At 42.8% G+C, this 72,089-nt stretch overlaps 3 protein-coding genes across 3 annotated transcripts in view; 2 read left to right on the top strand and 1 right to left on the bottom strand.

Annotated features, from left to right (window-relative positions):
* Positions 1-5,680: 5,680 nt before the first annotated feature.
* Positions 5,681-9,393, top strand: CDKN2AIPNL (CDKN2A interacting protein N-terminal like). Its single transcript, XM_056865586.1, has 3 exons — positions 5,681-5,886; positions 7,471-7,570; positions 9,320-9,393. The coding sequence occupies exons 1-3, from the start codon at positions 5,681-5,683 to the stop codon at positions 9,329-9,331; spliced, it is 318 nt and encodes a 105-aa protein (XP_056721564.1). The 3' UTR covers positions 9,332-9,393.
* Positions 9,394-16,927: 7,534 nt separating this feature from the next.
* UBE2B (ubiquitin conjugating enzyme E2 B) lies at positions 16,928-40,546 on the bottom strand. The gene is made up of 6 exons (XM_056855227.1): positions 40,492-40,546; positions 25,440-25,520; positions 24,863-24,888; positions 22,324-22,413; positions 20,066-20,154; positions 16,928-17,491 (listed from the first exon to the last, which is right to left on the bottom strand). The coding sequence occupies exons 1-6, from the start codon at positions 40,533-40,535 to the stop codon at positions 17,363-17,365; spliced, it is 459 nt and encodes a 152-aa protein (XP_056711205.1). The 5' UTR covers positions 40,536-40,546; the 3' UTR covers positions 16,928-17,362.
* Positions 40,547-53,081: 12,535 nt separating this feature from the next.
* The window catches only part of CDKL3 (cyclin dependent kinase like 3), a 32,234-nt gene continuing 13,226 nt past the window's right edge, over positions 53,082-72,089 (top strand). Inside the window, exons 1-7 of the mRNA XM_056863001.1 lie at positions 53,082-53,261; positions 55,472-55,666; positions 58,520-58,698; positions 59,761-59,873; positions 61,485-61,624; positions 67,049-67,137; positions 70,089-70,242. Coding sequence (XP_056718979.1) covers positions 53,097-53,261; positions 55,472-55,666; positions 58,520-58,698; positions 59,761-59,873; positions 61,485-61,624; positions 67,049-67,137; positions 70,089-70,242 — 1,035 coding nt within the window. The 5' untranslated portion in view covers positions 53,082-53,096. The remainder of the gene's footprint in view (positions 53,262-55,471; positions 55,667-58,519; positions 58,699-59,760; positions 59,874-61,484; positions 61,625-67,048; positions 67,138-70,088; positions 70,243-72,089) is intronic.

Consider the following 72,089-nt stretch of genomic DNA (forward strand, 5'->3'; position numbering starts at 1 on the left):
CTGCAGTACTGCAGCTTACCACTCTGTGGTAAGGGAGACAAAGCCTTGATTGCTCTTTGATTAGTCTAGGAGATGGAAGAACCTAGAAATAATGCCTGGGTGCTTTGGATTAAGTACCCTGTATCTGCTATAGTTTTCCAGATGAGGGAAGATGTCTTTGGGAGAGGTTCTCAGGAAAGAGGAAATGACTCAGAGGGGTATGGAGATACCTGTTTTGCAACTTTATGGTTTTAGCTGGAAATCTAGACATGAAGAGGAAGGAGTCTAGATGTGAAGACAGGAAAAGCCATTCAGTGTTAGCCTTTGCTTAGCATCACTATTCTCCATTTTGAATGCTTAAGAAACTGTTGCTCTGTAATTGTAGAGGCCTAGCAGAGACCATTGATAACAAGATGCACCTGCAGCCTGTTACCAGGCAGATAAGACCCGTTCAAGGCCGAGCCAACATACCAGCCTAATTGGGAGCTAGTTTCATCTGTGGGAAGTTGGGAGGGGGGAATGATCTCACTCTTCACTCCTAGGACCCAGTCCGGCCTGAACTGGCCAGAACCATCTAGAGGGTTCTTTGAACCACTGTTTCTGATTGGGAGTCATGGGTCATCTGACTAGGGTCCAGATTGCCATAAATTTAGCCATGCTTATTCTATGCTAACCATCATCATCAGAACTGCTTTAGTACGTTACTCTGCTCAGCTACAGCAATGCAAGCAACTAAGGCCTGAACCAGCTTAGCTTAAGCATAAGGAACTTCAGCTATGTAGTAGAGTTGTAAGTATAATTAGCAAGACTTTGTTATTTTCTTTGCCAGTGCGCCTTTAAGATTACTGTACTCGCATTTTAATTACTTTGATTTTCTTTTAATTTCTTAATAAACCTTTTCATTTAAAAGGTGGTTTGAGTTATTTGACCTGACTCGGTTACGTTACAACATGGCTGGGCTCTGGAGAGGGCAGCCAGTCGTGATACCAGATTCCCTGAAAGGAGCTTAGTTACTGATGGTTTTTCCATCAGTTACCAGGTGGTTTGCAAGGAGACTGTTTCCTTCTCATTGTTCTCCAGGTTACACTGGCCTAGGCCTGTGGGAGGTAGGCAGACAAGCCTAAACTTGACCCGTCGGCTCTGGAGTTTGTCACAAGGACGGCGGCCAGACTTCCATTTTGTCTGGCTGCACGGTAGTGCCATGCTCCTGGTGCATACACTCCAGTCCTGTAAGCCTCTCAGGGGTGTGCCCGGTAGTTTAGGGTGCCTTGGTGAGGTAACAGCATGTAGTCCAGCTGCAGTCACATTCTACAGTTTAATATGATGACCAATTACTCTAAATACATCCTGTGAAAGTAACACCAGCCTGTGTAAGTAAGCATCTCTGCTACTGGAAGTACGCACTCACATGAGTCTGAGGGGTATTTATACACAAAGCATTACATAAGATCTGGTGTTTATATGATGGCAGAAGCTTGACAAACTGATCCAGTGGCATCAAGGTACAGCTCAAACACACCTGTTCTCTGAAGATCCTGAAGTGGTTGAAGCTGAACTTGCATGGACAGATCTAATACAGCAGGAGACACAGAAACAATCTCTTGACGTACACAGTCTGTTTTATATGGTAATCTCTCTGAAGCATCCTGTTTCCTTGTATGTCAGTGCAGCATTGGAAAAATGTTGCAATCTGTCTGCCCTTCAAGCTTTCCTTCACTGGCAATTTTCTGCAATGCTTCTGTAGTTGCCAGCTATAAATGCAGAACTATTTACCCATTTATTTCTCAGCTGATTTGATGTATCTTTCCTTTCTGGAAAGGCTTGTATATGTTTTGTATTTCTGGCTACTGCGATCTTTTTCTTCTTTTCTACTAAACTGTTTGTCTCATTTTTAGTCCCCCTTTAATAATAATGTATAGCCAAATACATCCATTACATCTGCATTTTGCTTTGCCATATCAAAATGGGGGATTTCTTTTTGAAGAGTTTGTGATTTTGATGCAGTTATATTTGAAGGGCAAAACATAAATATCATATTCAGTATTTTTGCTACAACTGTTACCCAGCTGTTCCACAATTCAACTTGCAATGTGGTTACATATATCTCTTTATTCACTTACACAAAGAGTGATTGTAAATGACTGTGGACATGAGGTAGTAAAAACAGATCTGTGAACCACCTCATCATTGTATTCACACATTTCAGAGTACCCAGAAACAGATTACAATTGGAAATATCTCTCTGCTATTGTTTTTCCATAGAAGAGAACATGCCAGTGTACTCAGATATAACAGACAATTTGCTCTGTCATTCTTGTATCAGTATCATAACTCGTTAAAATGGTTTTCTGATTCTTAACATCACTTAGATCAACAGTCAGGCAAGAAAACCCTGCTAAATATTCAAATCTATCTGTATTCTTTCTGGGTCTCTTTCTTCTTGGATAGCCCAATATTCTCAGCTGCGTCACATGCAGAGCAAAACCATGCTGATAGGTGGGCAACCATATTAACAGAATGATAACCTAGGCCAGGGGTCAGCAAACTGCAGCTCGAGAGCCGCATGCGGCTCTTTGGCCCCTTGAGTGCGGCTCTCCGAACTGGGTTTGGAGCCCCTGCTCTTGCGCCCGCTTGAGCCGGCGCGCCTGAGAGAGTGAGCGCGAGAGCGGGCGTGCTGTCTCCCCCCCCCCCGCCGTGGAGAATGGCCGGGTCCCCCTTTCCCTTGCCCTCAATGGTTGGGAGGCTAAAGCCTCCCCTCCGCCAATTGCTGGACAGGCAGCTGGGTGGTTCCTGGCCTGGGCCCGCCCGCTTATCAGCTGTTGAGCGGGGCGGGCTTCCTGTGGCGGCGCATCCCCGGCAGCGGCGCTGGGCCGTGGCGCCCCGTCTTCTGCAGCGCTGACTCCGTTCCCCCGTCGTCTTCTGGGCCTGCGGGTCCCTGTAAGCAGGGAAGAGGCACACTTTGGAGCCAGCGCAGGGGCTTGTCTGGTAAGTGGAGGGTGGCTGGAAAGCTCTAGGGCGTGGGGTGGGGCCCCCGTCCCGGGACACACATAATGCTACAACTCGGGGTCGTCTGCTGAAGCTGGAGGGTGGGAGATTCAAAACTGATAAAAGGAAGTATTTCTTCACACAACGCGTGGTTAAATGGTGGGACTCCCTGCCCCAGGAGGTGGTGATGGCTGCCAACTTGGAGGGCTTTAAGAGGGGAGTGGACCTGTTCTTGGAGGAGAGGGCTATCCATGGATACTAATCAAAATGGATACTAGTCATGATGCGTGCCTATTCTCTCCAGGATCAGAGGAGCAGGCCTATTATATCAGGTGCTATGGAACGCAGGCAGGACAATGATGCTGCACTGGTCTTGCTGGTGGGCTTCCTGGAGGCACCTGGTTGGCCACTGTGGGAACAGACTGCTGGACTTGAAGGGCCTTGGTCTGATCCAGCACGGCCTTTATGTTCTCATGTGTTTACTGCGTCTGTGAATCTAGAAGTTTGCTCACATTGTTCACATTAAGTGTTTGTCAGTCATTGTCATGATTTAATTTTATGGATACCTTACTTACGGTTCTTTTTTCCCTCCTCAGAGGCCATGTCTACCCACTGGCTTTCTTGGTGGTAGACCTGGACTCCGAGGAGGGGGAAAAGTCCCCCTTCAGAGGCCAGGTCCACCAATTGGCTTCTATGGGCCTCCGGAGGCCAGGTCTACTGCCAAGAAAGCCAATTGGTAGACCAGGCCTCCCAATGGGACTCAGCCGGAGGCCAGGTCTACCAATAGGCTTTTATGGCTGTAGACCAGGCCTACAGACGGGGAGAGGGAAATGGCAGGGACTTACAATTTAATTTTTATCAATAAAAAAGATCATTATTAAGTAGGATATCAAGTTTTATTCAGTGTACCTATAGTTTAATTAAGACTTAAAACTTTAATTAAAGTTTATTAAGCTAATAAACAGTGTACCTACCTATATAGTTTAAGTTTAAGAAATTTGGCTCTCAAAAGAAATCTCAATCGTTGTACTGTTGATATTTGGCTCTTTTGACTAATGAGTTTGCCAACCCCTGACCTAGGCACTTTGGATGATCTCACTGGAGGTACAACTGTGCATCTTCCTGAACTAATAACATGCTTTCAGTCCTTGGCCCCTAGCTAATGTTTTACTTCTCAGGCCTCTATTTGTCTTCATGGCAAAAATTATTTTCAAAATTGTATGGTATTTCTGTAAAATTTACCTGCAATCCTGCCTCAAACAAATGTGATCTTTCGATGGCCTGGTGCAACGAGGCAGCTTCAAACTCAACATACACCTGCACAAGCAACTTCATACAAAGCATTCTACTCACCCTAATACTTCAAGCTTTTTCTGTAGACATTGCTTCCTAAAATGGCAATGTAGTTAAATATCTCCCTGCACTGTGTATTTTAATAAGCTTTGTCCAAGCCAGTCCACTACATCATAAGTCACTGCCTGCTTTTTAACACACAGGTAGCTTTTTTCTGCAAATGAACATTAACAAATATAAAATGTGCGAAAACCAGGCTTTGGATCATGTACTACTTTATGGCACTTTGTAGGTTGCTCTCTCCTGATTCCAGGGAGGTATGATTGTGATGAGTTTTAAGAGTGCTGAGTGCTGGACTAGAATCTGGAAGATTCAGAGTAGAAGTCTCATTCTGCCCTGGAAGCCAGGTTGATCTTGGGCCACTCTCTGCCTAATAGTGCTGCCAACCTCCAGGTTAGGCATGGCCATCTCCCAGAACTTCAATGGATCTGCAGATGACATAAATCAGTTCCCCTGGAGAAAATGGCTGCTTTGGCAATTGGACTCTATGGCATTGAAGTCCCTCCCCTCCTCAGGCTCCACCCCAAAAATCTCCAGGTATTTCCCAGCCCAGAGTTGGCAACCCTAAAGAATGCTGTTGTGTGCCACTTTTGGGTAGAAAAGCAGTGTATAAATGATATGATTTGGGATGGCCCAAAGCTTATTTCAGGGTGCAGCAGCCCCCCCACCCACACTTATTCTTCAGCTGTAATTTGGAGTGCTTAGTAGAAAAACCAAGTTTGGATGGGGCACCAGCCTTCCTATGGAACCCTGCTGGGTTCTGCCTCTTGGTTCCAGAGATGTAGGAGTTGGGGTGAGTTCAAAACCTATTTGGGGAAGCAGAGCTGCTTAAACATTATTAAAGCTGGTGATAGATTGGAGGAAAAGGGTCCAGGAATCAAATTCAGCCTCGTTCTGCCAGGCCTTATGAACACAGCACAGATGACGTCAGGCCATCAGGTGCTCTGGAAGCACACCAGCCAAACATGGGAGATAACGGGAGGGAAGGAGGAGATGCATGACTGAAAGAAAGGTGGGTGGCAGCCGACAAACGCGAAGGTGGGGGGGGGACACTGCTGGTATCCATAGGAGACTACTGAAATTCCTCAGCAGCAGAACGATCCCTCGATTTAAGCCAAACAAGGAAACTGAAGATGATCCAGCATTGTCCTTGTGCGCATGCTCACCACTAATTATAAACACCCCACGGGATCCTGGAGCCAGCGTTGCGCCGAAGATGGGAGTAGGGGAGTATGTAGGGCTAGAGCGGCAAGGTTGGCCTCCCACATTTCCCTCACCGCCCCTCGACCGTTAGAAGCGTCACTTCCTGTCCCTTTCTCGCCCCCACCCCCGGTTATCGTGTCGAACGGGAAAAGCCGGCGAGATGGTGCGGGGCAACGATGAGCTGGTCGATGATTTCCCCGAGCGGTTCCGCTCCTACTCGGAGAACGAAAAGCACTGGCAGGCGCGGCGCACCTTTATCCTGCGCAACGTCCCCCCGGAGGACGGGGCGGAGCTCTCTCCGCTGCGTGTGGACCAGCTGCTCTCGCTCTCTATGGTCTGGGCCAATCACCTCTTCATGGGATGCAGGTACCGCCCTTCCTGCGCCGCGCTTCGGGGCCGCTCAGGTGCGGTCAGGGAGGCAGGGAGGGGGGACTTCTAATCCTGTCCCCGAGCGAGCGAGCAAGCAGCGACGAAAGTAGCCCGTGGCATTCGTATGCGTTCCTTGTAAAAGGGATAAGGCAGAAGTTCAATGGTGAAGCTTTCTGTAGCGTGGTGGCTCCATCTTAAATGCTGCTTCATCTGCTGAATTTCCACCTGCCACGGCCAACATATAGCAGCCTCACTGGAAGCTCCTTTTCTTCTAGTGGGCTGCAAGGCTGCAATTTTGTGCCCTCCAACCTGGGATTGAGTCCCTCCAGATACCTGTAAGATTCACATTTCCAACTGTTAATGATCTATGATAACGTTGGCGACAGGCTTGGAGAAAAACATAATGTCGCTTAGCAGTGGCTTAATGTGTGGAAATGGGCAGGTGATTTTGTTTATGGCATGGAGTAAATAATGTGAACTGGTAAGCAACATCCCATTAAGCATCTATTAAAGCAAAGCTTCTTAAACTGTGGGTTGTGACCCCATATGGGGTTGCGAAAAATTTGGCAACGTTAAAAGTTAAAATAAATTTCTTTATGATTTATTATCAGTACATGTTTGATTTATATACCTATTTTATGTACCTATATTCCCAGGGTCGCATAAAGGGGTTGCGAGTGGAAAAAGTTTAAAAAGCCCTGTATTAAAGGGATAGGACTTTTTTTCCCTCTAGGCAGTTGGCAGCCCTATAATCTAGCTAATGTGCCCAATTATTGTAATTCAGAGGTGATTAACTTGGTTACTTCAGAAAACTTGTGAGCTGCAGTGCTGAACTGTTTATTTTTGACCATACAAATTATGTATGTAAGTGTGGCTGTGATGTTTATGTTGGCTTTCAATGAGGAATTATTAAGTGAAATAACAAATAGAAATTATGGTGGAGTTCTAATCCAGCCAAGTAAACAAATGCACAATGAAAACACGTATATGCATCTCACACTTTAGGGGTCTACTAGATATATTAGGAAACTGGATGAATTATATTTCTAGGGATTAGTATGCTAAAATGGACATGATCAGCATTGCTACTGTTTAGAAACTGACATTTTAAAACTACACTATATCTGAACATCTGGGTCTTCCTCTAAGATTCACTGCTATCATTATAAGAAATCTTAAATTCTTAAATAGTGTCCTTAGACATTGAAAATTAAAAAAATAAAATAATTACTTGAGTATTGAATGGGTTTTATACCTTTTGCCTAGCACTTTTGAATAGGTGTTCAGAAACGGAGTACGAAATAATAGTCTAGAAATAATAGTCTAGAACAACCCAGTTCTGTCTACACTTCCTTGTCCTTTTTTCAGTTTCTAAAGCTACAAGAACAATGCTTTCTCTTTTAAAAAGCACATATTAATTATGAGAATTGACTAACTTTATTGAATTAATAGCTCACCGTTGAATATGTGATATCACATTAAAATTACAGTCCTAATAACACTTTTCTGGGAGAAAGTCCTATTGAATAGACCTGAGGAGACTTGTTTAGGATTGCTGTAACTCTTATTTTTATTTTATAGCTACAACAAAGATCTCTTGGACAAAGTAACAGAAATGGCTGAAGGGATTGAAGTTGAAGATGCCCCACATTTTACAACCCGTGATGAAATAATGAAAAAGGTAAATATTTAGCATTTAGAACTGTTGGAAAACAATGAAATGCTAAGGAGATCTATTTTTGCAAATGGTGAAATAGGTTTGTCTGTAAATGGCTGATCTAAAGTGGAATCTTTAATGTTATATTGATTCAACAAAGGTTGAGGAAAGACTAGTGAACATATCTTGAGTATTAGTTCATAGCTCTCTTAGCACGTGTGTGTGCACGCTCTCTTTCTGATTGTTACTGTACTCTAGAAAAATGTTTTCTTACAATTGCATTATATTTGGTGGAAATACCTAATTACTATTATAAATGTCTTATTTCCTTAAATATTGTCTACTTGACTATGTAATTTTCTGCACTATCGAGTAAATTCTGTATCTTCAGGCCTGCAGTGGCAAACTTGAAAACATGCATATTACACTTGTTAAAAGGCAGAAAAATAGAGAAATGTGAGTGAGGCCCCTGATGCTTCAACAGAGACTAGCCTCTCAATCTCCTGGTTTCTAGCTTCTGTATAAATTTCTCCTACTTTGCAAATCTCCATTCCAGTAACTCAGTTTGCCCCAAAATTTCTCATTTTGTAAATGGTTAAATGTTATTAATTAAAGGTATGTCTGAGTTAGATTATGCATAATCCTTATGCATCTTAAAACAATAAAGTGATAATTTTGTTTGGTATTATACTAAATCCATGTTACAGAAGATGACAATTAGTGTGATCTCTTGAGTTTAAAAATGTCAAATGGTATCAAAATTATGTAATATTTTCAATACTATTGATAGACAGCCTACTGATAGACAATCCTTTCCCACAGGCTAATTTGCACAGCCTTTTCAATGTGTTCTAGCCAGGAAAATTGTAATAGCTTATGTTGGCTTCCAGCATTTACAAGCCCTTCACTTTTCCCATCTCTGCAATATCTTTTTTGAGATATGATGACCAGAAATATATGAAGTTTTTCAAATGAGGCTGCACCATGGCTCTATACAATATTGGCCATTTTATCTGTTATCTCTTTCCTAATAATCCCCCAGCAGGAATTGGCCTTTTTCAACACTGCTGTGCACTGAGTCAACATTTCCATTGAGCGATGAGCTACAACACCAAAATCTCTTTCCGTTTTAGTCTCTATCAATTCAGACCCCATCAGCATATATTTAACATTAGAATTTCTTGTTCTAGTGTGCATCACCTTATACTTACCCACATTGAACTTCAATTGCTACATTGTTTCCCAGTCACCCAATATCGCCTGCAAACTTGACTACTACACTGCTTATCCCCAATGCCAGATAATATAGGAACAAAGCACAGGTACCAGTACCAATCATTGTAGGACCCCACTGCTTCTTTCCACCCAATGCAAGAACTGTCAGTTTATTCCCACACTCTGCTTTCTCTCATGTAAGCAATTTTTAATTCATAAGATGACCTGTCCTCTTATCCCATGACTATTGAGTTTACTTAGGAGTTTTTGTTATGGAACCTTGTCAAAAGCTTTTTGGACACATATATGTCTACTAGATCTCCCTTATCCACATGTTTATTAACCACAGAGAACTTCAAAAGGTTGGGGAGGCAGGACTTCCCTTTGCAGAAACCATGCTGATTTTTGCCTTAGCGAGTGGTGTTCTTCTACATGTCTAATAGCAGTTTCTACTAATTTAGCTGGAACAGATGTTAGGTATGTCATTATTGATAGACATGACTGTAGTACATTTAACTGACTGCTGCTTTAGACTTTTCTCTCTCTTTTTTTTTTTAGAATCAACACTAGTACCCAAGAGAAGAGCAGCTAAACTTTTACTATGCCACGCAATCTACTGAAATAGAAGACTAGAAGAAGCATGAGATGCATTTTAAATTGGGGTCTTTTTACCGTGGACGCTCATTTCAGATTTTTATAATACCTTGATTCTGATCAAGGAAGGTGTTGAGAACTCTTGTTCTTTCGCCCTTTGACCATGGGACACAACCTTCAAGAAATAGGGTGAGGGAACTGATGAACCCATAGTATCTGTTAAATGTAAATAATTCTTTATAACAACTGAATGTGACTTACAGCCTGATCTTGTGCATGCTTTCTTAGAAGTAAATCCGGAGTCTTCCATAGAGTTTACTTCTAGGTAACTATGTCTACAATGCACCCTTATTTGAATAGGTTGTGGAAAGTGACTTTTTGTTGGTGCTTATCCTGTACTGAATAAGTAGAGAGTCTATCCTGTTCTTAGATTAAATGAAAGTAAGGCTGTGTGAGAATCTTTGGGCATCTGACACTGGGGCTGCTGGAGTTCATGCAGGTAGCACAAATGATAATGCTGTTGACTTTTCTGGAAGCATCGCTTAAATGTTATGTAACTATCCAGATCCTCTAACCATGGAGAAGAACTTAACATTCAAAATACCTTTAAAGCCATCTGAGTGAAATTTGACTGTCCTGTGGCTCTTTTTAATGGAAGTATGTACATTTCAATCGAGGACGGTAAGGCTTTTCAACGTTAGGGTTCCGATGCCTTTTGACAGTTGAAAATATAAGGAAGGTTTGGCAGGTACAACTTCTCAGGTGCTTGCAAACATGGTGACATAGCATGGAGAAATATGCCTGGCAGGAATACTAGATTGGTTTTGCAAAAAAGAAGTAACAAAGACATGGCAGTAGTAGATCATACTGTTTAGACTTGTTCATCATTGGCCCTGGGCCTTGTATAAATCAGGAAATTAAATACTGCTTTCCCAGGAGAAGAGTAAGTCGAGGTCATTTTCTGAAATGGATAATACAAGGTGGGAGCCTGCAAGGTATCATAGGGGAGAGGGAACACATTGGAAACCCACATGCCACCTCATAAAATTCCCCCCTTCTAGGATTCTGTAAGCTAGAGAAAATTGCTTTACCCCCCCCCCCTTAATAGCCACTTATTGGGATGTTATTTATCAGGCGATGTTCTTTTACCTCCATGCTATGAAAAGCTTCAGCTGCCCATTACCACACTTTAATAGTGCAGTCCTAAGAAAAGTTACTCCAGTCTAAGCCCATTGATTTCATTGGGCTTAGACAGGAGTAGCTCTGTTCAGGATTGTACTGTAAGCTTCTGTTAAAGGGCAAAAAGTATAGAATCTTATAAGCTTGAGCTAACTGATTTTCTATACCTTTTCCCCTCTGACTCAACTGCCCTCAACATTCTGACCTTTGGGGAGCATTTGCAGTCCTCATCAGGGGTTTCTTTTTGCTTTGCTTTTGGTTAATGTATATTTTTCTGCATCAACTTCCCCCCAAAAGCAGTGATTCCTAACTTGTCTGTGGGTGGCCTGGTTTTGCTGTTTTTATCATTTACATGGTGGGTAGCCAGTTTACTATTAGATGCAGGGGATGTGTTTAGGTGTCTCCTGAGTTGCTCTGATGTTGCATGTTACTTTTTGCCAAATGAATCTGCCAGAGGCCAAATCAGACTTTAAAGCTGTTGTATAAATTGTTCACTTTTTAGCAGGCTTGTAAAAATATTTTGTGAATTACTGACATCATAGCTTCACCAAGTTGAGTTTCTTTATTTTTATACAACAATTTTAAGGAAATGTACTTCATTGTGGACCTGCATTTTATTCTGTCGGCGAATATAAATCTGGAAGTAAATAAAAATAACGTTTAAAGAGTTTTAAAATGTGATGATGAACTTTTTGGCATCAGCTGTTGTGAGTGGGTTTCTGCTAAGCTGCTATATTGACTTCTTGAGGTTGAATTATAATTCAGTTTACTATCAATTAAATGCCAAGCTGCATCTGCTTTGGGGCTCTCATCTAAGCCCTTGATCTCCTGCCCCAAAGCCTGGCCCGAATAACACTCTGTCTGGGGTAACCAATTATTCTCAAAGGAGCAAGTATATTTTCCCTTGGTGTACGTGTAATAGTTTTTTTTTTAAGACAGATGGGTAGAGTAGGGGGTTAAGCATCATGCAGATGGCCAGAGTAGGGGTTAAAGCATAAGTTTTCTCCATGAGAGCTGAAAATTACAGTGTGAAGAGTACTGTAAAGGCTGATAATAGCTATGCTCTAGAAATTAGTTTGAAGGAGAGAACCATTCAATGTACTTGCATATTGTAAGGAAACCTCATTTCTGTAGTCCTCTTCAGTAATGCTATATCTATTCTATCCCCCTTTTACTTCTGTCAGTTACAGGAGTTGGGAGGAAAAGTGGAATTTGAAAAAGAATAGGGGACAGTAAAAGAAAAAACTGCTGTCCGTAGAAAGAAGGGGATAGAAATTGAAAGGATCAGAAGGGGTGGGGTTACTTTTCATATAAAGGATCCAAAAGGACCAGCAGGATGTTTACTGCAGTTCTGAGGCCTGGTTCACACAGGAGAACAGGATGGGGTGTGGAGCGGTCTGCACAGTTCTGAATAGCAGGTGGAGGATTATGGAGCATCAATTTTGGAATGCTCCCCTATGAAAGCTCCTGTGAGCGAAAAGCTGGGTTTTAATAAACAGCAGATAGCAAAGTGAGTACATGCTCTAGAGGCCTAACATCCTATAAATGAGAGGAGTTACCAACCTTCAAACTGTCATTGCGGCAGTAACAATTAACTAGCCACAGGTCAAGAAAGATTTCATAATATTTATCCAGGTATGTTGTATGTGGGTTTGAGTCCTGTGTAAGGCAGCTTACAAGTAGAAAACCTTAAACTCAGCATATGTGATTGATTATAAATACAAGACAGGGACATAAGAAACCACATAGGATTTCTGCTTTAAAAAAGAGCTTTCAGACCCAAAGCAGACCATAGAAAGTTAAAAAACCTTGTTAAAAACCTAGGGAAAAATGCTGGATGTCATCCACATGTTTGTGACATCTCATGCCACATCATGTAGAAATTAAAAGCATGGTGACCAAAATGGAACCCTGTAGGTTCCATCTTGGTCACCATGATGCTATAGGTTCAAGCAGCAGTCCCCTACCACCAATGCCTAGAATCAGCCAATCAAGTAAGAGCAGAACGATTGGAGCATGGTGCCCCCCCACTCCCAAACCAGCCAGCCTATCCAGAAAGATATTATGGTTGAGGATATCAAATGCTGTTGAGATAACCAAGGGAATCAATAGGGAGAAGACCCCCCTGTCATTTTCTTGATCAAAGTCATCACTTAGGCCAACCATGACTGTGTCAACCTAGGCCTCGATCCAGATTGAAATGGATCTGGGTATTCTGCCTCTCCCAAGATTGCTTGAAGCTCCATAGCCATTATCTGAGCCCCTGCCTACAAATGGGATGTTAGTAGGGTTGCAAACTTCCAGGTACTAGCTGGCGATCTCCTGCTATTACAACTGATCTCTAGCTGATAGAGATCAGTTCACCTGGAGAAAATGGCCACTTTGGCAATTGGACTCGATGACATTAGGGTTGCCAACATCCTGGTGAGGCCTGGAGATGCCCCAGGACTACAACAGATCTCCAGACTACAAAGATCCATTCCCTGAAGAAAATGGCAGCTTGGGGGGGGCGGGGGTGGACTCGATGGCATTATACACTACTGAGCTCCTTCCCTTCCTCGAATGCTGCTTTCTCTGGGCTTCATCCTCAAAATTTCCAGGAATTTCTCAACCCTGACTTGGCAACCAGCCTGGACATCTCATCTGTTATTGCTGGTTCCCGAGTTTCTGCCTTGCTGTACTAGCTCTGAGGGGAGAAAAAACGAAATTATTTCACAGAATACAGCTTCTATCGTGAGATGGCTGAGTCCTGCTTTAGGGCTCTGGCCAGCAGGCTGATGAGGTGTAACCTTTGAGCACTTGCTCACAGGTGCTTGGTACACCAGGGTATTACAAAGAGATGTCTGTACATGCTTCTCATATCCACATCTCTCTTCCTGTCAGTTAAGGAATGCAGAACAATGGGCAGTGAAAGGGTCAACCCCCACCCCAGTATACCTTTTATTTTCCAATCTCCCCAAATGGTTTTTCAAACAGAAGAAGTGCTGCCAGATTACCACTTGAAAAATAGAAAGAATTTTGTATCATTTGTGTATAAATCTATTTCCAGACAAAAAGGCACAACCTTTCCATAAACAATAATTAGGCATGCCCCAAATAATATATTCTTGGAAACATTACTATTTTGCTTGTTTTCCTCCTGACTTTAATAGTCAGAACAATCCTTTCCTACATGGATGCATGTAGGAAGTGAAAAAAACAAAACCCCACACAGGCATGGCAAAACTCTGTCCCACCCTGCCCTGATGCCTGATCATTACTGGGAATGAAAGACTCACTGTGGCTTTCATGGCCTTGTCTAACTAATAAAACAGACGTCCCGAGGCACCTGAAAGCCCAACAGCGTTTGTTCCAGCATGAGCCTTTGTGATTCAGCACTCACTTGATATCTGAAGCGTATGCTGGAATAAATGTTAGCCTTTAAGGCAGCATCAGGCTTCTGTTTAATTTTGCCACCATGAACTAGCATAGCTACCCCTCTGGGCCTGTTTAACTTGCCCACCTCAACGTCATCAATATTTTTAATCTAATAGATAACTAAGGGTTTACAGGGTGTTAAGAACTGTGACCATTATTAACTGTGCATTTCCACCATCTTAATCTGCTTTTATTTCTGTTATTGAGGGAATCTTCAGAAACCTCGTTTTCTTTCTACATGGATTAATCAATTCTGTGCTATTGTGTGGTGCAGTGGTTAAAAGCAGGTAGACTCTAATCTGGAGAACCGGGTTTGATTCCCCACTCCTCCACATGAAGCCTGCTGGGTGACCTTGGGCTAGTCACAGTTCTCTCTGAACTCTCCTACCTCACAAGGTGTCGGTTGTGGGAAGGGGATTGTAAGCCAGTTTGAGACTAGAGAAAAGCTAGAGAAAATTGGGGTATAAAAACCAACTCTTCCTCTCTAATAAGCTTTACATGAAAACAACCAAGGACCTGGGAGGCTCATGGGCAGGGAAGGAAGCCCATCCTTTTATCTCACATCTCCTGCCACCTTTTTGCCCCTCCACTATTTCTCTTGCTTCCCCTGCCCCCCACTAGCAGTTTTGCTCCCCCTTTTCACCTCCCCCCACCGCTTCTCTGGCTTTCCCTCTAGCCCCTCGACTTTTTTTTTTGCCCCCACCACTTCTTTTACTGGTCCCTGCTGCCTCTTCCTCTTCCTTCTTCTGGGCTACCCTGGCAGTTGCACCTCTCTCACCTTCCCCACTTCTGATTGCTGCCGCGTCTGAAAGCCCACTTGTTTGCAGGGCCGCTACCTCCACCTGCCTACCTTGGCCTCCATTCCTGCCGCCTCATGATATAGGCTGCCCTCCAGTCCATCCATGTTTTTAAAGTTTTAAATATTCCTGCAACTTTTTTGGGGGGATTTTTGTGCAAACCTCAAGGCTGTTCCAGGTTTGTACAAACATTCCTGCAATGATGATGCTAGTCTTAGAGAATCAGACGTTATAATGATGTTGGTCCTAGAGAATTCGGCATCTTTCCTCAATCTTTTAAATAATTATCCTTATAATTTACCCTTATAATTTACCCTTCCATTCAGTAAAAGCAGGCCTTAAATGACCTGGTATGTCTACTTATGAGGCTGTTATAGAAACATGTATTCTGATCTCAGTACATGACTTCTATTTTTATAGATGTAATATGATCTTAACCATAACAAACATCACATACGTACAGCCATTCAGGAATTAAATTAGCCAATAGCTGCAATTGCTGTAATTTCCCCCTATGCTTTCAGCTGGTGATCTTGCCTACCAAGATTTAGCGCTGTAGTAACAATAAGCATACTGAAAGTAGAGTCAGGAAGCCTAATTTTAATATTTAATTTCACTGTCTTGGGATATTGTCCTTCCCAAAAACCCAATTCTCCATGTCATAGTAGGAAAAAATATATACTTTCAAGATTGTTTTTAGAAATTTGAACATAATGCAGAAGGGTTTTGTGAAATTAGCGAAGATTTTGACTGCTTCGGATGGGGAATATCAAACTCTCCTTCTTAGGATGCTTTAGTAGGGTTCCCAACACTGCTTCAGCAAAAGCTAGATTTGGGGGGCCAGTGATTGAGGGAGGTGATGGCACTTCCAGGTGGTGCTCTAGGTTGCCTCTCCTAGTCTCTACCACAGAGACTAGGGGAAATTCCTGGAGCATCACTATATATGGAGGTCATTATTTTCTACCACTCCACAATTCCTCAGGAGTGGGAAACTGGGGCTGGTAACTCCATGCGGGTGGGTAACTCGGAAGTAGTATTACATATAAAATCATATGCTTGAGATTGTCATTGCTTTGCATTAGTCAGTCTTTCAGAGTAAACATTCAAATAGTTTTCATTAAAAAAAGCTGAGCAATACACCCAGAGTGAACCGGGGTGGGATACTTGCTAAGGATTCATGGTATTTTCATCCACATCATAAATGTAGTTTAAAATACCTACCTTACCATAGTTTTATGTTCATAAGGATAATGTGGACTAACAAAAATGAAAGTATCCTGTCACAATTGTCAGCAACTGTGGAGCCAACCCCATCAATAATAGTAAAAAATATTCATCACAGCTGTGTGGCTTCCTGCTCTTGCCCTAGATTTCAAAACTGGCTCAGCATTTGACTTCCTGCAACTCTTAGCTAGCAGCTGCTAGGCACTTGTTAGCAAAATGTTTAAATGTGTCATCCTGTATCTAGGAGCCCCAAAATACGGAAGCCCAGATTGCTGAAAGCTGGTTCTGCAGCCTTTCACTGTAAATAACATGCAAATGCAAACATCTTATACTTATTCACGTAAGAATTACAACCAAAAACTCACTGTGGGGTGGTTGTATAGCTGCTAAGGCATAAATCTGAACAGTGATACTTTGCACGTAGGGTTTTGAAAGCAAAAGACATTCAGAGATGGTTTGCCATTGCCTACCTCCACATGGGCTGAGAGAGTTCTGAAAGGACTGGGACAAGGTCAGCCAGTAGGCTTCATGTGGAGGAGTGGGGAATCAAACCCCGTTCACCAGAACACCTCTCCTAACCACTACACCACGCTAGTTTGGGTTAGTTTGGATATTTGGATATCTTTGGGCTAGTTTGGATATTTTAGCTATAACCTACCTCACAGGCCTGTTTTCAGGTTGCAGGTCTGAATTCCACCCAGAGCAGGATGTAAAACAAATGTAAAAACAAACCTGTCTAAAACAAAGTTCCATGTATCTCTCTGCCACATAAAAACCTTGAGAACTGTAATGTTATTCCTGCATTTGGAAATCAGAAGCCTCTTACTTTTGTAGGAGTTTTAGATTACATATGTAAACAGCATCCTGTGGTCTGAAGATACTACAAAAACTGAAGCCTGCCAGCCAGAGGATCTGTGAGGCTTTGAAAAGAAAACTGAAAGAAGTGACAGAAAACTCTCTTGCACTGAGGTTATGTATTTCAGCTTTACATGAAATATTTTATATATAAAACTCTGTTAAGTGACTTTTTCCAATTTAAAAATCTAAAGAATTCAAAAATAAGGCATTCAATATTTTGAAAAAAGTACAGATTTACAAAATATGTATATTCTGTCATGAAAACTTCACACCAACATTATACACTTTGAAAAAAATACAAACAGGATATATTACAAATTTATGTAGCAATAACTTAAGTCATAACATGCAATAAAAAGTACATTAATCAAGGTACACAAGCTTTTAGAGTTTTGAAACTGAAGGGCTTTTTTGCAAACACATCCGTATGCAAGTCAAACGTGGCACTTGAGAAATTCTGGTAGCATTTCCTATCGCAAGTTAAATTGTACATGATGATTATGAAGACGCAGTTAACGAAGGAAGTCATTTCTTATGAATCATTCCAACTTTGTTCAACAATAGCTGAAACTCTTTTTTCATATTCTCGTTTGTTTTCCTGATAAAGTTGTGCAGCCTGACTGTTGGCAGGACTATTTGGATTGGGTTCATCAAGCAGCGACTGAAAGAAGAGAAAAGACCAAAAATAAATCCAAGGAAAGATTCTCATTTTTATTCAATATCTGACAGCAATCTTAAGCAAGTCTGCTCAGAAACGTACTCATGTCTAAACCTTGGAAAGACTAGAGGCAACGCTAGATTGCAAGGCGAAGGTCTTGAAGGAAACGGTACTCCCCACTTTCACTGGGTTTCGGCTGACCCTTGCTGACTCAGTTAACAGCCTAGGGGTTATACTAGGTCCAACAATACTGCTTAAGAAGTAAATGAGTGCAGCTGCCAAAAATGCTTTCTTCCAACCCGGTCTAGCCTGGAAAATAGCCCCCTATCCTGACATGGCTCATCTGGTCACTTGAATCCAGGCCATGGTGAGACTGAGACTTGACTACTGTAATGCACTCTATATAGGTCTCCCACTAGGGTCAACTCAGAGTTGCTAGTTGGAGCAGAACGCTACATCTCAGTTATTATTGGGAGCTCGGTGGAGCATGCATATTACCCCTCCATTCTGCAGTCACTCCATTGGCTGCCCATCATTTACCGAGTTCAATTCAAGCTACTGGCTATCACATAAAAAGTCCTTTGTGGCCTTGCTCCTCATAGCTGTGGGACCACCTCTCTCCCTGTGTTCTACCAGTACAGCTGCACTCATCTGTGTTCTACCAGTACAGCTGCACTCATCTGGGCAGGGCCTTCTGCAGGTACCACCCTGCAAATGGGCAAAATCAACAAATGCCATACACGTCCATTCTCTGCTATGGCCCCACTTTATGGAATGGCCTGGCTGAGGAGGTCAGGAAGGCTCCCACTCTCATGGCTTTCCACAAACTATGCAAATCTGAATGACTCAAGAGGGCTTTTTTACACATGTAACAGGGCTGGATTGTAACAAAATGGTTCAGAAAAATGCTTGAGTAAAGGGTTAGGGACTGTGGACTATACGACTGTGTACAGCTTGAACTGCCCTGACCTGGATGGCCCAGGCTAGCCTGATCTCGTCAGATCTCAGAAGCTAAGCAGGGTCAGCCCTGGTTAGTATTTGGATGGGAGACCACCAAGGAAGTCCAGGGTTGCTGTGCAGAGGAAGGCACTGGCAAACCACCTCTGTTAGTCTCTTGCCATGAAAACCCCAAAAAAGGGGTCGCCATAAGTCGGCTGCGACTTGACGGCACTTTACACACACACACACAGCTTGAACTGTCTGTTTCTATAACTGCAATCCTACTATGTAATTTCTGCATCGTTTAATGTGTCATGTTAATGTGTATGCTTTGTTTCAGCTCGGTTTAGATTTCTACAATGCAAATCCTGTAACAGTGTTTATTGGATGTTCCATCCTGTTGATTGTATTGACTTGCACTGTGTAATCTATCTGGAGTCTCAGTGAGAAAAAAAAAAGGTAAAGGTAGTCCCCTGCGCAAGCACCGGGTCATTCCTGACCCATGGGGTGACGTCACATCCCAACGTTTACTAGGCAGACTTTGTTTACAGGGTGGTTTGCCAGTGCCTTCCCCAGTCATCTACACTTTACCCCCAGCAAGCTGGATACTAATTTTACCGACCTCGGAAGGATGGAAGGCTGAGTCAACCTTGAGCAGGCTACCTGAAACCAACTTCTGTTGAGATCGAACTGAGGTCATGAACAGAGCTTCTGACTGCAGTACTGCAGCTTACCACTCTGAGCCACGGGGCGCTTAAGCTCAGTGAGAAAGGCTGATTATAAATAAAATATAAGTAAAATAAATAAATATTCAATGATGCTTACTCCAAAGAAAGTGTTCTCAGAAATGACTAAAGCTACATTTACGCAGGAGACAGCCCCAGCGAATAAAATGGAACTCACATAGGGCAAACATGCACAGGGTTACACTGATAATCTGACCAAAAGCAGACTTATTTAAAACATTTTTATGCTACCTTTCCACCCGATCAGGGTCTACAAGGTGGTGAACGTAAAAACATTAAAACTATTAAATTAAATTTGAACAATTAAAAACTGTTTACTTAAACAATTAAAAGCAATTACATATTGGCTGAGTCTTAATTGCTGTATTTCCTTGTTTGTTTCCATGCAACGTTACACCGTTAACCCTCCCAAGCCCCCTGAAATGAACCTAAAAATGGATTCTGCTTAAGTGGCTTCTGAAGCACAATTTCTTCAGTGTATATCTATTGTTACATCCAACATGATGTCTTAATTGATAAGGTGTAGGAAATACAAACTGATTTTTCCACCAAAAGTTTCTGATAAAGATGTAATATCTTGATTAGACTAGAAACATTCACAGTGGGTAGCCGTGTTAGTCTGTTTGCAGTAGTCAAAAAGGGCAAGAGTCCAGTAGCACCTTAAAGACTAACAAAAATATTTTCTGGTAGATATCTGAAGAAGTGAGCTGTGGCTCACGAAAGCTCATACCCTACCAGAAAATATTTTTGTTAGTCTTTAAGGTGCTACTGGACTCTTGCCCTTTTAGACTAGAAACAGTTCATATTATACTGTGGCTGGGTATTAAAGTAATAGTACTTTCTCCATCAGCTCTGGAGAACAGTAGACTTGTATGCTGTTTGCTTTGGTTACCTGAATTGAGGTTAAAATAGACGAGACATCATATGTTGGACTCCAGCGATTTTGAAGGATATCTAAACATATGCTACCATCTGCATATACTAAAACAAAAGATGGTTTAAAAATTAACACTTATCATGATTGAGCACAGAATCAAACCAGTTATTACTTATCATGACTGGGCACAGAGTCAATCCCAGTGAAGTCCAGCAATTCTTATTTATCTCAATGGTTTGCAGCCTTTACTGAGGACAAATTAAGGCTGCAATTTTAAACACATTTACTAGAAAGTATGTTGCAGTGACATCAGAGGGACTTTGATCCGAGTAAACATGGAAAGGATCAAGCTGCACAATGTATTTTTGAGAACAGTCTCTCTTTCAGATGACTCTTCAAAAATTCTGCAACGCAGTTAGATCAGTGTGGGTGTAAGTCCAGAGGTCACTGCCTTTGTGTAAGTCCATGAAGGAGAACAGTCACCTCACACATACAGCATCTAATTATCTATAATTTATGTTGTGAGGAAAGAAAATCATGGAGTAAATTTGCCGGATTCAAAAATCAGTAAGAAACTTGTTTGTTAAAAGATACTAGGTAATTAATTAGGCTGTTGGAAGTGTTTATGATACAGAATCAAGACAGAATTCTGTAAGTTGATATAATAAATAAAGGGATTAACTTTCCTTTGCTCTGTAGACACAGAAGGAGCATCCTAACCAGTTCCTAGCAATGGGAAAATATCTGTGTCACAAATCTGAGAGAATATTTATGCATACATGCAGACTAACACATGTACAACACAGTTGTTAAAATTTTCTTCAACAGAGCATTCCTCTTTTTGATTGTGAGTCTGTAGGCAGGATATCTCTTTTTTAAGAACTTCTATATGATCAGGTATCTTAGAAATAACAGGTCTCTGGTTCATCCTCCCTCCTCCCCCCCCAATTCATGCATTGCAAACAGAATTTTAAAGCATCTTAGGGTGCTGGAAGAACTGTGCACAGGGAGTGTTGTTCTCTGAATTGGGACCTGGATGACTTCTCAAAGAATTTGATTAGTGCTTAGAGCGCGTCCATCCTGCTCCCAGGTCAAATGAGGCATTTAAAGCAATGCAGCAATATATAGTGTACATGAGGAACAGAGTGACTGATTTCAAGACAGATAACTAGAAGGAAACAGCGCAACAACAAAAATTACAATGTCAGTAACAATATATTCAAGGCTACACTAATCACTGGTTAAAAGGTCAAGTAGTACAACGTTTGAAAATCAAGTGACAAAAAAACACTTTCCAAAATCTCATTATTATTTTTCACAGGACTGGGTAAAAGGATAGCTAACGTATTGGGTGTATTTATAAAGAATGTTTATAAATTTTGGCATTACAGAATAGTACAAAGACTTTTAAAAGTAAAACAACTTCCTCCTCTGTTCACAGTAGTCAGCTTGGCCTGACCAGACACATTTCCAGTAGGACAGGAAGGTTGGGAACATCTTAATGGCATCTGAATGAAGTCTGGGGACATATTTAGCCTGGGTATGGCCAGAGGCAATGGGCCCTTGGCTCTTAGCCCGTGGCTTGCTGCCTGGGGCCATGAGTGAGCTGGAACACACCAAAAAAGGTAGGAAAACACCTGAGTGAGCTGGGTCAGTGACTGCAGAACAAGCCCAGGATGTGCTATACTGTGTTGATTGCACTAATTTACACTGTGTAATCTGCCTTGAGTCTCAGTGAGAAATGCGGACTATAAATAATGTAAATAAAATAAATACTTTTTTTTGGTTATTCTACTGTTGGTTTATCTACTTTTTTTTATTTTGTGAGCTACTGGACCCCAATGGTAGAGTAAAAAAAAAGACCCCTTTACATTAATTAATTAGAAGAACCTTTAGCAGAGACGTAACTGTTCATAGTCTTAATTTTCTGCCTATTCTTGTATTTGCTACTTTGACAGTATTTATTGCCCACAAGCTGTGGATACTTTCTGGGCTCAGTAACTGACATGACAAGATGGGACAGAAATTCTTTTATTACTCAAGAAGTAGCCAGATACTTGGTAGCTGCATCAAGGATACGCAAACAGCCTGCACGTGTCCCTAGTGAATGCCATTGCTAATGTTATTTTAATGTTTTATAGACTGGTTTTGTAATCCTGTTTTATAACTATGGAGTGATAAATGCCTAATAAAGGGGATGATGATCTTTCACTGAGAGACAGATGGAGCACTGTTACATGTCAAAATGGACACATCACTGCGTGAGCACTCACCATTGGGATGGAACATTTTCGATAGAAACCTAACAGTTGGAGGCTTATTTGGATATTCTTCTGAAAATTCTATTACTAACTTAAAGGTACCTGTATAGCAAGGGAAAAGAAGGGGTGGGGGGAAGACCATCAACAATTGCTTCTAAAAACCAGCCGTGACATTTTAGTTTTGCAAAAGAAGTTATGACTAACACCAGGGCCTACTACTCTAAAAATAATGCTAGACCAACTGTTTATTTTTATTTCAAGTGTTAATAAAACTCCGCAATACAGTGCTATGAATAGAAATAACATCAGCATCCTCATACCATCTTAGCTGCCCACTCAACAGAATCTACAACACAATATAAGTTATTCAGATATCAACTGCACTAAAGAAAAGGCAGATTCAATAAGGAATTATTTCTGTGGAATTCCCACAGGCTGGGAATGTGACATTGAAGTTCCACCCCCCTCCCCAAAGAATCTGGCCAATTTGTTTGACAGAGAAAATTATCTGACTTACATTATATTTGCATATTTATCTTGTATTTCATCCAAGTAGTTCAGGGTGGCATGCATAGTTCTCCATTTTATCCTAAGAACCACCCTGTGCGGTAGGTGAGGCTAAGAAAAAGTGACTTGCCCAAGGTCCCAAATGAGCTACATGATTGAACAGGGATCTGACTCTTGGTCTTCCAAGTCTTAGTCTAACCACTATACTATATCAACTCATAAATTATTCATTATATAACATTGCTTTTTTAATCTGGTGTAGATTGTGGTGAATGACCAATTAGGAGCATCTTCAGAACCTACATAGAAAAACACTGCCGGGCAGGAAGCAGTACAAAAATCATGCACAGTGCATCATGGCATTCATAGAGCAATACAAATGTGTTCATGTAAATATGCATGGAAATTATCTACACAGCTTCACACTATTTTAAAAACACAGAACTGCCTTCCAAATGGAAAGAAGTCTAATGTGTGAATTACTTAGAAAAGGTCCAATCTGAATCCAACAGAGAGACAGCAAATTTAAAAAAAGAAGAAGAAAGCAAAAGGTGAAACAAACAACCACACTGTTGAGAGGAAAAGACAACAGACTGTTGCCCCAAGGAAGATTCTTAAAGAAAGATGTTGGACTTCTTATATCCAGCTATTTGGGAATAAACTCTTATTTAGTACCTGCTTGAGGCATTGTACTTCTTGTGCTTTACACAATGAGGAAAGGAACACCTCATAGAAAAAAGCTGCCAATGTTCTTCAGAGTCAGACAAACTAGGTGTCATCATTAGACCCAATCTAGCAATTTATTTTATTAGATTTATACCCCGCCCTTTTCCTGACTACAGTCAGGGTCAGGGTGGCTATCACAATAATAAACACTCAATGTCAAATACATACCATAAAATTTAAAACCTTGTCCCCTCAAATTCATGAACAAAAATGGAATGTTTAGGAGAACTGAACTGGTCTGTCAAACATTTCCCCAAGTCAAGTTTGCTCCAATTAAGTCATCAGATGATGCGGAGCTTGACGAGGCTTTTAGGTCCAGCTCTTGGGTGTGGATTTTACTGTTTCTCTCAGCCCCATCACTTACCTCATAGATTTGGAGGACACCCAAGCTGCTCATCAGTCATTATGTTTGACTGCTCTGTTTGTGTCTGACTTTATTGCTGATGGCAATAGTGGCCGGGATCCAAATAGCGACTATAGGTGTGCCCACGGTCTTTGGGATGCCCAGTGGAATTTTTGACCTTTTTCTTGTTTTGAACAGGAAGTTTCTATATCCTAACATAACATTTAAGAGTCCCCAACCACTAACTAGTACTTTGTCATGCGGCAGGGGAGACAGCTATTCAAGAAACACAAGGAATACTACAATTCCATGGACCCTAGCCAAGAGATTCTCTTTTGGCCAAGATGCCTTTATCACTGGAGATGGAAATCTCAGGGCGGGGCAGAGGAAATTCTAATTTAATAAAAACCGGGACAAAACTGAGATCAATGCTTCTTTCCATTCTAGAGGGAAACCAGCCCCAAAAGAAGAGTGCCAGAGAAACGGATTCTAAACAGTGATTAAAACCTTTCCAAGTCAATGGGTACGGCTAACTACTGGTTAATTTTAAAATCCAGATAATCTGATTTTGGATAGGGGGTGGGACCGTAATAACTCATATCAGAAGGATCTGCCCTTTGCCCATATCTATGCATGCAAAACATCATGCTTAAAACATTTTGCAGTATGCTACTCTGGCAGCACCTATCGGCCCCAATTAGACAGGCAGGACTATTTGCCTGTTAGGGTTGTCAAGAAAGGGTACTTCAAAATGTATGACAAGTGGTATATTTTAGAGATTGATCTTTGGCTACGCTTTTCTAGTTTGGGGGTACTATTACAGCAACTGGAATTTTGCCATGGGTCACTTCACACAACGTGGTGGCTGATGTAAGCTGATGCTTAGACAATGGAAAGTTCCTGTAAGAAATTCACTAAGAAAGTTCCCCTCCAAAAAAAAAAAAAAAAGTGAGGAAAAAAAGACTAAGAACTTACCATCTTCAAAAGGAGTACCCTCTGGCCTAGAACAAGACAAAATGCAGAGTGTTTTAAAGAGATCATCTTTTTAAATTACCTTTCCTTTAAATCAGAAACAAGAAGCTAATATAAAAGAGCAAATGAACAGAAGTAGTACTATTTCTTAGAACAGAGTTCTTAAAACAATTTAGGCACCCTCAAAACTGCAATAAGGACATTAGCTAAGTAAGCAAATTTGTTACTTAAGACAAATTTGATTCTCGGCCTCTCTCTTATTTCAGCAGAACTGCTACCATAGCGTCCTGCTCACAGAGTTCGTTTAAACACTGTGACAATGTATTTTCAGCCAAAGTTCTGAGTATTAGGAAGCACATAATACATCAGTGGTTACTTGCTTCAGTCCTAATTAAGTTTCATGTTTATGTATTTACATTTAAAAATAATAAGCTTTAAAAAAAAGTATAAAGTCTCCAGCTTTCCCTTAAAAATTCACCTCCAAAGGGGTGTTCAGTGGATGCATAGCACTTGCGCAATCCCTCATGCAGTTACCTAGAAAGTATTGATTTTCTTCAACACTTAAGCATTTTTCGCTTACCCAAAAATGACTGCATTCCATTGCATTATATTGTTCTCAGACGGTGCACCACTGACACCCACAGGAGGATCTTCTTGTAATCTAAAACCCAGAAAAAATACACAATATATACAGATATGTACAACAATCATAGTTACATAAGTGATCAAAAGTTCTTCTAACTTACTCTTGCAAGTTTAAGGACTACGTTGGAAAAGAAGGTACAATATACATGAGTATTATGGGTGGGAGGAAGATGGCGGACGGAGGGTGTAGGCTGCTCCGTCTTCAGAGGTGTTAGCCAATTTCTGCGATTTTATATGATTCATGATTCAAAGAGACTACATAAGAATTACGAACCACAGAATGGATACAGCAGTAGCACTCATCTGGCTATTCAGGTACTGAGCCAGATCTACTAGGGTGAGATCTCATGGTTCTGGACTTACAGAACTACCTAGCAAATGGACACACGCCTTAACATGGTGAAGGGGTTTGTGCGTGTCAGCAAAGCTAACAGCAATACTGTAAGGAGCTTAGACTCTGTCAAGAGGCTAAACTCCTAGCAGAGTCACTCAAGGCAGAATCGTCACAGCTGAGACGCCAGACTAAGATGTACCCCACCCCCTTCAGGAATCAATGGCCAGATCAGCAGAAGAGAACAGGCAGTTTCAACAGTAATGGAGGCGGAGGAATCCTTTAAGGGTAGCTACTGGGCAGCAGCAGAAGTAGTAGGTGACACTGGCAGAGGATCTTTCACAGACATGGCAGCGCCATTTCAGCTAACCCTGGTTAGTACTGCCCAGAAGAAGGCAATGGTAATCCACTTCTGATCATTTCTTACCTTGAGAACCCTATGATGAGACAATCCAAAATGGGGAAAAAAATAATGCTGGAAGACAGGGCCCCCAGGTTGGATGGCACTCAATCAGCTACTAGGGAAGAGCTAAGGACAACTATGAGTAGCACTATTTTTAATGATGCAACTGAACTAAAGCTGGTAATCCCATAAACAACATCCACAGACGAGTAGTCCAAAAGAGAGTTGATTTATTAGAAAACCTACAGGTATACAGAGCTAACAGATAAATTGGCACGAATGAGAACTAAAGGCATGGCTAAAGGCCTATATGGAAGAGCATTGGTCATATCAGATAGTGATGGCAGCCATGGCAACCCCCCCCCCCTACGAGAGCAGTTCCCACAGAGGAAAGGAATTTGGCAGTTACCAGGCTTGGCTTTGGGATGCACCTGGCGGAATCATAACACACACAGTCTGGCTGTCTCAGCAGAGAGCAGGCCTGACAGTTCAGTTGTTGACATGAATGGATGCAAAAGGAAAGTCCAAAGCTGTATGACGCATATAATAGCAACACGAAATGTCAGAAGTATGAATCAAGGTAAGCTTGAAATCATAAAGCAAGAAATGGAACGTTTAAACATTGCAATCCTGGGAGTGGGTGAACTAAAGTGAACTGGCTTAGGACATTTACAGTAAGAAAATTACAAAGTGTTTTACTTGGGAAATGACAAACCAGAAGAAACGGAGTTGTTGTAATAGTGAGGCAAGATGTAGCACAAGCAATCAGGGGCTATAATGCAAAGTCTGACCAAATAATATCAACCAGACTTTATGGAAAGCCTATCAACATAACCATCATTCAAGTTTATGCCACAACTACAGATGCTGATGAAATTGGAAACTGTTATGCAAGTGTTCAGGAAGAAATTGATCACACACCTAATCATGATGTGCTGATAATGATAGGTGACTGGAATGCAAAAGTAGGAAACAAAGCAGAATCAAATATTGTTGGAAGATTTGGGCTAGGAGCACAGAATAAAGCAGGTGAGTGACTCATAGAATTCTGTGAAGACAATAATTTGTTCATTGCAAACACGTGTTTCAAGCAACCAAACAGATGTCTGTATACATAGACATCACTGAATGGCCAATATAGGAATCAGTTAGATTACATAATCAGAAGCAGAAGATGGAAAAGCTCTATTCTCTTTGCAAAAAAAAAAAAAAAAAACAGACCAGAAGCTGATTGTGGTAGTACAGATCATGAATTGTTAATATCGAAATAGAAGAGAACAACAAAAATGGAAGAACGAGAGATCTATTCCCTACAACCCAAGAAATCAAAGGGAAATTTAAAGCAGTTAGGCATGCTGAAAGATCAACATTGAAATGAATTAACTAAACAGTACAAAATAAAGAAAAGGTGGGAACAATACACTGAAGAAGAGAAGAAAGGATGACAGATTCCCTCAAAGAAGAATCTTTGAAAAAAGAATCTGCAGTTTTAGAAAATGAAATGAAAGCTGCACTCAAAGCAATTAGGAGAAACAAATCACCAGGAGTAGCTGGGATATCAATCGAGCTATTTCAAGCCACAGAAAAGAGTCCATTAAAATCTTAAGAATATGCCAACAAATATGGAAAACAGAAAAATGGCCGACAGACTAGAAATGCTTAATCTATGTTTGTGAGGCCCCATCCCTGAGGCCCCCGCCTATCTGCCACGCGGCCTGGGCAACTCGACCCGGAGGGGGCTTCCTTGGCCTCAGAATGGGTGTCCTGAGAGAAGGCCTCTCCCTCCTCTTCAGCCCCTCGGGTGGTCCCTGCTCCACCGAGCCACCTGCTCCACAGTAGACCGTCGCCACTTCCTCCCCGGCCTCCACGCCCCTCCTGGTCATATAGGCCAGGCCCCCTGGGTTCCGCCCCTCTCCCCTCCTCCTCCTGACGGGCAGAGCTCCACCAGTCAGCCCCCGCCAGCGCTGTCGGCCCGCACTCCCTCTCAGGGGGACCACGGCCCTGCCCCGGTTGATCGGCGGCACCTGCTCCGCCCCCCCGCTCACGCCCGACCGCCCTGCGGCCTCTGCCCCTCCCGGCCCCTTCTCCGTCGGGGAAGACCGCCGCAGAGCCCGGACCTCCGACGGGGCCTTTGGAGGCGGCGCCCCGCAGTCCCTGCCGCTGCCGGGCGGCGCCGCCTCGCAGCTTGGCCCCAGCCCTCCCAGTTGGGACGGTGTCTCTCCCAGGGCCTCCATGGGCCGTGGCCCAGCCGGCCCCGCCCCCTCGCGGTCCCTGCCGGCGCCGGGCGACGTCGCCTCGCTGTCCGGCCCCAACCCCTCCGGCCAGGACGTCGAGCCCTCCGGGGTAGGCGCGGGCCGCGGGACAGCCGCCCCCCCCCTCCGCCTCGAGCCGGCAGCGACTCCCGCCCGGTGAGTGGACAATGTTCTAATTCTGGGAAAAGGAGACATCAAAGACTGCAGCAATTATCCAACTATAACATTAATTTCTCATTAAAGTAAGGCTCAAAATCTTACAACAAAAACTACCATATATGGAACAAGAAATTCCAGATGTTCAAGCTGGATTCAGAAAAGGAAGAGGCACTGGAGATAATATTGCAAATTTCCGTTGGCAACTGGAGCATACAAGAGAATTTCAAAAGAAAATCAGCTTGTGTTTCAAAGATGACAACAAAGCTTTTGACTGTGTGAATCATGAAAACCTATGGTTGGTTTTGAAAGAAATGGGTTGTCACAACATCTGATTGTTTTGATGTGCAACCTATACTCTGGACAAGAGGCTACTGTTAGAACACAACAGGGAGAAACAAAATGGTTTCCAATTGGCAAAGGAGTCAGACAAGGATATATTTTATCTCTGTATGTGTTCTGTCTATATGCAGAACATAAGGAAAATAGGATTAGATTAGGGGAGGAGCTGTGGCTCAGTGGTAGAGCATCTGCTTGGCATGCAGAAGTTCCCAAGTTCAATCCCCGGCATCTCCAGTTAAAGGGACTAGGCAAGTAGGTGATGTGAAAGACTTCTGCCAAAGACCCTGGAGAGCTGCTGCTGGTCTGAGTAGACCAGTGGTTCCCAACCTTTTTTTGACCAGGGACCACTAGGACTTTTTTGTTTGGTGCAGGGACCCCAAGGTTCAAAATAAAAATTCAGAGAATTTGAAAATAAACTTTAATCATAATTGTTAGTTAAACATTAAACTTAGAATAATATTTGAATATATTTTTTATAATAGAGAACTTTTAATTGTAAATCAATGTGATTTTTGAGCTTGCATCCTTTTTACAAGCTGGGCAATTCTGGGGCTAATACTGTTGCTCAGAGCTACACGAATATCATCACTTGCTTCCAATCGATTTCTTGTCGTGTTCTTAATTATAAGCAAAGCAGAAAACCCTTGTTCGCATAAATAAGTTGTGGAGAAGAGCATAAGATATCGCAAGGCGAATCCCCAAACTGAAGGATATGAAATTGCTTTTTTACACCAGAACTCTTCAAGAGAAACTGATTCAAACGCATCCTTACAGTGCCTATCATTTTGGAATTCAATGAGCTCTTCCTGGATTTCTTCTGCAACCTCTTCAACAGCAATACCAAAAGGATTGCGAATCAGCTTTTGGGTATCTTTTGATTCTGTCTGGTTATATTCCGGGAAGTAACGGTGGAATTCATCAACTAGCATTTGCAGATGACTTCTGATGTTGTCTTGTATATTTGCGGTGATCATGTCATCTTTACTATCATCGACCAGTGCTTTTAATGTCACAAACGCAGAATAATTGTTTTCACCTACCCATAATTGAAGTTTGCAAATAAAGGCACGCAGTTTATCTTCAAACATAAAAATGTTTCCCACACCTGCTAAATTTATGTTTCCAGAACCTTGCAACTGTAAGTTTAGTTTATTCAAATGTGAGAAAATATCCACAAGATAAGCCAAATGCACCTGACTTTTCAAATAAGAAAACAGCTCTAGTAAATCTTTAATTTTCTTCTCGGCTAGAAACAGCTCAACCTCTTTTCTTAGTTCAAATAACCTTCCCAGCATATTGCCTTTCGATAGCCAACGAACTTTGGTGTGGAAAAGAAGAGTCTCATGATCGGAGTCCATTTCAGTGCACAGTTTTTTTAAAAAGGTGTGTATTTAAGGCGCTGCTTTTAATAACATTTACCACTTTTATGGCCATTTCCATGGTATTAACAAGGCTTTTAGGAAGAGTCTTGGAAGCTAACGCCTGACAATGTATGATACAATGAGTTGTTATTGCTGAAGGATTCTTCTGTTTTATTAATGTTGCTAGACCGGAGCGTGATCCTAACATGGCTGGAGCGCCATCCGTACAGAAGCCGGCGAGCTTTTCCCACATAATGCTATGTTTCTCAAAATACTCCGCTATTATATTCATGACGTCGATACCTTTTGACGTCGTTTCCAGTTTCCGCGAAATCAATAATTCCTCTTTAACAGTGTTGTCGTCGTCTAAAAAGCGGACAAATACGAGCAACTGACTGCAATTAGAAACGTCTGTCGATTCATCACACTGCAAAGCGAAACATGGTGAATTTTTTATTTTCGAAACAAGCTGCTCCTCGATGTCATTTGACATAATTTCAATTCAAGCTTTTACCGTGTTGTTCGATAGAGGTATTTCTTGTATTTTCTTTTTGGCTTCCATCCTTAAAACCTCTTCGACAGCTATCATCAAACAAGGTTTGACGAGTGTTTCTCCTATTGTGTGTGGTTGTGTGAGGCTCGCTTGCACCTTCCCCCGGTCTCCCCGCTCCCGCATGTTCCTTACTTGTCGCGCGCCGCTCCCGCGAGTCACCACCGCATGCCGCCACGCTCTGCGCCCGCGAGCCGCTGCCATGCCACCCGCGTAAATATTAATTTATTATGGGTTTATAACTTTGTTTCACGGACCCCTGGTTTAGTTCTCGTGGACCCCTGGGGGTCCATGGACCCCTGGTTGGGAACCAGTGGAGTAGACAATACTGACTTTGATGGACCAAGGGTCTGATTCAGTATAAGGCAGCTTCATGTGTTCATGTGTGATTTAGATGAAAATGGAGTGAAATTTGGTGGCAGGAACATTAACAATGTGAGATATGCGATGACACCATATTACTGGCAAAAAATAGTGAAGACTCAAAATGACTACTGATGAAGGCTAAAGCAGAAAGTGCCGAAGCAGGATTATAGCTGAACTTCAAGAAGACGGAAGTAATGACTACTGAGGAATTACACAACTTTAAGTTGGATGATGAAGAAATTGAAATACTTAAAAGACGTTCTATTCCTTGGTGCCATCACCACCAAAAGGGACACTACACCCAATAAATCAGAAGGAGACAGAGACTGGGAAGGGAAGCCATGAAGGAGCTAGAAAATGAGCCTTGGATTACTTACCGTGAAGCCTCCTTCTGCTCTGAAGAGACGAAGGGCGTCTTCAGCTCGGGTTATTGTCCATTCTATGTACTGGGAGGCAGGAAAGTAAAAAACGGAAGACTTCCTGTACCCCGGGGGAAATGACCCCCTCCTCTCTCAGAGTCTCCAGTGATTCTCAAGCTGAAAATACGTATAACTAGCAGGAAGACTGAATATACATAACTAGACAGGAAGTTAACACATGTGTAACAAACAAACTAATTTGTCTTTATTATCATTCTTATTTTTGGTAGCTCAAAAAAGAACCTGAACATTTGATAACGTAGTGGCTCTGCATATGGTTTAATTCCACAGGACCGGACCCTGAAGCCATGAACCTCAGGGACTGAGGACCACACTGCTGCTCTGGCTGTAATAAAAAACCTTTTTTATCTGCTCTTGTCATCCTATGTTTATTTATTTTCTTTTAAATTTGGGAGGGGAAGACGCCCTTTGTCTCTTCAGAGCAGAAGGAGCCTTCACGGTAAGTAATCCAAGGCTCATTCTCGCTCTGAGAAAGAAGGGCGTCTTCAGCTCGGGATCTCCAAGAGCTTAACTTATATACTGGGTGGGTCAATTTAATCGTCCTTAACGCACTGCAGCACTCTTCTGCCAAAGGCAGCGTTCGCCAAAGATAGAGAATCAAGCTTATAATGGCGAACGAAGGTAGAGATGGATGACCAGGTAGCCGCCTTACAAATCTCCTCCACTAAGGAGTGTCTGCACAATGCTTCTGATGCGGCCGCACTTCTGACCGAGTGGGCAGTGATTCCCTGGGGAACCGGTAACTTACTCGATTTGTATGCCTGGGATATACAGCCTTTTATGTTGCAGCTAATAGCGGCTCTGGACATAGCCTTTCTCTTATTTGGGGCTGTTAGGGTGACAAAGAGCGAATCAGAAGTTCTGATGGGCTGAGTTCGGCTGATGTATACCCTGAGGGCCCTGCGCAAGTCTAGGGAGTGCCACTGTTTCTCCCGTGGATGGGTAGGATCTGGACTGAAGGTAGGAAGAACAATCTCTTGTTCTCGGTGAAAACGGGAGTTTACCTTGGGCACAAAGGTAGGGTCAATGCGAAGTACCACTTTATCCCTATGAAATTCGCACAGTCCGGGTCTGATGGAAAGGGCCCCCAATTCAGAAACCCTGTGGGCTGAAGTTATGGCCCGGGTCTGGGTGACAAATTGGGCCCTGAAGTAGTAAGTCATGTCTGTCTGGAAGACGCCATGGTGGTTGGAACGACATCTCCTGTATAGCTGGGAACAACGGATGATGAGGCCAATCCGGGGCCACTAGGAGGACTGTGGCTCTTAGCATCCTGACGCGACAAACTACCCTGGGGATCAAGGGTAGGGGGGGAAAGGCATAGAGAAGCCCTGGGGGCCAGGAGCGCGTCTGTTGCTTCCACTCCCTGTTGTTGGTAGCGGGAGAAGAAATGTGGCAGTTGACTGTTGTGGCGGGAGGCGAACAAGTCCACTACTGGGGAGCCCAACCTGTGTACTATTTGATGAAATATCTCTAGATGAAGCTCCCATTAGGCTTCTTGCAGATGTTGGCGACTGAGCCAGTCCGCCTGGACATTCAGGATCCCCTGAATGTGCTCCGCCCATAGGGATGCCAGATGTGCCTCGGCCCAGGTCAGTATAAGGGCCGACTGTTTGTGAAGGCTGCAGGACCTTGAGCCTCCCTGTTTGTTCACGTGAGCCTTCGTGGAGACGTTGTCCGTCCTGATGAGTAGGTGTGAAGTGAAGAAGTGCCTTCCATATGGTTCTGATTTCGAGAAGGTTGATGCTGTTTGCCTTCTCTACTGGGATCCAAGACCCCTGAGCTGGTTGGTTCTCGAATGTGGTTCCCCAGCCGGAGAGACTGGCGTCCGTGAACAATTGTTCGGGGGGGATCCTGGAGGTAGACCAGTCCCTTGGAAAGGTTGGAAGGTCTGATCCACCATTCCAAGCCTAGCTGTGAAGGATTGGGAAGGAATACTGTCCGGTTCCTCTTTCTGGTGATGTCTGACTGAAACTGTCGTAGAAACCATTGGAGTGGTCTCGCATGGAAACGCGCCCAGGGAACAGAGGGAATGCAGGAGATCATGTGGCCCTGCAGTTTGGTGAGGACCACGAGTTCGGCCGTCGAGGACCTCAAGGTTTTTCTGGCCAAGGCGGAGATTTTGGTCACCTTGTCCTGTGGTAAGATCAGAGAGTGTAGTGTGGTGTCGATTATGATCCCCAGGTGCAGTAGCCTCTGGGAGGGCAGGAGATGGCTCTTGTCCCTGTTGACCACAAATCCGTGTTTTTCCAGGACCAAAGAGATGTGAGTCAGGCTCATATCCCTGGTAAGCGCACAGATGAGGATATCGCCCAGGTATGGGTGTACCTGGACCCCCTGTCTGCGGGCTAGCGCCACCAAGGCCACGAGAACCTTTGTGAAAACTCTGGGGGCCGAAGGGAGACCGAAGGGCAACGCTCGGAATTGATAGTGGCATTACCAAAATAAGAACCTCAGGAATCTCCGATGACTGGGGTGTATGGGTAGATGTAGGTAGGCCTCGATGAGATCTATGGATGTTAAGAAGGCCCCTGGTTGCAGGGATTTCGCAATGGACCTCAGCGTTTCCATCCTGAACCTCTTTTTTAGAACAAATTTGTTGACAAACTGGAGGTCCAGGATGGCCCTCCACAGTCCCCGTTCCTCCCCGCCTCATTTCTTTGTCCCCTCATCTTTCTTTTTCTTTGCGGCTTTCTCGGACTTGGCCGTGTCATTTTTGCGCTTGGCGCCTGATTTGGGCCCCGTTTACGCACTCTGCCCCATTAAAGGATCCTCCTGTCCTCTATCAGCTGCAACCAAAAGGCAGGGGTCCAGGTCCTGTGACGAGATATACTCATCGTTTATCGCGGCCGCCATTTTTTTTTTTTGCGGAAAAAAATTAAGCTGAAGCCTGGCCAGGGCCTGAGACAAAGGGGCAAACCTCCGTCTGGAGGAACAGATAAGACGGGGGTGGGGGTGGGGGAGAACAGTGGAAGACGAGGAAAAAACTTACAGACACAGAAAACGACACAGAAAGAGCTTTCCTAAGAGTAGATTAGCAGAGTCACTGAGAAGGTGCTCTCCCATCAAGGCAGGAAATAAAACTGGAGACTCTGAGAGAGGAGGGGGTCACTTCCCCCGGGAGTCAGGAAGTCTTCCGTTTTTTACTTTCCTGCCTCCCAATACATGGAATGGACAATAACCCAAGCTGAAGATGCTCTTCTCTCTCAGAGCGAGAAGGATTCTTAAGGGTAAGGATGTGTCACTGGAGACCTAGATGAAGATAAATCAAGCCACAGTATTCCCCATGACTATGTACAGGTATGAAAGTTGGACAATAAAGAAAGCTGACAGGAAGAAAATTGATTTATGTGAAATGTGGCATTGGAGGAGAGTTTTACAGATACCATGGACACCCCCCCCCCAAAAAAGACAAAATATGTGTGCTCTAGATCAAATCAAGCCTGAACTCTACCTAGAACCTAAAATGACTGAACTGAGGCTATTGTATTTTGGTCACATTATTAGAAGACAAGAGTAACTGGAAAAGATAATTATGCTAGGAAAAGTTGAAGGCAACAGGAAAAGAGGAAGACCCAACATGAGATGGATTGACTTAATAAAGGAAGCCATGGCCCTCAGTTTGCAAGATCTGAGCAAGGCTGTTAACATAGGACATTTTGGATGTTATTAATTCATATGGAAGTGATTTGGTGGCACTAAACACACATATACTCAGCAAATGTCAAAAAAGATATTCAGAGGGATAGGGCTGTGGCTCAGTGGCAGACAATCTGCTTTGGATGCTGAATGTCCCAGGTTCAATCCCCAGCATCTCCACTGAACACCTGATAGCAGGTGATGTAAAAGCTCCCAGAAAGCCTCTGCCAGTCGGAGTAGACAAGTCTGACCTCGATGGACCAAAGAGGAGATTGGTGGATTTGTCTTGATCCTTGGTTCTTGTAGGTTATCCGGGCTGTGTAACCGTGGTCTTGGAATTTTCTTTCCTTTTCTTGCAGCTGTGGAGAAGTTTACATCGGGACCACAAAACGCAGCATACAAACAAGGATAAAAGAACATGAAAGATACTGCAGACTTGGCCAACCTGAGAAATCAGCAGTGGCTGAACATGGACTGACACAAACAGGACACAGGGTCTTATTCCAAAACACTGAAAGACTGGACAATTCTACCAACTATTTTGTCAGATTGCACAGAGAAGCCATTGAAATTCACAAACATCAGCACAACTTTAACAGAAAAGAGGAGAGTTTAAGAATGAATAAGGCTTGGCTTCCTGCCCTGAAAAACCTCCAGACAAAGACAACATTCAACAATAGCCATACAGATTAGTTTTGGATTACACACATTAACAGATCACTTCAGGATACAATGGTTCCATATTAACATACCATACCCTCATTAGCACATTATCTTGATACTTACAGGACAATACTTTTGCAGGACAATACTCAGCTCAAACCCAACCCCTTTCTGACTATATATTACTCTTTCTACACCCTTGACACTGAGAGACACTGTCCTTCAGTGTTACTACTCTGAAGATGCCTGCCACAGTTGCTGGCGAAACGTCAGGAAAGAAAATTCCAAGACCACGGTTACACAGCCCGGATAACCTACAAGAACCAATGAACTCTGACCGTGAAAGCCTTCGACAATGTCTTGATCCTATTTATCTTCTAAAACTGTAGTATAATTAAGATTGTACTGCTTTCATATGGTGGTAGGCTTGTTTGATTAGAGCGTACATTGATGTTTCCCTAAACATTTTGTCCTACTACCATGTGCTATCCATCCCCAAAACATCACACATTTTGCCTCCATGTGGTCAAGAAGCATCTTGATATTTTATGGTGTGACTTCTTAGGATTGCACTATGCCTCATTAACTGCACATCCCTTAACCTTATGTCACAGAAATGCTAGGCAGCATGAAGTCCACCCACATGGCAAAGATGACCTCCACACACTTCTTGCAGCACAAGAACTTGCCTTCCTTTCCTATTTACAAAACAATGTCTCTAATATGGACAAATATTCTCTCACTGTAACACTGGTGATATTCTGTTAATAACTTTTGTCCATATTTTAAAAAGCAGAGGGCCTTAGAGATGTATTCAAGTCACGGACATTGTAGTTTTCCTGCTTAGTAGTCACAACACTAAGCAAGAATACAGAGCAATCCATTTCTATTTATTAATTCTAGTGAAGGGAACACTAGAAACAACACAGCATTGTTATTACAGTAGATTAACAACATGGTGTTGTCAATCTGCGGTGCCTTGCTCCTAAACTACTGTGTAGTCAGATAGCTCTGTTCTTTGAGCATGCTCAGTTCAAGCAATTCAATGTCAACAACACAAGCCACCTAAAACCTTGGCTGGAGAGCAAAGGAACGTGATTTCTTGCTACATGATAGTCACATTGCATGCCAAAGCCCTAGCCTCAGCATTTAGCCCTGTAAGTGCAGTTCACAAAGCTTTAAAAACTAAAGCCATCTCTGCTGTGAAATGCCTTTAGCTGTAAACATTTTGCAGTTCAGTTAACTGAAAGCCTCAGGAAATATCTGTGCCCATTTACTGTTCCCATTAGCCTCAATTAAGAGAATTCATCCAAAGTGTGCTATCATAATATTGATAGCTGAGTTGAACTAATAGTAATTAACACATTTGAAGTGTTCAAAATGGTTCACTTGCATTATTCTAAAGAATAGTTACAAGTCTAGTGAGTCGGTGGCTGAGTTGAAATCGGAACTGGGGACTTCCCAGAATCAGGTTAGCATTCTTGGTCACTACATGAAATCAATGATCTTCAAGAATATATGGAATAAATGCATTCCATTTTGATGTTTCTACTGCCAACTATTTTCAACTATTTAAATTGTCTTCACTGTCTCAGAAGATAAGGGGATTGTCTCGAGGATTTCTTATAGAGAATGTGTATTTAATAGCTCCCTCCTAGAGGAACAGACAGCTCACATAATGCTACAACCAAACACAATCTAGCAAGCTAAGTGCAGTGTAAATCCAAACCATAAATGTTGTAATGTTTCCTCACTTTTCATAACATTTCATTAGCATGAACAATGCCCAGTTGATGCTCCAAGAGAGAACATTGTTCCTGGTGACATACCAAACCTTCCAGGCCTTTTCACATCTAATTTTACAAAGAAGCAAATTTACTCTCCCCCCCATCACATTATTTTCAAGCACAATCAGCAGAGGAGGGATAGGTACTAAATGTAAGTAATTTGCTCAAGCTAATTCACAGTTTCTTGAATTGCAGAAAAGAATTAGAATCCATGGCAATGAACTTTTTAAAGTATCTCTGTGAACAGGCAAATGTGGGAAACAAACAACTGCTGTGGAGCCTTTGAGGGGGCAATTTGATGATGAGGGGACTTTTCTGATTAGCTAAATATAAACACATGCAATATGGACAGTTCATTTGTAAGTATTTTTAGAAAAGCTTTTAAAATGCATTACTAAAACTGCAAAATCAGGAATGAATTTCTAGTAGAAGTGTGCAGCCAACCTGCAAAGTATATTATGTTTTATATAGTGTTGTTTGATGTTTTAAGACTAAGCTTATAGCTTCCATAGTTCCTTCAAGGAAGACAAAATCCAGCACACAGTATGTCAAGAGAGGCATTCCAAAATAAAGCCAGAAGTGAAAGTTAAGGATATATTTGGCAAGATTTTATCAGTATTAAAAATTATTAAAACTATCGGCAATATTAATAACCCATTCCCATTCTTCCTGTTTGAATTTTGAGTGTACAAAAGCATTCAGTTTTGATGTTATTTCTCCTATAGCGTTTATTTCAAAGTAAGCCTCACTAATTTCAGCAGAAGATATTCTTAGGAAAAACACGTAATTGCATTTATTTATCATGGCTTTTGACAATGTAACAGCACTAACCCATTGGGCAGGCAAAACCATGGGGGCCAGCTAATCAGCCATTGCATCCCAGTCCTGAACCATCCACCAATTCATAAAACTAGAATGCACATTCTTCTCTGTTAATTCCAACCTGAAGCAAAGTTTGACTACCTACGGCTGTTCTTCTTGACTAGACAGTTAACGTAATGCAGACCTGTTACCATATTAATGTTATAAGCGAAATATTATTGAGCTTATAAATGGTGATTTTATAGGAGCAGAACAGGTTTCTCTAAGGAATCCATTCACAGTGCCAGGTAAGGCACTTTGGATAGAATGTCTTTCTTGGCTGCCTGCTTGAGAAAAGAAAATGGCCATTATTTTGCCAACTTCAGCATAAGCTCTTCAGATGCCTCCAAATGTCAGTAAAGGATATGAGGCAGAACCATTAAAGGAAGTAATCCTAAACAAACATGGAAATGCACAGGCCTGCCTGGTAAAAGAAGTAACCAAATGGCTTCCTTGTGAGAAAGCTGGCATTTCCTTTAAACCACAAGCACAGTTGAGATTGCTGCATTCACTGGCTTTTCCAGAATTATGTACAATGAAAGCAATTGGCTATACAACAAAAAGATTTATATCTGTCTTTCCACAATTTCCTCCGCTCCCTAACAGTTATGGAATTCTCAAGACAGCTTTTCAAAAAGTTTACATTTCTGGAAGTAGAGGAATTTGTGCACCAATTCCCTCTGCGCATCAGCATGAAGAGTGGAGTGAACAACTACTGTAGTTCTACTCTGAGGCAGCTGGGGATTAAAAGATTCAGCCTGTCCAAGGGAAGAGGAGGATACTGGACTGGAAATAGATTTACAGCCCTACTGACATTGAGGAACCTAAGCCTATGACAACCGTTTCTTTCTTTTTTTGAAGCACCGAATTGGCAAATTGCCTTCAGATCAGTGGACAGCATGCTGGGTGAGAATTGACACTCTGACACTGCAACGACAAGGAAGTGCAATATTGGGGACCTACCCTCTCCCCCCCACCTTTCCAAAAGTTGGCAATAATTTCCTATGCAGTTTGTTGTGGCCTTTACCTTGCACTTCAATACTCCAAATACGTCCATAGTTGTACCTTTAACCTTTGAACTTTCTACAGAGGCCACTTTTGTACCCACTACAGGCCAGTGGTGGTGGGATGAAAATGACAGGGAAATCCAGATGCATTTTTAACCCACAGATTTGGCTATCCCCAGCCCCCCCACAGTAATGCACCCTTGGCTCTCCAGAAACTGGCATCTTCGGTGGTTTCCTTCAAGCAGAGGCGTCCAGTCATTTGTCCCTCTGACGTGGTCATTCCTGACCCCTTCAGTTACACCATCAACCAAACATCTTAAGGGGGGCCTTGCCAACGTGCTAGTAGGGAAATCCTCTTAATTTTTTTTTGGGGGGGGTAGAGAAAATAACAAGCCCTTCCGTCTTTTGTCTAGAACAATCCGTCTTCGTCTTGGTTTCCTCTTCTCTGACAGACAGGAGAAGAGAATGACAGCCCAAGAATGGGTAAAATAAAATAATAATAATAATAATAATAATTATTATTATTATTATAAAAACCCCTCCTGGAAAGTGGGAGACGGGAGCTCCTCAACTCTTTGTCCTCCCACTAGTTTCTGGGCAGAGGGAGAGCAGAAGAAACCCAGATCTCTTCCTTCTCAATACAGGAAAAGGCTCCCCCGCCCCCACTTACTAAAGGGGGGGGGAATAGACGACGCGCCAAATGGCCACCCCGGGGAGACACAAGGGAACCCCTTACCAGGCAAATCCTAATCCAACAGACCCAAACCCGGGGGTGGGGGAATCCCAAGAGCGACCACCGTATGGACGAAGAAGGAAGCAAAGCACCCACCTTTTGAAATCCCTCATGAGCCTCCGCCTGGCTGGAGTGGACATGATCGCCCCCCGCCCCGCTCCCCGGACAGCCAAAGAATCCCTCGCCCCCAAAACGCCTCAGCACGGCTGGCCACGCAGCTGTCTCCTTCCTCGGCGGCGGCCGCCTCCTTCTGCTGCTTCACAAACAACTCCGCAATGGCGTCTCCCTCCGCGGGTGGGGGAGGGAACAAGCCACCCTTCGCGACTGTACCACGGCGCCTGCCTGGGAGGGGGGGGGGCGAGAACGCCTTAGGAATGTACCACTGCGCCTGCGCGAAGGGGGGGGGCGCGGCGGGAGATGGACGTTTTTCAGACAGCCGTCGTTTGTCCCGCGGGAAGCTGTTCTGGGTCAGTGACCCAAACAGGGCGCAGGGTCTTATTCCAAGACACTGAAAGACTGGACGATTCTGCCAACTATTTTGTCAGATTGCACAGAGAAGCTATTGAAATTCATAAACATCAGCACAACTTTAACAGAAAAGAAGAGAGTTTAAGAATGAATAAGGCTTGGCTTCCTGTCCTGAAAACCTCCAGGCTAACAAAGACTACAGTCCACAATAGCCATGCGGATTAGCTTTGGATTTCACACATTAACAGATCACTTCAGGATACAATGGTTCCATATTAACATACCACACCCGCATTAGCACATTATCTTGATACTTACAGGACAATGATTAGCACATTACCTTTGATACTTTTTGCAGGACAATGACTCAGCTCAAACCACACCCCTTTCTGACTATATATTACTCTTCCTACACACTTGACACTGAGAGACACTGTCCTTCAGTGTTACTCCTCTGAAGATGCCTGCCACAGCTGCTGGCGAAACGTCAGGAAAGAAAATACCAAGACCACGGTCACGCAGCCCGGATAACCTACAAGAACCGATGTTCTGGGTTTGTTTTCGAACATTTCACCTACGGATTCCGGAGATGGCGAAGAACCCTTGAAGAAAGGACTCCAAGGCGCCTCTTATCCCCGGTGTGGAAGAGAAGGTGTAGGGGTGTCAAATGGCGCTTGTTATAAAAGGATCCCCCTCCCCCATCCTCATATAGAACACTACAAGTGAGGACCCACGTGGACTTATGGGAGGGGGAGGAATTTCATTTCTCCCTCCCCACACCATGAAACTCTAACCACTGCACCACACTGTTCTTCATGGGAGGACTGCTGTTGCACAGTAGCAAGCAACCAGTTCTGGTTGTGTCATGCAGGTTGTGTGGTCTCAGGTTGCCCTCTGGTTGCTGCCAGACATGGCCCCAACGAGTCCTCCCTCAAAGGTCAAAACAGCCCTGAAAAGACCCCTCAACTTTTTACTGACAGAAAACAAGGCTTGAAGGCTAGCAATACTGTTGTGGTTGTCTGGCAACCCTCACAATGGCCACTGTGGTCTCCTTTCTTACAGGTTATCAGTGCTGCTTATTTTTGGTGGAATTAACCCCAGTGTTTTTCCCCTTAGAATAAAAGAATCACAGAGTTGGAAGGGGTCATACAGGCCATCTAGTCCAACCCCCTGCTCAGTGCAGGATCAGCCTAGAGCATCCCCAACAAGTGCTTGTCCAGCCGCTGCTTGAAGACTTCCAGAGAGGGGGAGCTCACCCCTAAGCAGCTGTTGTTGAACAACTTGTTCTGTAAATTTTTTTCCTAATCTCTAGCCTGTACCTTTCTGCCTGTAATTTAAACCCATTATTGCGAGGCCTATCCTCTGCTGCCAACAAGAATGGTTCCCTGCCCTCCTTTAAGTGACAGCCCTTCAAAGACTGAAAGAGAGCAATCATGTCCCTCTTCAATCTTCTCTTCTCCAGACTAAATATTCCCAAGTCCCTCAGCCTTAGCTTGTGGGGCTTGGTCTCCAAACCCCTGATCATCCTTGTTGCACTCCTCTGCACTTGCTCCATTCTGTCCACATCCTTCTTGAAGAGGCCTCCAAAACTGCACACAGTACTCCAGGTGCAGCCTGACCAATGCATTGTACAGTGGGACTATGACTTCTTGCGATTTGCATGTTATGCCTCCATTGATACACCCCAAGATCGCATTAGCCTTTTTTGTCACTGCATCACACTGGCTGCTCATATTTAATGTTTAGCTGTACCCCAAGATGTTGTTCACACATACTGCTACCTAAAAGTATACACTCCATCCAGTATGCATGTTCATCATTTTTGTTACCCAGATGTAGAACTCTGCACTTATCCTTGTTGAATTGCATCTTGTTTACATCTGCCCACTTTTCCAGTGTGTTCCGATCTCTTTGAATTCTATATCTTCTGGTGTGTTCACTGCTCCTCCCAATTTGGTATCATCTGCAAATTTAATTAGTCCCTCCACCCCCTAATCCAGATCATTTATACAAATATTGAAAAGTCCCGAGCCCAGAATTGAGCCCTGTGGCACCCTACTGGACACCTCCCTCCATTCAGATGAAATGCCATTGACGACTACTCTTTGAGTGCGGTTCTCCAACCAGTTCCCTAGCCACCTAACTATCCTAGAGTCCAGTCCACAATCCTCTAGTTTATCCATCAGAGCATCAGGGGGAACCCTGTCAAAAGCTTTACTGAAATCCAGGTAAACAACACTGACAGCATTCCCTCGATCCATTTGCTCCTTACATATCTGAAGAATCTTTTCCTCCCTGGCCAGCATCAGCTCACTGTAAGCTTTGGCCTCTCTGATGTTTCTGCAAGCCTAGGAATTTTCTCAGGCTTGTATAAAGATCTGTTTTGTCTGCTCGTGACTCCAATCTCTGGATTTAAGTATCCACAGATGGGGACCTATTGAGAATTAACTATATTGATGGATGTAGAGCATTATTTCTTTAAAAAAATAAATATATATTTCTTAAAACTAAAAGTGGTATCAAGAACACTGGCAAACCCAATCCAATGCATGTTTACTGACTGAACATCCACCAGGCTGAATGGGGATTACTTACAAATAATATATGTACATAGGACTGACTGTCCTCAGAAGCACCTCACTGATTTGGGGACTTTGTCCCAGTAAGACGGTGCAGAGTTGCACCCTTAATCATCCTGTCCACCTCAGCCACTCCCTGACATTAGACTGGATGTGTGTCTTAGAGCCACATATATTTACTTTATTTATTTTCAATTATAGTCTGCCTTTCTCACCTGGATTCAAGGCAGACTACAAGTATGAGAGAACTAACTATTCAGTCAATCAGTAAGCCAGTTTCAAAATATGGTGACATTTGAATTTAACAGCAGAGATTCCTAGTAAAAACAAAGTATTCAGTCAGTCAGCAAGTGGATTACAAAACATTTGACTCTTAACAGCAAACATTCCTAGTAAACCAACACAATGCAGTGGGGCTGGGATTAAAGAACTGAAAGGAGAGGTGGGGGAGACCCTAATAGAGGTCACATTCATAATCCGTCTACTCCCTCTACAAGAATGCCTTCCTGAACAATTCTGGTTTGTACAACAGTCAGGTATGGGTCTACCCACTCCCTTACATACCAACCCAACCACTACAGTCATCTACCAAAGCTCTGCTTCGGATGCCCCAGCCTTCTGAGATTAGGCAGGTGGCGACCTGGGAGAGGGCCTTTTTGGTCATGGCACCCAAACTCTGGAACTCTGGCCCCAGAAACTCTGTCCCTGCCTGTTACCATCTTCTGCCAATGGGTGAAGACTTTTTTTGATTTGTCTGGCATTCCTTCAGTGATCCATCCTTCCTGCCCTGTTTTAACTGCTGTTTTTATGTTTTTGGACGTGTATTGTAGCTTCGGTTTTAATTGTTTTGTGTGTTTTTGTTTGGTTTTAATGGTTTTAAAGACATTTTTATTATGTATGTTCTTAATTTTTTAGCTACCTTGGTGTTGCTGATGACAGCAGAAAGTCATATTATACATTTTGTAAATAAATAAATAGTATAAATACGTTTGGTAAATAAATAAATACCCTGGTGATTTGGGTAAAGAAATGTAGAGCTGGGTGTTGTCAGCATATTAATGGCTGTACTGTACTTTTACCCAGGAGTAATACTCACTGAAAATCAATGTTCAGAATGCTGAACTAGGATCTAAGAGGCCTAGGTTTGAAGTTCACGGCTATGTATCCTACCCGAGATTGGAGGAAGTTCCTCCAGCCTAAGGAGTGTTCCTCCAACTTAAGTAGTTCTTCTGTTGGAGGAAGAGCTCTGTCAGTCGGAGGAAGGCTCCAAACTTTGCTTAGTAGGATACATGCCGCCAACCTGGATGGCCCAGGCTAGCCTGATCCTGTCAGATCTCAGAATCTAAGTAGGGTCAGCCTTAGTTAGTATTTGGATGGGAGACCACCAAGGAATACCAGGGTTGCTATGCAGAAGAAAGCAATGGCAAACCACCTCTGAATGTCTCTTGTCTTGAAAACCCCATAAGGGGTCGCCATAAGTTGGCTGTGACTTGACGGCACTTTACACACACAGGATACATGCCAGGGGGTCTAGGCCAGTCACTCTCTCTCCACCTAACCTACTTCACAGGGTTTTTAGGATAAAATAGAGAGAGCCAAGCATGCTGCTCTAACTTCTTTGAAGGAAACCTAGGACAAAAATGTAATAGACGAGTAACCATCTCCTTGAAACCAATGGGACTTCTGAGAAAATATGCCTAGAACTATTACATTTTTAATAATCTTTCATCTGTTTACTTGAGTGAATATACCCTTCTTTATCTAGCGAGTCAGCTGCTACCACATTAGTTCAACTGACGTGATTTTATTCATAAATTTAATTTTTTTCAGGCTTGACTTCAAAATAAAATCATAAACAACAAATAGTTCAGCATGTTTGTAGTTTTCCGCCACCGTTCTTTTGCTGTAGGTTAATATATTTTGTTTGCTGGAAATTTCATTTTAGGAGACAGATGCTGATTGGTTCTCTCTACTGTTAACTGGTTACAGAACCAATTTATTATCTTCCATTTTGACTCACTTAAGTGAAAACATTATCTTCTAGATGTGACACTATGTTATTCAGTAATGCACACTATGATTTACTAGGTGAAATTTTCAGACTGGAAGATTGTTATTTCAAGGACATGTAGTCAAGGCCTCATTGAACTTGTTCATTCAAGGAAATGGAAAAATAACTTTATACTGACAGCGATTTCATTTTTTGGTTATGTTGAGCATCAGTCATTGCTTCCTCATTATCATTTCTTGAAGAAGTGATAGCATCTTTCATATTAATTCCAGTGTCATTATTGCGTTCAACGCTTTTAAAATTTCATTAATTCACATTGACTGATTATTATTTTTCTATTATAATTTTTCTAGTGTGTCCTGTAGCAGAAAATCATCTTACGTTCATGAAAAAAATCTTAATAGCTTCAAGGACTGGAAATGGCATTTTAGCTGTCCTGATTATTTTTATTCAGTGGTTTTTATACCAAATCCAGGCACATTAATTTAAAAATTAAAGTTATGAAGTCACTGATCATGTTAATTATGTGAATTAAGTGTGCTGTGAAGGTGAGCTTATCCTAAACACATTACTTGGTAGTAAATCATATAGATCCAAAGAGTTACTCAGGCTTGTCATTAATAAAAAGGCATAAAAGGTCACCATGGGTAAAATATGCAGTGTACGCCTTTTATAATATATGGACCTACTATTGTATTGCCTCTACTAGACCAAATCTGAAATTTGTTCTAGATAGCAATTTCTAACATTCCAATCCAAAACATGTTCACTGATTAGCAGCTGCAGTGCATATGTGAGGCTTCTGATGCACACATGGAGTTCTACATGAATCAAGGGTGCCTTACTCATCACTAGGGTTGCCAGGTCTCTCTTCGTCACCAGCGGGATATTTTTGGGGCGGAGTCTGAGGAGGGTGGGGTTTGGGGAGGGGAGGGACTTCAATGCCATAGAGTTCAATTGCCAAAGCGGCCATTTTTCTCCAGGTGATCTGATCTCTATTGGCTGGAGATCAGTTGAATTAGCAGGAGATATCCTGCTACTACCTGGCAGTTGGCAACCCTATTCATCGCAGTATTGCAAAACATCAACTACATGTACACAGCAAGCTTTTCCCAGTACTAAGGTCAATCAGCCCATGTTCTCAGTGCTGAACCAAGGCAGTTACATGGAAGTCAGTTTCACTGAAATGCATGGGATCAATGTCAAAGTAATAGATTTTAAATTAATCCATTATTGTTAATGTGAACAGCATCCATCTTGTAAACTGGGAAAAAGGAGTTTGTACCGCTGTCTAAGATAAGCAAAGTGCACTTTATTGCATGTTGTTAAAATACATTTTACGCAACAGCTCAAGCTGCTCTTAATGGTTCCAGCTGTGTTGTATCAAGCAGATCAAACCTAATGGGCAAAAAGTGTGGCTCTACTACACAGTGTTTCTGAAAGTTTATGAAATCTCAACCCTCCTAATATAGCTTTTATACATCCCAAACTCACTCTACTATCCTCAAAAGTCTTATATTTAACATCTATCCACAACTTCTCCCAGCTAACCACCAATCTCCATTCTGCCAGAAAACTTGCCAGGTGAACTTGGGTCAGTCATTCTCTCTCAGCCTAACCGACCTCACAGGGTTGTTATGAGGATACAATGGGAAAGGGAAAATGATGTACATAGAAGAAGAAGAGTTGGTTTTTATATGCCGACTTTCTCTACCACTTAAGGAAGAATCAAACCACTTACAGTCACCTTCCTCTCCCCACAACAGACACCCTGTGCATCATACATGGTCTTCCCCTGCATAGTATCCTCACAACAACTTTGTGAGGTAGGTTAGGCTGAGAGAGACTGGCCCAAGGCCACCAAGTAATTTAACTGTTGAGTGGGCATTTGAACCTGGGCCACCCCAGTCATTGTCCAGCATGCCAGTCATTACCCCACAGACGCTCTGGTGACAGTATACAAGAGTCCAGAGTGTGACCAACAGATTTTATATACATATACATGGATGATAAATTTCTGAGGGAGTAGTTCCAGGGCTGCTCTGACAAAAAAGGAGATATAAGAAAAATGTGAACCATGGGTCAGAATATGGAAACAAGCAGAAGAATCTGCTTGCTACTGCTGGTGTGGCCCTGACTTCTTTCAGAATATGGAAAGTAAGAAGTGTTAATTGGAAGTATAAGAAGGATAATAAACAAGCATTGGCACGTTGTAGCTTCACTCCCAGACTGTTCTGAACACCACTGTTAGGCTATAGAAGAACCACGTCCCTTAAGGACAAATTGGTGCACACCGATAGAATCGATCCCCCAATGGATACAAGCAGAAGGGGCATTTCCATTGTGGTTCATGTGTGATGTGTGCTTATGCATTACCTGTTAAAAGTTTTACCTGTACTAAAACCGGATTTAAATTTGAGATAAGATCGCATACTAACTGTAGTTCTTGCAATGTAATTTATGCCATTATTTGCCTATGCCAATTGATTTATATAGGCAAGACCAATCGCTGAAACTACAGATCGGCACACATAGGTCACGCGTACGTAATAGCGTATTAGAGGCACCAGTGGTCTCCTATTTCATTCAATTTAAACATTGGGATACCGACTTAAGATTCTTTGCCTTATGGCAATATCAAAAGAAGCAGTTTGCCAGAGATAACATTGATAAAATCTTGGGTCAACAAGAGGCCCGCTTCATTACTATGCTTAATACGGTAATTCCAAACGGATTGAATGCTACGTGTGATTACTAAGCATTTTTATAACGCCGCCTCTGTATCAATTAAGCAAATTCTGGGTCTTCCATTTTCTTTAAATACTGTATGATTCCATCCTAATGTATCCGACATTATGTTATTATAACACTGATTATGAAGCATCTGCTATGATTAATATATAAGACGTGATAAAGTTGTTGGTAAGTTGCTTTCTTGTTATAATTATGGAGGGCTATGCATGTATGTATTTGTAATAAGCCAATGACACATTTTTGTTAAACAATATCTTTAATAATTACAATAGACATACCGTTGTAATATACTACTCAAGAAAAACAGCAAAAGCTTTGAAAATCTTCAAACGGCTACAGCAAGATGCGATGCCCAAGCATATAACCTGCAAAAGAAAATTATTTTTCATTAATGAGACTTTCATACTTACCAACTGAAGAAATTTACTTTGAAACAGGACATATACCGGAAGCCTGTCTTGTTTGATTGTGTGCTTATTTTCTGTTATGTTGTTTAAATATGCTATATATGAAAAAAATATAGCAAGCCGTGTTGGAAATGTTATAATTTGACTGATGAACTGCAAGTCTTTGTGAAGTAACAAATGACCAATAGAATTTAGTTGCAAACTTCCTTATGTTTTTGTGTTATTGGTTTATATTTCTTTAAAACGTTCTTGAGCCATAGTGACTGCCTATTGTTGAACTCAACTTCGAATTTGCAGCCCAAGTATATATTTTTGTGACTAGAATCTCCAGGTAGTAGCTGGAGATCTCCTGCTATTGCAACTGATCTCCAGCCGATAGAGATCAGTTCACCTGGAAAAAATGGCCCCTTTGGCAATTGGTCTCTATGGCATTGAAGTCCCTCCCCTCCAAAAACTCCACCCTCCTCAAGCTCCGCCCCAAAAACCTCCTGCCGGTGGTAAAGATGGACCTGGCAACCCTAATTACAACAATCACTAATGAAATTGCTAATCATCAAGCCAATGCATCTGAGATTAGATTCAAAAGTAGGTTCTCCAAATTAGGGATGGCTACTGTCACACTTGATCACCAATACCTTTCTTTTTAGACATCAGCAACTTTACAACCCCCAATGAGAATTTACACTAGACTAATCCAAAATCACTGTAATGTGTTTGAAGCCCTCTGTATAGAGGGCCAGGGAACTGAGGATGAGAGTGAGCAGTCCGCCTAAGGTCACCCAGGGAACTCTTATGCTACACCAACTCCACTATGACCACATTCTTTTCGTAGTTTACATATATCAGCTTCTGAGGCTGATGTCTATAAACCTGGTAAATTGAGAGTATCATTCAAAGGAACTATGATGATCTTAAACAGTACAAACTGTTTCACTTAATAGATTTGTGGAGGTCACTCACAGAGCAGTTATAAGAGCACTTTCCTGGATGTAAGCCCCAGTGAATAGACCTGAGAATTCAGAATATACCCCTTTAAGATTGTTCTTAGTTCATGTAACAGTCCTTTTTTGTCTTCTTTGGGTATTTTGATAGAACTGTTAGAAAGGTAGAGTTGCCGGGTGCCTCTTGTGGCGGGAGGTTTTTGGGGCGGAGCCTGAGGAGGGCAGGGTTTGGGGAGGGGACTTCAATGCCATAGAGTCCAATTGCCAAAGTGGCCATTTTCTCCAGGTGAACTGATCTGTATCAGCTGGAGATCACTTGTAATAGCAGATCTCCAGCTAGTACCTGGAGGTTGGCAACCCTAGAGAAAGGGCTTGAGCTAGTTTACAGCTAGAGGACCGACTGTGTTCATATTTTCCTATTTAAAAAAAAAATTACTTGGGTCTACATGAACGGGCATGTTTTAATTCACAGTGGTCTATGTAGCAGCAAAGTGACAGATATTTGCTTTAAAAGGTAAGGTAAAGGTCCCCTGTGCAAGAACTGGGTCATTCCTGACCCATGGGGTGACGTCACATCCCGACGTTTCCAAGGCAGACTTTGTTTGCGGGGTGGTTTGCCAGTGCCTTCTCCAGTCATCTTCCCTTTACCCCCAGCAAGCTGGGTACTCATTTTACCAACCTTGGAAGGATGGAAGGCTGAGTCAACCTTGAGCCGGCTACCTGAAACCAACTTCCGTCGGGATCGAACTCAGGTCGTGAGCAGAGCTTGGGCTGCAGTACCGCAGCTTACCACTCTGCGCCACGGGGCTCATGTTCGCTTTACATCATCATAATTGGCCTTTTTTTTTCCTCTATACATGCTCGCATACTGCTGCGAAGAAACCGACACGGTGAGGAAGCGAGGTCAAACTATACCAAGGCGGGTCACAAAAAAAAAGCATGACATTCCGATTACGCAACGTGAGACTAAAGCAACGTCAGACACTCGACATTTCCCGAAAGTTCCAGCTACCGGATGTTTTGCCTTGCGAGAAAGGTTGCTGTGGAGAAATCCTTGATGTTGAGGTGCGATTTTCTTCCTCGGTCGCCATTTGCCCCGAGGGCCCCGCCTGACCACCCAAAGCGCTCCGCCCCTCGCCCCGCCCCTCGGCCGGGAATCTAGAGCACGCGGCGAGATCCAAGAAGCCCCGCCCTCTTACGTAGGCAGCCTGGCTGTTGATAGAGCAGCTTGTTGCTATGGCGACAGGGCCGGTTTGCCGGCTGGGCCTGGGAGGAGTCAACATGGGCAGCTCCCGAGAGCAGGTCAGAGGCCCTCTCGCTTGTTCCCGGAGGAGGGCCAGCGCGGTGCGTCACGGAACAAGGAGGGCCCCCGAGGGGCTGTGACGTGGAGGCGGGAGGGGCCGTGGGGCGGGGCGCGTGTGGGGCAGGCGGCTCGCTGAGGTCGCGCTGGGTGTCGCTGTGGAAGAGCCGGTTAGAGCGAGGGCCTGAAAGGCAGCGAAGGTCAGCTCGGGCTGCGCCGATCTGCCCGGCGGACGGCGGTCTAGGACGGGGAATTTGTCTCTCTTCAAAGGCGTCCACCCACAGCCTGTGACAACCAGAGATTTAAGCGGGGCGACGCGCAGTTCCAAAGCCCGGAAGTGTGATCTGGGATTTCCCCACGTGTTATAAATGTTAACTAGTGAATGACCTCTGTACTAGCTTGATGAGATTTGGATTATACATTTCCCCTGTACTTCATTTCATTGACCCTGGAGCCCCCCCCCCCCAAAAAAAAATGTTCGCATAGTGAAGCATATAGGGTTGCCAACCTCCAGCTAGCAGATCTGCTATTACAACTGATCTCCAGCTGATAGAGATCGGTTCCCTGGAGAAAATGGCCGCTTTGGCAATTGGACTCTATGGCATTGAAGTCCCTCTCCAAAGCCTGCCCTCCTCAGGCTCCACCCCAAAAACCTCCCACCGGTGGTGAAGAGGGACCTGGCAACGCTAGAAGCATAGCTCATTGCATCTGACGCAATGGGCTGTACTCCATGGAAATATATGCTAGGATGACAATGTTAAAAAAAGTTGGTTTTTATGCCCTGGTTTTCTCTACCTTTAAAGAGTCTCAAACCGGCTTACAATTGCCTTGCCTTCCTCCCCCCACAACAGACCCCTTGTGAGGTAGGGGGACTGAGAGAGTTCAGAGAGAACTGTGACTAGCCCAAGGTCACCCAGCAGGCTTCATGTGGAGGAGTGGGGAATCAAATCTGGTTCTCCAGATTAGAGTCTGCGGCTCTTAACCACCACACCACTCTGGCTCTCCTTCCCTTCCTCTCCCCACTAGCCATTAATGTGCCACAGGACTGCTGTTTATTTGTGCTGTAGCTATTGATTTACTGGTGTATGTATTTAAAACATTTTATGCTGCCTTTCCACCCAACTGGGAATCCCCAAGATGGTGAACAATGAAAAACTGTTAGCATAAGCTTTTAAACAAACACACACCAATTAAAAACAAAAATTAAAGCAATAACACAGCTCCCCCCCACACACACAATTATATTTTAAAGACTGAGGCAGAACAATTCTTCTCTAGTGTTGTGGATGTGAGTAGGAGTGTTCCTTTAGAAATTATTAAGATTTCCTGCTGAAAACAGATGAGGCTCTATTTATCTGCCTGATCCAGGAAAAGGAGAGAGAGATCTAAGCTGGCATGCTATGCAGAAATGGACAAGGATAAGCCATAGAAACAGATGGCAACCACATTATTATCTGAGATATCTTGATGGGTAACATTTCTTCCTCCCCTCTTCCTAGCAGACACGTTTTCCATGTCCCTTTTCTCATGAGCTCCAGACAAGTGTTTTGGAAGAGAATTGTCATGTAAATAGTGGGATGTTTCCTAAGACACTTCAACCATAAATGGAATGGAATAGCATTGGCACAGGGATACAAGTCACCCCAGTGTGTAATTTAGTTATATTGTTCTGCCATGATCAACTTTACAGATATAAATTGTTGTTGTTTTTTTGCAAAAGGGCATGTAATGGGTATACCAGAAGTAGCAATAATTATGGGAGAGTCAGAGTCCTGAGTGCTCTAATTAGGTGGAAAGGTGGCATACAAATGTTTTAAATACAAATATAAACTATGAGCGGCTTTCCCCCCTTAATACAGAAGCATTGGTTGACATGTGCAATTCATCAAGTCCTTGGTCAGAGCCTTGTGCATGCCCTATTGAAAACAGTGGAGGTTGCTCAGTAAATTAGGTGGATTGTATTAAAAAGAAATTCAGTAGGGCTTGATATGCACTGGGCTCATTTATTTCAATGGGGCTTGCGTGGTGAAGCTCCTAGTCACGTGGGTTACAGTTTTTACCTGTTCAATAATTGCTTGCTGCTTGTTGGAGATAACATGATATGGTTAAAAAAAAATCATCTGTCTGTGAGAATAGCTCCTCTGCTTAAGCTTATTTGTGATCATCCCTTAATTAACAGAGTTTTAAGTGCTTTAAAATAACAGATATTTTTTCTTCCATGAAGAGATTTCAGACTTGAGTATGGAGATGTATGATATCCTCGGAAAAGTGGGAGAGGGAAGTTATGGAATGGTAATGAAATGTAAACACAAGGAAACAGGTCATGTAGTTGCCATTAAGATGTTTTATGAGAAACCAGAAAAATCTGTCAACAAAATTGCAATGAGAGAGATAAAGTTCCTAAAGGTTTGCTTCTTTTGTTGTCATTTTGGTAAATCAGTGCCTTAGTATTACTTAGAAATCAAATGTATAGCATTAATGGGTATTTTATTTATTTACTTGATATATTTATATACTATCCAAGGGATTGGGATGGTTTGTGTGTGTAAAGTGCCGTCAAGTCACATCGAACTCATGGCGACCTCTTATGTGGTTTTCAAGGCAAGAGGCATTCAGAGGTGGTTTGCCATTGCTTTCCTCTGCACAGCAACCCTGGGCTTCCTTGGTGGTCTCCCATTCAAATACTAACCAGGGATGACCCTGCTAAGCTTTTGAGACCTGACGAGATCAGGCTATGCCCTGTGTCTTCCTTCCCTGAGATGGTTTACCAATGTTAAAAAATCAGTAAAAGGAACAAATATATGAAGAATTTGAGCAATAACGCAAAGATTAGGCTAGTTTTTAACATAACATTGGATATTTTAAAAAAATAATTATGATATCCTGATCCAAGTACACAAAATTTGCTGTAATGAAATCAATAGCATTCCAATGTGATTGATTTCCAAGATTTTCTTCATAACCATGAAGGCTAGAACAGGGCTCCTCAGCTTGGTGCCTGTTGTCGCCATGGTACCTGCCGACACCTTTCCTGGCACCTGCCACCTGTTTTTAGAAAATATGTGGACAGGGCCAGGTGGGACTTCTGTCTAGCAGGGCTTCTGACTGGCCACTGGAGACTTAATTGGCCGTGCAGATTTTGGAAAACATTGCATGGACAGCAGCTGCCAACGCAGCTGAAGGATCTCCACTGTGTGACTGAAGGTAAGCTGCGGCAGCTATTTTTGTGGCTAGCTCCACCTTGTGCAGCAGCCATTTTGTGGCTGTGCCTGCCACGCTGTGTCAGAATTCCAAAGGTGTCCACAGGCTCAAAAAGATACTGGGCTAGACACTTATTACATCAGGTTTTCAGAAATTCAGATTCAGAATTAAATTTTAGACTAAGCGCATTCCTGAGCTCTTTTGCCGAAAGAGCTCAAGAGGTGAAAAAGAGGCTGCGCCAGCGGGGAGGCCTGGACGCCTGTACAGCCTCGTGCCGGCATCCGGACGTGTGCCGTCCCAAGGAGGGCGTTCCTGGGGCATTCCCGGAGTGTTCCAATGCCGGTCTGGGGGAGGAAACACCTTTAGGTGGCCCCCAAAGCCCTTTTGGGCCGGGAACACCCCTTTTTCATTTGGCGTATCTCCCATGCAACCCTATGAAGGGTTGCACAGACTTTTCCCACCGTGAGGAGGTTTCAGCCCCAGTGGTGGTGGGAGGAACCTCATTTGGAGGCTGTGCAGCCACACTGCCTCCTATGACCTGCGCAGCCATTCTGCTCAGGAATGTGCTGTTAGTGTTCAGATGCTGAAAGTACAACATTGGGTTTGTTTTGTATGTGTGTGTGTTAGGGGATTATAAAAAACACAGTGCTTTTCATTTTCTTATTGTTAATGCTTAATACACACAGTGTACTTATTTTTATGTTTCTATCTGTCAACGTATGATACATTTAAATGAGATATGTGCAGTGGTAACAATACATGGTTTAGCATAACCCTATTTTGGGTGATGCTAAAAGGAATGGCAGTGTATGACTACTGGGATATCAGTTAGTTCCTTCTGAAGAAATGCACAGGTTCTACAAAAGACCATTAGAAAATATTAAGGGAAAGGGTTACTTACAAAGCAATCTCTTAGGGACTTTCACCAAAGAGCAGCCCATAATAAGAATTAAAAAGGGATTAGGCGTGTGTAAACATAGTCGCTGTTACAGAATTTAACAATCACAACAAATAAGCAGAAGGGTATTAGTCAAGTGTGCTTAGGATTTCTACACACATGAGACAGATGATGTGGTATGAGATGTGACTTGTATAGGGAGGGTGAGGATGTGTAAGAAGAACTTCCAATAAACTAGAGAGAGAGAGCACCTAGTTTCCTTTTGTTAAATGAAATAATTTTTTCCAATGTTTATAAAACTGAAGAAGAAACTCTTCTTTTTCAGGTTGCATGTAGTAGTTATGGGGATTTTAAAAAATCAAATCACTAAAATCGCGTTGGCTCAAGTTCTTTGTCCAGAATGTTAGGAACCATGTTGAACAAAAGGAATTTCTGTATATGGAAATGCTAGAAGACTAGCATTTTTTTTTACTTCACCCTTTACCTCAGTTTTTAAAAAAAAATCTTTTGTCAACAGCAATTCCGTCATGAAAACTTGGTCAACCTGATAGAAGTCTTTAGACAGAAAAAGAAAATTCACATAGTGTTTGAATTTATTGACCATACCATTTTAGATGAACTCCAGCATTACTCTCACGGATTGGATAACAGAAGACTTAAAAGGTATCTCTTCCAGATTCTTCGAGCTATTGACTATCTCCACAGCAATAATGTAAGTACTATTCAGAAACAGTATGGAAAATTCAAAAGTTGAAACTGGGTATTATTTTCACTTGAATACCTTATCTGATTTGTAAAAGGTTCCAGCTCTTAAATTGTTTGTTCCCTGCTGAGGAATTGCTGTTCCATAATCATACAATATTCTCTGCTGTTCTTAGAAACTAGCTATTTGCCATTTCTCAGTGCAGAATTGGAACACTCATGATGCTCATCTGAACATGTGTGCTTGTAACATTTCGGCTGTTTTGAAGCTGTGAAAGGGGGAAATTTCCACCCTTCAACTTGACCTATGCCTGTCTCATCCTTTCCGGACTGGAGCTTACGTGCCACTAATATTTGCACAATATGAAGAGGCTCTGTAATGTGTCTGTTAAAGGCTCAGAAACTTCAGTTAGGAAAAATGAGAGTAACTCATACTGTCCCCACTTTAAAGAATATGGATGTAAATCCCACAAACTGACAACATAAATTCATTTTATGACTGGATCCTGCCATGCCTTTATTATTGCTTTACCCCATCTCCTGCCATAGTCCATTCCTTCATGTTCAAAATGGGAGGAACATTGTACTAAGTTTGTACTTTGCATAATTGCACAACTCTGCAGATTCAGTAAATGAGGTCTTGTGAGAAATGCTAGAAAGAAAAAAAGACTTTTAAAAACCTCTTCAAATTATTAGTATATACTTCATGATATTTTTAAATGGAGGACCTAGGAGGGTGATAAAAAGCTGCCCATGCACCCCTAACAATAAATAGCCAAGGCACAAACATATGAGTGAATTCAAACATCATATGATTAATAATCATTAATATAATTAATATGAGTGAATCAAAAACATCGCACCAGACAAACAGCACAATCCTGTGCCCGTGGAAACAAATGGGCTTAGACTGGAGTAACTCTCTTTAGGATTGCACTGAAAGCCTTCATTGCAAATGGAAGGCATGCCTACACCACAGGCTTAAAGTAGTTCCATTCCCTGTTGCCGGGAACCCTAGAAAATGTAGTTCTGTGAAGTGAGGGCTAAAGATCTCCAACAGAGTTCAGCACCCTCATCAAGCTACTCATACCTTGTAGATAAAAACTGTGTGACAGGAGCTGTCATGGCCTAGATGTTATGTGCTGTGCTCCACAACTGGCCAAGAGACGGAAGGGTTTGCTCTTTGCTCCTCCACCGTTACTGAGGTGGCACCAGTGGGTGTTGCTGGAAGGTATGCCAAAGGATGTTGGCCCTTGGCTTGGCTTTCTGGTGTGGACAAGATACATAGCATGAGGGATTCTTCAGGGATGAAAAATCTCTATGTAGAAGCTCACCACTGCTGGGGCTGAAAAAAACTTCGTTGAAATTTGTTTATTTATTTACTTCATTTATACCCTGACTTTCTCCCCAATGGGGGATTCAGAGTGGCTTACATTATTCTCCTCTCCTCCGTTTTATCCTCGCAACAGCCCTCTGTGAGATAGGTTAGGCTAAGCTTGTGTGACTGGCAGAAGGTCACCCGAGCATGCTACCATGGCAGAGTGGGGATTTGAACCTGGGTCTCCCGGCTCTTAGTCCAACATTCTAACTACAGCACCACACTGGCTGTCAAATATGAAACGTATTTGTAAGCTGTCTTGAAGACCCAATGGTGGATTAGCAGCCAGGACATATGTGACATTATTAATAATAGCTATACAGGCTTGGATTCTGTAATTTCCTTCCTCTTGGACAATGTGGTCCTCCGGTGCTAGGCCCTTTCTGCTCAGGCAGAATGCTGTGGAGAAGTGGGAAATGCCAAAGGAAATGCCAACAGGGGGCTACCTCTGCAGGAGGACTGCACTGCACAGGCAGAAGGAAAGTATATGATCCAAGCCACAGTTTGTAAGATTCTTGATGGGTGGGTGTGGCTGTTATGCGAGTTAAACCGTTACAGAACTGATGTCCACGTCCAGTTGTGTTTTCTGCTGTGGGATGAGCTCTGTTCCCCCCCCCCCCTTCATACATACCCAGTTTTGACTTCACTGTGGAATTCTCCCTCACACGCTCTTTGCTTCAGGCGGGCTTTTGACAGTTGGTAAACATTTTTAGATTCCTGGTGCATTTAATCATTAACCATTTATTAGCACTTTCAAAGGAAAATGTTTTATTTTTAGGCTTTAAAGCGGGCTCTGGGTGAGGGGGGAAACGGCATCACGATTACTTCAAGGTCCAATCAGCACTCCGCACGGCTGGGTGGAGCGGTGGGAGGGAGGTGGTTTCAGGATTTTCTTAAAAACCAGCTGGTCAGCATCTCCAGAGGCAGTTCCTCTTCACAGCAGGAAGAACCAGTTGCTTCTACACTTTGGAAGTTTGCAGAGCTCTCTAAAAAGGCGTGAGTGCCCGATTGGCTCGCTATTCGAGGTAGCCGCATCTGTATCCAGCTTTGTTGTATAGGGCTCATTGTTCTTCCACCACTCTGAGGGTGACTTTCGTGAACTTCTCAAGCTAAGCTCCATGACTTTTTGCAGTTTCTACAAAAGAACATAAGAACATAAGAAAGGCCCTGCTGGATCAGACCAAGGCCCATCAAGTCCAGCAGTCTGGACTTCTCTCCAGAATTTGAGCACAATCCTATGCAGAGTTACTCTAGTCTGAGCCCATTGAAAGGAAAGGGCTTAGAATGCAGTAACTCTCCTTAGGATTGCACTGTTTGTCCTCAAAATCTGTCGAGACATTCTGACTTGTTTGTGTGAGGGCCAGAACTTTTATTTTTTATTTTTTTTTACTTAACATCATGGATAGAAATCTCCCCTTTTTAATGAAACCATTTTGTCTACTTAAGCCAAATTAAATGTATTCTTTTTTTTTTTTTTTTGGCCAGGTCATACACCGTGATATCAAGCCAGAGAATATTTTAGTTTCGCAAACTGGAATTACTAAACTTTGTGATTTTGGATTTGCTCGGACTTTAGCAGCCCCGGGTGATATTTATACTGATTATGTGGCCACACGGTGGTACAGAGCTCCAGAGTTGGTACTGAAAGATACTACATATGGGAAGTATGCATTTTTAAAAATCTTACTGCTGCCCTATGCAGGTTCACAACAGCATATATTAAGCAAATTGCTTTAATATATTCACGGTAAAATGTACAGTAGAGGAACATTAGGTGGCGCTCTCGCGCACATTTAAACCATTGCTCTTGTTTTGATGGAGAATGAGACTGGACATTTTATTCATTTTAGTAATTTATAGAACACTGTACATAATGCTATCATGGTGGCAGATTCTGCATTGATTTCAGTGAGGTAAGCCGATTGTCTGTCTTTGAATAAAATGGATCAATGTTATAGACAGCCAATGTTTGATATACTTTTGAAAGTGAAGAACTTTCATCAAATAAGAATCATACCCAAATATTAAACATTTTATGGTTATAAGATTCACTGATTTCTGAAGAACTGACTGGCACATAATGGGCAAGCGCCAGTTAGACCAGCTCCTCATATGTCAGTGAAGCCTCCCTATACCCCACTCTGGAAGATAAGAAGATTCTGATAGTTATCAACCACCTTGCTAATCTCACTAATACAATATAGTTTTAAGTGTAAATATAACTATATGTTCTCACCTAAACTCCATTGGGATCTATGCAGTGTATTTCAGCCCAATGCATTATTGACCAAGGTGTCCTTGGCTTGCGTGCATCAGTATGGTTTGCCCGGAAGGATTTTTGCCCACAGAGCACAGCTTTCTCGCCTCCTTCTACACCCAAATGGTGAAAAGAAAGCTGAGTTCTGTGGGTGGAAAAGCCTTCCATCCTGGAAATTTTCCAGTAGATTCAAACCTTAGGCTGCAGTTCTCAAGCCATTTACTTTGGAGCCAACTAGTTGATGTCAGATGTTTTGGAAGAAATTGCTTCCATTTTTGTGCAGCTACGCAAGGATACGTTCTAATAGGCCTTGCTTTGTTACTTTTGAATGTGTGTAACTTTCATAGCTGTTTAAATTATTTATTTAGATGTATTTTCTTCTTTTAAAAGACTTATCAGTCAGACAGTAGGTGTTATTGTAGCTTCAGGCTCTGTATGGTTGAGCATTTTGTTCATTTCCTGATCTTAGACCTGTGGACATCTGGGCTTTAGGTTGTATGATCATCGAGATGGCCACTGGCAATCCCTATCTGCCTAGCAGCTCTGACCTAGACCTGCTTCATAAAATTGTGACCAAAGTAGGTAGGTACCAATGCTGATGATATTTGCCAAAAACATTCTAATAGGAACTTAGGTTTGTTTCTGTAAGTTGTGTGATCTTACAGCTAGCATATAGCTCTTCTTTTGGAATTTAGGCTTTATATCTTAACTGGTTTTATAAGAGACACTACATTTATCACCTGGAAAATTCCATTTGCCATCAAAGTTGCAAGCCGGATTTTCCATGTTATACTACCAAAATGCTTTTCTGCAGTGCACCCTGCCAAACTTGTATTCGGAGGAATTTTTGCAATAGAAATGGAGCACATGTAATTCTCTTGCCCACCTAATCAGAACAGAACACTCAGACTCACGTTTCTAAAGACACTTATTTGGAACTATTGATTTAGTTGGAAATTACTTCCAAAGTTCCAAAACCTAGAGGAGAGGGCTTCTCACAACCTTGCAAAATATGTGTGTATGTCATTATTGCACATAGGGATCTGCACATGCACCTTTTTTCCCTGCATGGAAGTGTTCTTTCTATAGGAAGTATTTCATATCTGTAGCATCACTGAATAGGCAAGAAATAGGGGTCTGTAACATTGACATTCTAATGCATGTACATAATCAGGACACAGATACTCATGTCACATTCAGTGTAAATAATTGCTGAAGTAACTGTTATCAATGACATGTCTTTGTCAATAGCTGTGATAGAGGATTTTAAGTAAGCTGGTAGTCCCATTTGCGTCTTCCAGTAACATACATTACCTACTCGGCATCTTGATTGTTATACCTGTACATGTGGGAGACCCACAAGGGCTTGCAATAAAAGGGGAATGCTGTCTCCTCCTTGCTAGCCCCTGCTTCCTCTTGCAGAGGTTCCTATTTCCCTCCCTTCCATGTTACTGTTTCATCCCCGCCCTTGCCCACCTGCTTAATTGCTGAGTTTCTGCCACCCTCATCCACCCATCCAGTTGTCTGTCTCTAATGACAGCATTGTGATTAAAGCAACACTTACAGCACTGTCCTAAGGATGCTTTTCTGGGAGTAAGCTCCACTGAATGGCCCTGGGAAGGATCTAATCCGAGTCCTACTTGAGTCTATTCCAGGGGTCCCCGATGTGGTGCCTGTGGGCGTCGTGGCCCCAATTGACACCTTTTCTGGCAACGCCTACTGATATCAGAAAGTGGGTGGGGCCATGGGGCTTTTCCCCAGCAAGACTTCTGATTGGCCATGGGATATCTGATTGGATTTTTTAAAAGTGCTGGTATGGCTGCAGCTGCAACCAACAGCTCAAGCATCTTCACTGTGTGACTGAAGATAAGCTGTGGCACCCATTGCATGGCAGGCTCTGTCTCCTGCGGCAGCCATTTTGTGACTCCACCCACCTTGCTGCATCAGAAATACAAAGGTGCCCTCAGGCTCCAAATGGTTGGGGAACCTGGTCTTCTCAGAGGGACTTACTCTCAGGAAGGCAATGCACTGTAGGTGACTTAGATATTAGCACCTGCATTTAAAGATCCATGACACTTAAAAAAAAAAATCAAGATGCTAGAAGTAGCCCTGAATTTTGGCTTAAATGCATATTTTGTAAGCACTTTTGACATAATGCTGGATGTTAGATTCTGCAAACTTTTTTTCCCCCAGGCAACTTGACACCTCACCTTCAGGGTATTTTTATAAGGAGTCCAGTTTTTTCCGGAATGGTCCTTCCTGAAGTTCAGCACCCTAAAAGTGCAAGGAAAAAGTATCCCAAGCTCACTGGATTACTTGCAGATATGGTTCATGTATGTCAGAAGAGGTCTGAGTTATCAGCCTTACTGATGATTATTATTTATAGCCTAGGTGTAATTTGTAATACAGAATTTTCAAATCAGTGCTTCATGATCCTGTGCGTTTAGGACTTATATACAGTTCTGTGCCATGATATACACATGCTTTGTTTCTTACTGCCTTCTTCCAAGGGAAAAAAAATTCATTGGTTGAGATATCTTTTTAGCCTCAGTGAGGTACCTGTACACATCCACGAGCCTTTTAGCAGGACCTATGGTTCATATCTTTCTGATCTCAAGAGTTTCTGCTTTGTCCCCTGCGTGGTGCCGAAGGAAAATGTAAGTGTCCCGAAAGTTTTGATTCTAGAAGGGCAAGAAAGAAATTCTCAACTTTATTTATTTCACAAAAACAGCTGAATGTGGTTTTACTACATTGAAGAGCAAATTAATTAAAGATTTTTAGATTTTCCCCCCAAAGGTAGTTCAAACATTTATTGGCAAGAATAGACTTCTTAAATATACTAATAAAATTGACAAGACACACACATACACGTCTTGTCAATTTTATTGGTACATTTTTCAAAAGCAAAGAAGTCTGGGGGAAAAAGAACAGAATTCTTGTTTTAGAAAGAATGGGTGTGATTCTAAGCTAAGCTGCACGATGGATGCTGGCCTTCTTTCCAGGACAGGGAAGTAAGGCGCATCCTAAGCAGGGATTTCTGCCCTATCTTGGAGTCTTGGAATTTCCAACCCATTTCTTGAAGACTTGGAAGGGCTGGAATGCTGTTGCCACTTTGGCCCAGCAACCAGTTCTCTCCCCTTCTCTCCCCCACCCCCCGTCTTCCCCAGTAGCCTTGTTCCAGATCTCTGCCTGATCCAGCACAGATCTCTGCCTGGTCCAAGCAAGAACTGGCACGTGAGGGCCAGGGTTGCTGGGTGATAGGTTAGAGACAAGGGTCTTCTTGTGGTACCAGGCTGTGTCTGGTGTGATGTAGCCCTATCTTGATGGTTCCGCACATGCATATGCACTACACTCAGGCTGGATTATGGTGGATGCCTTCTCTACTCTTCCTGGATCTTGATGTCTTGATGAACATGGAGCCACCTTTTTGTGCCTTTGTAGGCATTTGGCAGGGCGAGGTGAACACATATATAAGTTCACTCACCATTCATTCCTGTATATCTAGAAATGAATGGCTTGTGCAGATGTTAAAAAAGAGAAAAAACCACATTCCAATCATTTTAAGAGAAGCTTTAGAACAATGTATTAATGCTATTCAATAATAAGATCTTTAGCTGGAAGAGCATTAATTTCATAAAGTATAATAAGTTGATTTTCTCCCCTGCCAGCCGCTACATAATTTCAGCATGCACCTCATTCTCTGCATGTTATCTTGAATAAATTGCTTTCAAGTGGAACCTGTCCATTAGCATCTTTCATCAGCAATAGAGATCTTTTATGTGATTTTTTTTCAGTCCAAAGGAAAATGAGATTTAATAGCTTCATTGAGCAGCCATTAACCATCAAGAAAGGTTGTTTTTGATTTTGAAATGGCATATCTCATGCGTCACCATAGCCAGGCAGGCTGCATCAGAAGTGAAATGATGAACAGTGGTACGACTAAATTTACAAATGTAACTGTCTGCATTGTAGTTACAATGATCGCATTCTTGGGGTGTGATATATAGCCATATTGTGCTGATGTAATCTTTCTCTACTGCAGATGTAGGTAGTTAAGCCCTGCCAAGCCTCAGGCATACCTGGGAGCTGGGGTATTACATAGCTTAGTGGATGTGCAATGACTGAAGCAGCTGTGATATAGCTGAGAAGTCACTTCAGTTTTTCAAACCATATCGCGTCAAGGGATTGCTGCATTTGACCAGGGAGCTACTGCAAACTGCTCAGGCCAGTCATACCAGCTTTAGAGGCGGTTATTGTATGACCACTGGGCATCTGGTTTCCTAGTTCCGAGATGTGGCAGGAGTGTCAGGCATCAGCAGCCCGAGGTGGCACTGGAAGCTCCTTTCAAATTACGAAGCATAAAATATCAGCCAAGCCTAAATGTAATCAAATGACAACAAAAACTGTGTGTAACAAATCAGTCAATGTCTACATTCCAGTGTCATCTTGGGTTTCTTAATGGACCTTGCAATATTCTGATTACAGTAGATCTTTTCCCATTAATTTTTCTCTGCTGCATTTCTGGAGATCATATTTTATAAACATGCTTCCAGGCAGAGAGTCTGTAGATCAGATCTTGGCATGAAACAAATATTAATTGCAAATTATGTACAGATTATAAGACGGACGTCCAGCCAAGTAACAAAGCCAATGCTAGGCACCCTTGTGACAAAGTGTAAAACACTGCTGTCATTCACATTTGACCAAAAGCCTTAAGTACTTGGTTCAGCAAGTAATAATGAGGCTTGCGGTAATAAATGACTCTTACAGCGATCCTTTAGTTAGCACTAATAGGCTTGCTTTCAAGGGAATGAAAGCTCTTGTTCAGTCAATGAAAGGTCAATGGAGCCAAGGCTTCTCTAAGTGGCTGAATGGTAATATTCATCAACCAGATGATTGCTTTGGCCATAAATGACCATGTCAGGGCAACTTCAGTTTGCTTTTGGCACAGTTCTGTTGCATCTTAACCATTGCTGTTACCGTAATACCAACAGATAAATATTCTGTGCGAACAGAGTAATTTTGATGATTGAATGTTTTGTGCCACATTTTTTAAAGCATTGGGCTGGGTCCAAATACTGATAACTTGTGCTCAAATGCGCAGTAATGTTTTGGTGTGAAAGAGTTTATTTGTTATCTTACATTTATATATCCCGCCCTCCCCAGCCAAAGCCAGGCTCAGGGCGGGTAACAACATTTAAGACCAGCCTACAGGCATAAGTCGTAGGTCATTCCATTAAAACAATAAAAACAATTATAAATCATGCTGAAACAACAGATAGCGCACTTAAAGTAGTTTCCGCTGAGAAGGTGTAAAGCCACCTCCATATGAGAAGGTAGCCCTGCTCTGGGGAAGGAAGAATTCTGCTTCTTGCCCATCCCTCTGTCTCCTTTAGAAGGTTGGATGGTGCACAGTCCAGAGGAAGGGTGCACAACTTATACACAGGGAATTTGTGGGGCAGAGCTGAGATCAACTCATCTCATGGCAAAGGCCAGAAAAGCCTGTGGGCCACTTTCTGCTGTGTCAGTTAAAGTCTCAAGGAAGAGTTGCAATTTATTTTGAATCGGTTTCACTTTCTATGAAAGTCCTTTCTTTGCCAAGGAATCACAGCGTTTAGACTCACAACAATGGGCAGTTCCACACAGTGATCATTTGAGGACCCCTTGTTTCCAATAAGGGGTCATTGGGATTGAAACATGGGTTCCCTGCTTCATATAGTGCTATATTTTCCTTAAAGATCTGGCAGTGTGAGCCCACAAAGGCAAGGGCCCACTATATGTCTACTCAGAAGTAAACATTCTTCAGAAAAGGCCCTTATCTCCCTGCATGCTTCCTTTCCTTCCTTTGTTTAGCCTATTATTTTCTCTTAGTGCTGATATGAGGTATTTTGTCATTCCAAGCAAGTAATCGTCTGATTTCCTCTTCTTGCGGGAGTAAACTGAGGCCTAGCAGCACCAGAGGACTTTGGCTAGGACTTGGCTGATGGTAGCATGGGTCCAGGAGGCAATTATCGATGTGGCTACACCCTTTGCCTCGTCCCATGCTAAGACTAACTAGGAGCAAGCTAAACCCCAATGAAGCTGCCAGGGTCTTGGATTTATCTCAGGACCCAATGGCACCAGCACGGGTCCAGGAGGGGACAACAGGCATAGGTTATGCCCACCACCTCTTCCCATGCCCGTATGGGCTAAAAGCAAGCATGAATGAGGTGGGATGCTAACAGAAGCCAAGGTTAGGATCCATGCCATAAAAAATGGAAACGAAGTTACTGAAGAAACATGGTTAAGACCTTCTCATTCAGCCAACAGTTTAGTGACAAGAAAGAAACAGCCAGTTGGCACGCAACAGGAAATAAAAAGCTGAGGGAAAGGAGAAGAATTTTAAAGAGGTGGTAGCTTTGGGAAGTCTCATTAATACTTAGACGGTCCTCATGGGATGTGTGTGTGTAAACTGCCTTCAAGTCACAGCTGACTTATGGCGACCCCTTTTTGGGGTTTTCATGGCAAGAGACTAACAGAGGTGGTTTGCCAGTGCCTTCCTCTGCACAGCAACCCTGGTATTCCTTGGTGGTCTCCCTCGTGGGATAACCTGGTATAAATACCTTTTAAGTTTAAAATGCAAGTGGCTGTGGCTTCATCTGGGTTACTTGTTTGTTTGTTTTTTTAGTGAATACATTGCAGTGATCCCAGTCCAAGCAACTAGTGTGGAACTGGCCAGTGGGTGGACTTGGAGAGAGAGTTCTGTGATTCCAAGCCCTGTCCAATAGTCCCATAATGCAGATTCAGTTCAGGTTGCAATTGCCCTGCTAGGAAGAATGCCATTTCCCTAGAAACCATACATTTTGGTTTAAGCAGTGGGAAAGTGCAAGATTCCTGAAACAGGTGGTCATCTTGAAGGAGTATGACCTGATCCCATTCAACAAATCTGCATCAGTGCCTGGAAAGGGCCACATAACAGAGCCAGTGGATTGCAACAATGGTGGGGAATTAATTCCTGTTGAAATCAAAGGCATTTTCTTCCATTTCGTGCTCTGAAGACCAAGGTGTAAAAGCTGTAATGGTTTTGGTACAGAAGGCCATTATGCTTATCTTCTATACAAGGACACAGAGGCATAAATTGGAGGGATTGTAGCCAATCCAGGGACCATTTCAGCCAGTGTAAACTGAATACAGCTGGAAGATCAGGATGTCCAATTTAAAGCACAATGGAACAGAGTCCATTAGCTGGAAATTTCGGCCCTTTGCTTGCATGGATAGTGGTGTGTAAGTTATTATGTAAGTGAGATTTTGTGGAGATGAAGGAAACTACAAATCATTAAAACAAAATGGCAAAATTTAGTTGCATAATATACTGATATTCCTTAAATGTTGTAAAATAACAGGGGATTCATCAGTTCTTGTAGGTTATCCGGGCTGTGTGACCATGGTCTTGGTATTTTCTTTCCTGACGTTTCGCCAGCAGCTGTGGCAGGCATCTTCAGAAGAGTAACGCTACAGTGTTACTCCTCTGAAGATGCCTGCCACAGCGGCTGGCGAAACGTCAGGAAAGAAAATACCAAGACCATGATCACACAGCCCGGATAACCTACAAGAACTGATGAACTCTGACTGTGAAAGCCTTCGACAATATTTTAACGGGATTGTTTTAAGAAATATACGATATTATATAATTCCAAACTTTAATATGTGGATTTTAACACCACAGAATATATGACTGCAGAAATTTTGTGTTCTAAAAGAATCCCATCATTTTCCAGGCTTGTTTGCAAATGGACCCTGCAGATAGGATATCCTCTGCTGATTTGCTGCAGCATGAATATTTCACCAGAGATGGGTTTGTTGAAAAGTAAGCATTTGGAGTCAGGTTTCAGAAGTCACTTTGAAATCCTTTCAAGGCTTTTTATGTGATAGATGTACTGTTGCTATTAATTTGCTGAGGGATGAAAACATCTTCCTCTAGGGGGGATGGCACTTTGTTGCTGGGATACTGCATATCCTCTCCATTCAAATCACAATGGCCATTTACACATGGGAGGTTTTGCCTTGGATTGGCCGCTCTCTAGGTGCACATTTTCCCCATTTGAATTCTCAAAATTAAAAAATAAGTTCCCCATGCAGAGTTTTGAGATTTCAAATGGGGAAAATGTGCATCGAGAGAGCAGCAAATCCAAGGCAAAACCTCCCATGCGTAAATGACTAATGTTTCATGCAGTTGCCTTTATTGGGGGGAGGACAACAAAAACTGAACCAGCTGAATTTTTTAAGTCTTACTTAGAGTGTTGGACTAAGATCCAGGCGACTGAAGTTCAAACATCCACTTTACATAAAGCCTGCTGGGTAGCTTTGGTCTAGTGGCTCTCTCTTTCTCTCAGCCTAACTTTCCTCAAAGGGTTGTTGTGAGGCAAAGATGAAGAAGGGAGACCCACATATGCCTCCCTTACTGATGGTGGGGCAAAAATCTTACTAGACAATAATGTTCGAGAAATGTGGGTATTGTGCAGCACCACTCAGGCAGCCTCCTATGCTGGTTGTGGGTTTGAGCCCCAGCCCGCAAGTTTTGTATTTTGTGGAGGGAAAACCAGATGGGTGATTGTTCCAATGCACTTATCACTCTTTCTGATTGAAAAGTAAGACTGCACCCTTGTCAGAGAGCCAGCGTGGTGTAGTGGTTTGGAGTGGTGGACTCATCTGGAGAACCGGGTTTGATTCCCCACTCCTCCACATGAGCTGCGGAGGCTAATCTGGTGCACCAGGTTGGTTTCCCCACTCCTACACATTAAGCCAGCTGGGTGACCTTTGGCTAGTCACAGTTCTCTCAGCCCCACCTACCTCACAGGGTGTCTGTTGTTGGGAGGGGGAGGGAAGGTGATTGTAAGCCGGTTTGATTCTGCCTTAAGTGGTAGAGAAAGTCGGCATGTTAAAACCAACTCTTCTTTTTCTTGTTTGGAAGGAAATAGGACATTTCCAAGTAAATGTATGTAGATCATGCTATAGTGTTTTATTGCTCTGACCTGGATAGCCCTGGGATCTCTGAGATCTCGTCAGATCTCAGAAGCTTATTAGGTTGGCCCTGGTTAGTATTTGGGTTGGAGACCACCAAGGGAGTCTGGGGTTGCTATGCAGAGGCAGGCAATGGCAAACAACCTCTGAACGCCTCTTGCCCTGGCAACCCTGAGGAGCTCGCCATATGTTGGCTGTGACTTGACGGCACTTTCCACCACCACCATAGTGTTATATTTAGCTGTTAAATGGACAATTAAGTTTGGGAAAAGCCACCATGTGATTTTCCCCCTTGAGATAATCATGTTGTGAAGCATTAAATAGCAACGACAAAAAGAACTAATGCGTATTTAGCAAACTTGTTGGAAATCTGCTTAGGCATTTGTTCTGTTTTCTTAAACCTCAAAGGATTTGCTTCGACAAAAAAAGGATCCTTGATCTTTTGAATACAATAAATAAACTGGTGCATAATTTATCAAGGCTGAAATTGAACTTGAAAGTCTGAGTACATTTTGAAATGGGAAAGAAGCTGTTTACTTGACACAGAATGCACTAACTCCTTTAAAGGCTTTGCCTTAGGGCCACAACCGAGATGTAGAACAGATGTGTTCTGTTTGGCATGCTTTGTAGTTCTGCTAAATGTAAAGCACTCATGAGAAATATGGCAGAAGCTGAAGCTGAACAGGGATTGCTTCAAATATTAACCATACAACTGCCTGTCTGTGTCATGATCTCCTCTACTCAGCCCAGTGACTCTGAGTCCTCAAGAGAGGGACCAGGGAGGGACCAGTGATGGAGAGGTGCCTCCTGCCAATGTCCCAGCAGAGCCAGAGGCCCCCTTGCCAGAGCCTGCAAGGGAGACCTCGCCACTGCCCTCTGAAATAACCACTAGGCCTCTGTTGGGCAGGAGGTGAATCTCGTCCCAAAGCTCCCCAGGGAACACTCTTACTCTGCAGGGACAGTGGTGGCAGAAGTCCCCAGGCTGAGGTGACCCAAAGGAGGCAAAGTGCTCAACTGGCTGTACGCAGCCCCATCCCAGAGCTAAGAATTGAGAACAATAATTCTTTTCAGGATCCTGGCCTTCGCACAATGTTGGCCTTTTTTTCATGGCTGTTCACCCCCCCCCCCCCCACACACACACACTAGTTCAGGGCTTGGATTTGATTATGCATACATTTCCTGACCTTCAGAGGTTGGCTCCCTGTCTCTGTGCATTTCCCCCACGTTTTCTGGATGCTGCTTACCGTAGCCAACATCCAGAAAACACGTGGAAAATGCTCAGAAACACTTGGGGGTGGGGGAACGAGGCGACCTCTGAAGGTCAGAATATGCGAAAAAAAGCCCCAAAGTAGTCGGGGATAGTGACTGCGAGGGAAACAGCCATGCATAAAGGCCGCAGCTGCGAAAGCTCAACACCTGCCAGTAGGGCAGCTGAGCCTGATTACTTCCCAGCCTATTTAGGTTGAGGCTTGGGAAGGCTGCCTTGTTGGATCAACTGGTCTACTAGGCATGAGCCTGTGTGCTAGCTTCTTGTGGCAGGCTCTAGTCTCTGTTTTCAAGTCTCATGATCCAAGCCTAAGAGCACCATCCCAGAGGAGATTTGATCAGGCCTGCCTGCAGAACGCAGGACAGTCTGTTTGCACTGTGCTTGTGGCACGCTGGCCTCGATGGCGATGACTGATTGTGAGGGTTGGGCGTGAAAGGATGGGCTTGGCCATGAGATAGACCTGTCTTTCTAGAAGGGGTTTGCCAGTTTTACCTTGGCTTGTACGTGTCTGATGTCACTATGCTTTTCAGATTCTTACCAGAACTAAATGCCAAATTGCTACATGAAGCAAAACTGAGTTGTCTGTCCAAGTTCAGAGACAACAATAAAGAGACTGAACAAAGCAAAGAGGAAAAGAGAACACCCCATAATAATGTGCCTCAAAATGGTCCAGTTGCTGGGAAGGTAAGAATGATGATCATTTTTCATATTGTTTTATACAGAACAAAGGATTGAGGTTAGGAATATGACACCCCAAACTCATTAATATTGATGTAGTTGCTATAGACACCCACAGACATGTAATTGTCTGTTATTAATTTCCTGAAAATTTTTCCAAACCAGGACAACATTATTGGTTTTCCCCTTTATTTTACTGGGACATACTTAGAAGGGACTTTCCTGTTCACATCATTCAAGGAGACAAGAGTTTTTTGTTCACACCTTGCTTCACACACAAATTGAGCCATTTCCTCCTCCGTTGGTGGCTGAGTAACCCACTTTTCTGGGAAATTAACTGGTCACATTGGAGTCCTGGTTTGGGAACAGTGTCCTTATGCTGAGGATGCAAGAGAGCAAGCTAATTTTGTATGCAGCACAGATGTTTTGGCAATCCCAGAGTGGGGAAAAGCAACAAACCAAGTTAAGTTTCAGCTTTTGCCTGAAGAAGATTTCTGAAAAGACCGAGCACATTCACTGTTAACTTCAGAAATCAGATTAACTGAAGAGAGGCTCAAAAACCAATATTTCAGTCAGCTAATGTTGTTCCCAGCCAGGGCTGTGTGCATTCTGTTGCACCATGATTGTGCCACACAAGCATGACATTTGTATTGGCGTCCCCAGATAAAAATGCCGGTTCAAATGTTTTGAGAATAGACTTTAGGATATGTAAGCAACTCATGGTAAAGTCGTGAATGACAAAGTGGTGCTCTGCAGAATTTTTGGTGGTTCAGGAAAGGTACGTCAACATAGCCCCATAACTAGAATGTGTGTGTATGCGCCGTCAAGTCACAGCTGACTTATGGCGACCCCGTAGAGTTTTCAAGGCAAGAGACATTCGGAGGTGGTTTTGCCATAGCCTGCCTCCATGTGGGCTGAGAGAGTTCTGAGAGAACTGTGACTGGCCCAAGGTCACCCAGCAGGCTTCATGTGGAGGAGTGGGGAATTGAACCCGGTTCTCCAGATTAGAGTCCCACCACTCTTAACCTCTACACCACGTTGGCTCTTATAACTATAATACGTATGATTGATTGCAGATTGTTTTTGTGCAGCAATTTGGCATGCTTTGGGAATACATAGCTGTTCCTTAGTGGAAATGAACGGCTGCCTGTGAGCCCATGCTGCCTTCATTGCTTGTCAGCCAGTTCTGACTTTTGAGAAGGCTGCCACAGTTTGAATTAGTTATTTGCAGGTCATGCATCTGCTGACACCATGATCTGAATTTAGCTAGGCAGTGTCCAACAAAGAAACAGGATCTGCATAATCTCCCAACAGCAGAGTCGGAAGAGGACGTGGGGAATGGGTTGTGTTTTGCAGCATTTTCTAGTCTGAAAGCTAAACAGCAAAATGAAGTGGGAAGATCTGTGGGAAAACATGATTTGCTTTAAAGTAAAATTAGAGACCTATCCTCGACATTAAGAAAATCCCTGGATAATGAAGGGTTGTTTCCTGCAATAGTGCACCTCTGCATTGAACAGAAATGTTTAGCATACTCAAGATCATTTTTAGGTTGGACTTATGTAAAGGTAGTGGATCTCACATGCATTACTAAGATGATTCCCCCCTGTGCATTTCTGTGTGTGTGGCTGGGGTCCACGTGTGGTTTCCCCCATTTAACTTGGCCATAAAACGCTTATTGTATTGGTGTGTTTTTTTATTATGCCTTCAACACAACTGCTTGCAGAAACCACAAAAAGATCTGTGGTACCTTCTGTGATAGAAGTTTGCCCATGAATATATTAGTCCGATTGCTGAAGTGGGCTCTGGTCCACGAAAGCTTACATCGTGGTCAATTAGTTATTCTTTAAGAGGCC

The sequence above is a fragment of the Euleptes europaea genome, chromosome 1 (genome assembly GCF_029931775.1).
Source record: "Euleptes europaea isolate rEulEur1 chromosome 1, rEulEur1.hap1, whole genome shotgun sequence".
Lineage (NCBI taxonomy): Eukaryota > Metazoa > Chordata > Lepidosauria > Squamata > Sphaerodactylidae > Euleptes > Euleptes europaea.

Excerpts from the sequence above, each read along its gene's own strand:
- CDKN2AIPNL (XM_056865586.1), top strand. The coding sequence starts at position 5,681 with ATGGTGCGGGGCAACGATGAGCTGGTCGATGATTTCCCCGAGCGGTTC. Across the intron at positions 5,887-7,470 it reads CACCTCTTCATGGGATGCAG|CTACAACAAAGATCTCTTGG; the intron begins GTACCGCCCTTC and ends TTTATTTTATAG.
- UBE2B (XM_056855227.1), bottom strand. The coding sequence starts at position 40,535 with ATGTCCACTCCAGCCAGGCGGAGGCTCATGAGGGATTTCAAAAG. Across the intron at positions 20,155-22,323 it reads GAAAATGTTCCATCCCAATG|TATATGCAGATGGTAGCATA; the intron begins GTGAGTGCTCAC and ends CTTTTGTTTTAG. Across the intron at positions 17,492-20,065 it reads CTATTTTAACCTCAATTCAG|TCGCTGCTTGATGAACCCAA; the intron begins GTAACCAAAGCA and ends CTCTTCTTTCAG.